Source organism: Drosophila serrata, unplaced genomic scaffold (assembly GCF_035046125.1).
Source record: "Drosophila serrata isolate PLE 108 unplaced genomic scaffold, ASM3504612v1 contig_272, whole genome shotgun sequence".
NCBI classification, from domain to species: domain Eukaryota; kingdom Metazoa; phylum Arthropoda; class Insecta; order Diptera; family Drosophilidae; genus Drosophila; species Drosophila serrata.
The window spans coordinates 5125939-5193733 of NW_028257170.1; the positions used below are offsets into that span (position 1 = coordinate 5125939).

Genomic DNA, 67795 nt, shown 5'->3' on the forward strand with positions numbered 1-67795 from the left:
CGAACGTGAACTGCCCAAGTTAGCAAATGATCGGCCACTCATTGGCGCCGTTGTCAATCACTCAATCAATCGATCAATCAGCGCAAATCAGCGGCATTCCTTCGACTCGCTTTCGTAGCAGCATGTGGAGTGAAAAATTACTCCGAGATGGAAAAACAGAAAGAGGAGAAAAGCGTTCCGAATATGCAGGATAGAATGTCTAATGACCGTCTAATGTGATCTTGGTTTTTTTTCTATTGGTTGATGAGAAACAATCAGGATGTAGTCACTGGGAGATTGGTTTGATAGTAACAATGATAATAATTTATACAGAATCTTAATTACAAAAGGGGTCAAGATAAAGAACTTTGTGTTTATGTTAAAATATTTTTGCGACTTAAATTAGGCATCTTTCTGGTTATCCATTGGTCAGGTGATATTTTTTGGGTCGAAAGGCAATCACTATCACTATCACCATAGACGTTATCAGTGGGGAGGCCGCGAACAGAATGAGGTCGGTGCGATGGTAGTCCCTGTATTTATAGTGCCAGAGAAAAGAGAACAGAGAAAGTGAGAGCGGGAGAGAGCTTTCTGTAGAGATAGGCAGAGAGAGATAGCGAGGAAAGAGTTATCTCTAGAGATAAACAGAGAGAGATAGACATACTGAAAATGAGTGAAAGTGAGAGAGAAAGAGAGGAAGATCATGATTATATTTAAAACAAAAATGTTGAGCATTTTAAGAACAAATAAACATGCAATCTTTTAAATTATAAATTTATTAAAAAATAACAATGAGTACATTTAGCACCAAACTTTATTTATTAATATATATTATAAAATATATAAGTTCTAAAGATCTATACAGATTTAAGCCCTAAGAAAAATCCTTTTTCTTTAAAAGTATCCATAAATTCTTCTTCCACAAACAAGAAGAAAACATAAAAAAAAGTAAGCCATAAATAGAGTTCTTCCTTGTTTACCGCCCACAAATAGAAACATTTATGTCCCAATGGAAATGACAGAGCTATACCTTCTCTTACCCAGATAGCCTAAGAAAATGTAACAAATTTCGCTGGACTCCTCATAAAATACCATTTTATCCAGATCGCAGAGCAGGGCAAACAATTGGCCAATGGATCGAGTGGTGCCTCCGCAGCGGCGAATCCCAAGCAAATTAGGAAGCTAATGAAGAATTTACATTGTTTGCCAAAACGAATTATTATTAAGCATGCGCTGGCTGGAGCGGAGGACTGGGATTGGGATTGGGATGTGGATGTGGATCTCTGCGGTCACCGAGCGGCGGCGACCAATTATATCGCCGAGCTTTGATCTTGCGACTGGTTCTAGGAGAGCGAGGAGCCGAGGGGCTCTGGCCTGTGGGCTCTCTAGTTCCTCTGGACTATTAAGCATACCGAAAGAAAGTTGGAAAATGTGAAGCAATTGTTTGTGGCATTTCGGCTGCACTTTGTTCTCCGGCCGACACAGCCGAAAAGGGGCGAGGCCGCGTCCTCAGCCTCTAATTCCCACCGCGATTCGAGATCCGAGACGCGATGCCAAGTTCACCGAATATATTTGTTGTTTTTGGATGGCCGGGGAGATTACGCATTGCAAATAAATCAAATGAAGCGTGCGCCTTATGCCCAAAGGAAAGTTCCCCCAATTTCGAGACGCATTCAATTAATGTCAGTCGTAAAACGTGCAGAAAAAAAAGAACTCATCCCAAGCCAGTCGGAAAAGAAAACCAAGTCAACATCCAAAAGATTTATAGGGTAAACCGATTTTTTTTTTTGGTTTTGTTGTCTTGCCTCTCGCAAAATGCTCCGAAATCCACTTAAATGTGGCTCGCTGTGGCCAAGCCCTGAAACTCGTCGTTCCACATGTGTGGAGAGGTGTCTCTGTTCCCCAGTTACTCACCCCTGCACCCAGATCCAGATCCAGGCTTTAACTTTAACTGAAGCACCAAGGCAGTGAAGCCCCCGAAAAAAAACGCTCCAATTTGTCACTTTTGCTAAGGCCCAAGCGGGTGAGATGCAAAAATCTGGGTAATACCCTAACTAAGGGTTATACCTTTTGATTTCATAAACTTAAAGTGTATCGTTAAAGTTAAGGATCATTTTTATTTTATTCTTAGTGATTCAATATGATTAAATATAACAATTTATGAAAAGTTTCCTGTGGTGATTTATGCCTAGAGAATTTATTGAAAATATCCATCAAGTTTTTAGGCAATTTACGAATATATATTTACCATTTCACTCCAATAACATCTTTAGAGATTAATGTATTTAAACTATTTATTTAAAACAGATCTTTCAAACTAAAAATTACAAGTTAAATTCAATTCAGCAAACACTTCATCATAAAATGAAATATCCTAGAGTATCTCATCTTCGTTTAGACCACAAAAAATCGCCTTGTTAACCCCAAAAGAAGAGCGAAAGAGAGGCCAACCGGATCGCACAATTGTTATTAGTCTCTTTTTGAGTAAAAGCCGCCGCCACGGACGGAAGATTCAGGCTGGACGGACGGAAGCTGAAGCACGCGCTCTTAACAAATTGGGCTACGGATTTATGCGAGTCGCTGCAAAAGATGAGATGACATCACAGGCGAAATATGTGCCCCAAAAAAGGCGCGGCTCCAACTTTAGGGTAGAGCAGATGAGCAATGGAATGCAGTCGGCAGACAAAAGGCAAATGTAGAGCAAAATGCGCATCTGAGAGATACTTTCAAGGGAGATTTCTGACTTCATCTGCGAAGCCACAAAAATGAGAACTTTAATGTGTTTAAGAATATCCTAGAGATGGAAATTAAACGAAACAAGGCGTAAAACTATTTATAATAGATCTTAATAAATTTATTTTAACACTTGTATTATTATGCTATAGGAGTGATCAGGCCTAGGTCTAGAATAAGATGTGCTAGCTATGAATTTATTTTCTCATTAATTTCCTTATTGCCATGGACTCCATTACTTAATGCTGTTCACAAATATATATGATTTATAGGGTCGGAAATGGCTCCTTCACTGATAAAAATTATACTTTTCTCTACGATTCCTGAAACCGAAATTTTTATTTCATAATTGCTTTAGTATTTTTTGGGAAAGTCAAAGTTTAAAATCGCATCTTTGTCTAAAATGCATTAATTTCAATTCGAAAACCGATCCCGTTTCATTTTTTAGGAAAAATTGGGAAAGTCAGTTTTGCAATCTGAGATGGCCAGAAAGACTCGCCTGTTAATGCTGGTTAAGAATATTTATGATTTTTAGGGTCGGAAATGGCTCCTTCACTGATAAAAATTATATTTTCCTCTGCAATCGAAATTTTTATATTTATTATTTGATATGTCTGCCTCTCTCTGTTGCAGCTCTAGAGATGGCGCTTACGCTCTATCTCTCTCTGTTGCAGCGACAGAGGTAGCTCTTTCCCTCTCGCTCTCTTTCTCTGGTATCATTGATCGGGAAGTATAAATAGAGGTGCTTCGATCGCCGCGACCTCAGTCTGTCCTAGGGGTACCTAGTGTTAACATCGATAGTAATAGTGATAGTGATTACCCTTCGACCTAAAATATATGACGTGGCCAATGGAACACATCCAGATAAACAGGAAGAGATCTTCGGTGTCATGATAATTCTAATTGAAGTCACCACGATTATAAGTCGATCCTTGAAGGAATTACATCTAAAGTGATAGTGAAAGAAGAACACTTCGATGAATCCATATCGTAAGATGATACTTAATTAACTCACCAGGAATATAAATCTACATCGGAAGGAATTAAGCAATGACGAAAGATGACGTGTCCTCTACTAAGGTAAGTCTTTACTTTGACAATATATATTATTATATTATATATATATTGTAAACATTAAGAGATGCTAAAATATTATTTAGGAACCTGAAACATTTTCCAATTCTATCAAAATTTTATCAAGTTTCTCTCCAAATTTCTCATCGACAGCAATATCTCAAGACATCCTTGGAGTATCCCATGACAGGATGCAAACTAGTTTCCTCTTAAGCAGAACAAATTACTCCAGACATCTTCGCCTTTGGGACTTATGCAAATTCATCGCTGTGTGATTTATGCAATCTGGGAACGTCTTCTGCGTTGAGACATGTCCTTGCATAAAAACTGAGGCAAATGAAATTAGCAGTCCGGTTATTGTCCTTGACAGGATGCCGGATCATTCTTCCCGCGCCGTCGACGACACCTTTATGAAGTGTCAAAGTCAAGAGCCCGGGAGCGAGTTCATTAATTTGACATGATCCGTGATCTTGAAACGTTCAAGAGCCAAATTCATTTCGGGACACTCACTCCGATTTGTATATTCGCATTCAATGCTCACTGTTTATACACATAATTGTTGCATAATAAACTCATTAATCAAGGCTGCTTGACTGGCAGCAAAACTGTGGCAGTTGAAAGATTCCTGTCCCTCCTGGAGGGGATGCTCTATGTGTCCCGACATTGCTAATGGTTCAAGATGATGTTGTGATTCATTTTATACCCCTTTGCTATGTACATATCATAAAAAAGTATGATAATGGCAAAAAAATTTAAGCATCTGCCTTCATTTATAAACATTTGTTCGTGATTTTAAAGTTCTTTAAATGGGAGAAAGGATCTTTGAAAATTCTGGAGAATAATTGATATCACCAATATAATTTGTAAAGTATATGTATGATACCAAATGCTAATGTTCATCTAATTTTATAATCCACATATTAACTTAAAATCTTCATAAAGTACTTATATGTGTTATAGGAAGACCATCTTCTTGATTTTTGCTTAGATCGTAGCCTATAACATTGACAGCAACATGGAGGGATGGAGGATGGAGGATAGAGGGGTTCAGGGGAAAAGAAGACGCAGAATGACTACAAGTTACAGAAACAACAACTATAGTCAGTGGCGAAAATATGTCCATGTTCCGTATTCCTCGCTCCATCCTGCTCGCACTCGCAGATCGCCTGTTCGACAGCTATCTCTATCCGACTTCATGCAAGGCAATTCTAAAAATTGAATTATTCATGGCGATTGTACGACAATCAATTGAAATTGAAATAAAATGCTGGCTGCCAGTTGCTGCTGCTGTTGCTGCTGCTGTTGCTGCTGCTGTTGCTGCTGCTGTTACTGCTGCTGTTGCGTTGTAGATTTCGCTACCGCCTTTGACATGTGCGCAAAGCGATTTTTCAGATTTTTGTTGTTGCAGTTTTACTCCTTTTTTTTGACTCTGTGTTTGGCTTGCGTTCGTTCAATTGAAATTGTGATTTAAAGTATCTGTATCTGGATCGATTTGGCATCGATCGAATGTCGCCAAATGTCTCCGATTCTGTGGCATTTCAGGCTGCCAAGTCGACTTTGGGGAGATTTGTCGCCTATTTTGTTTGTGTTTCGCTTTGATTTCCTACGGTTTGTGTGTGCGCTTTTTTTTGGCCATAGACAATTTGTATTTGGCCATGTTAGTGCACAGATCAGACCTGTTCAAGTGTTTGGCAATCTTACTTTGGCTTTGGCTCGAACATTTTCTCTGAATAGTTTAAATGGGCTACGGACAGCAAAGAGTTGAGCTGTGTGAAATAATGTATTGATCTATTTAGGAAAGTAATTCGGCTACGCTTTGATACAGATATAGATAAGACTTGAAATAAATATATATATATACTTGCTAAAGCTTCTATTCATAACTATTCCTTTAAATCTTCCTGTTTGTTTTTAATTTAATCACACACTCATATACATATTAATCATAATTTAATCTAACAATTTACTATCTCTGGCGATTAAAATTCTTGGCTTTCTGTAAAACTTGTAGTGGCTGGAATTTTTTACTCTCTAAAATGGCGCTCTAATAAATATGAACAGACATCAAAGCTAATGCCTCAACTCATCACCGGAATGATGAGATGAGCACGCGAGCTGGCCAGATATGCGCCCGATGCCAAGGCCTAAACTTAATTAAAAAATTTTCGAGGCTGCCGGAGGGAAGATGCGAGATTTGCCTACCGGCTAAAGAAATGTTAATATGACGACTAGAAAAAATATATATATTGCAAAAACGCAGCAGCAGCAGCAACTTCACTTGGCAGATTATGACGACAACGATGCTGACAGACGGAGCCAGAGGAAGCAAGTGGCCAGATTCAAATGGACTCATAGTCAGAGTAGCCGGTAGTCTGGAGTCGGGAGTCGGGAGTCTCCATCACCGTTCCAGTTCATGGCTAAATGCTGCTCGTGCTGTGATAAATTACACGTCATTTTGGAGTGTTGCGCTTCCTTGTTACTCCGTCAAGTGGTGTTGACACGGCCGCGGCGAATGCAGGGTATTAAACGATCCGAGCAGCACTGTTCGTGCCTCCCTCCAGTGGTGTTATTAAAATGAAATCATCATCATCACGAAGTGACAGAAGCCGCAAGAGCTTGACCGGAGCAGAGAAAGACTTGGCTCCGGCCGAATGCCTTGAGGATCACTTGAGTGGGCATCTGGGCACGGAGGCAGCCATCTGATCGGGCTTATGACAGGAGAATTCAATTAGATGTATGGAAACGCGTTGATTGTGCCACGGGAATCGCTGTGCAATTGCCGCTGGCGGAGATCCAATTTAAACAGAGTGTTATTAACTCTATGGCATTACTTTTTTCCTGTTACACTTTATAGACATTAAGGGGAGTGAAAGCATTTCTTTAAGAAGATTACAAATAATTATGATTAGTATTTAAATAAAATATTTAAGAAATTATCATTATGTTAATCTTAAAATACGTAAAGTTTATGGAAGTGAACTTTTAATTCAATATTCACACAAAAATGCTTCCTTTTGGCGAGTAGAAATCAAAAACTTAGGAAACGAACTGGTTTTCTAGTAGTAGAATTACCTTAACTTATAATTAGAATAAATGGAGATGAGGTTTTCAAATGGTTCCAAGGAATTTCAATATTTAATCATTTAAAACGGCTTTTAAAACTATTATCCTATTGATTTAATATTATAATGTTGTGTTGCTTCATATTAAAGGAAAAATATTTTTTTATGACAAGCTTTGTTATTATGATTTATGATTTTAAATTTTAACAAAGAAATTTCAAGAATATCTTCCCTAAATCTTTGTCAAAACTTTTCATATTTCAAACAGTTTAAATTAATGTATTTTCCTTCAAAGTAAATAAAGAAACGAGATGGAAATGCATTCAAGCATTAAAACTAATACAAAAGACTTAGGCAACAAACTTGTTTTCACCATTTTGCCGCGACAAGCTACAAATATCATTAGATGTTTTCTTTTCGGTTTCTCTCAATGTTTATTTACGCTGATCGGCGGGCATTAAGTGCCCACCTCCTTGCCACATTAGCCAGCCAGTCGAATACGAATACAAATGGATGCACATGCACAATGGAACCAAAACCAAAATCCCAACACTCGCGCGCGCTCTCGGCCAACACACTCAAGTGATAACAGTACCGTGTGTAGCGCCAAATGGGGGTAAAAAATAAAAAATAAACAAACAGCAACCAACAGCCAACCGCATCGACACAATATTCAATGAAAACGAACGAAACGCTGCAAGATCGTGCCGGTGCCAACAGCCAACCAGAGTTCAGCTAAAAGAGCCAGAGCGGCGATGGAGAGCGGAGATCTGAGATTGCTGAGAGTGAGTCTGCAGCAGCGAACATGTTTGAAGCTAAGTCGGTAACAGAGTGCACTTAGAGAAATATTTCTAACCAAATGGGAGTAGGGAAAACTTATGGGGAAATTGTATTTGAAGTGGATTCCTTAAGTACTGTAAGTAAGTAAATAAGTACTTACTTAAGTACTTCTTTAAGATGATAAACTATATCATTATAGTATGGATATTCAGGAAAATCTTACATTCTTTAATAATAAGTTTCTTTTATTTCTAGAATAATTTAAAGTTTATTTATCATGGTTCATTTTTATTTATTTATTGTAGAACACTTTAATTAAATTGAATAAACAATCTTTTACTGAATTGTTAACGAGATCCGTTTACAGATCGAGCCAACTTAACAGAGTCTCATAGGTAAACCAGCAGCACCAGCAGCAGTAACATCATCAACATCAGCAACACTAGCACCAACAGCAACAGCAGCAACATCAACAGCAGCAACATCAACAGCAGCAACAGCACCAGCAGCAGCAGCAGCAGCAGCAGCTGTTTTACCAAACAGGAATTCCTGTCGCCGTGGTGGCTGATTAACAGTTAAGTTTCGCCTTGCCCCGCCACTGTTACAACGCACACAGCTGCATAGCCGCGACGCGTGCGCTTTGTTGTCTTGTTGCTGCTGCTGTTAGTGCTGCTGCTGCTGCTGCTGTGGATGTTGCTGCTGCTGGTGTAGATGTTGCTGCCTCTGCTGCCGCTGCTGCTATTGGGATGAGATGATCTTTGAGGCCAGGGCCAAGTCAGTCCGGGTCTGTTTGGCGCTCAGAACGACGATGACGATTTAGTCTCGGATGGACGCTACGCTGCCAAGCATCGTCAGTTGGGCTTACGCTGATCTCTCGATCGTAGTTGAAGTTGGATTCGCAAGTCTTCATATATATGCTGTCGATCGCGATGTTTGTCGCCACGTGACTCTGTCTCGATATAATTAGAAAAAGCCGTCGCTAAATCGGATTTATTGTGTGGCATGTCTAAAAAATATCTGATAAGATCGATTGATAATAGTCATGCAGAAAAGCCGCCAAGTGTGTGAAGTTTAACATAAAAAAATCAAGAAATAATAGAAACGGATAAAATAAAAACAAAATATGTGAATTTTGAAAAATAAACAAATAAGAAATAAAATATTTTAAAGTGTAAAATTTTACTGAACAATTTATGCTGTTTTGGAAATATATCATTTGGAAAATGTAAGTTAAATTACTCACCAATTTTAATAAGAATTAATTAATTTGCTTAATAAAATAGAACATATATAAATAACAAAACAATTTGCAAATCTTCTGAATTCCAAAATAAGCAAATAAATAATTAAAAAAAACCATACACTGTTAATTTATCTCGGTTGGAACAGATTAACAAATCTTAACAGATAAATCAAAGCCTTGAAAGCGGAAAAAGTTGATGCATATAAATAAAACATTTCATTGAATTAAAATCATTTTGCATAATTAGCATAAATTCAGCTTCAACAAAGGCAGCGATTAGAGATCAGATAATGGTGTTGGATAATGTGTTTAGAAAGAATTCTGATAATAAAACATTTAATCAATGTAGCAACTCACTTAAAAATATAAATAAATATGTAAAAGGGAATATAAATGTTCAAATATTCAAGAAATTGTTATTGACTAAAAAGTAAACATATTTTAAGATGTATCATAATTAAATAATAATTAACTTCTTACAGAACATGCTGATATTCTTTAAAGCCGCCGACAGAAATGCTTTCGATTAAATTTAATGTAATAAATAAAATAAATCAATATCAGTATTCTATTAATTTATTAAATAAAACAAAGCAATTAAAGTAAAAGTTTTCAAAGTGATTAATATAATGGCTAATATTATGTTAGAACAATTTTGAACACAATCTAACAAAGAGAAAGTAAAGCACTAAATAACAAATTAAATATAATAAAATGTTGTTAAAAACAAGACGAAATGCCCAAGAACCCATCATAATAAATCAGCCTAAACAAACAGATTTCAAATAATTTAAATAAATGATATGTATGCAAAAAGGATTTGCCAAAATTTGCTTTCTAATCAAGGCCCTAACCCCAATTCCCAAGAGTTCATATTTAGCTTTAAGGACGCCGCCCAAGGAGAGCCAGAAAAAAGCGGTACGTCGAAAACAAAAGAAGCTCATTGACATGCTCATTAATAATGTTATTGCCTTTTGTGCGATAAGTGTCAAGAAATTACTACAATAGGAGGGAATATAGGGACAGAGTTGGGAGAGATATTCAAACATTTAATTGTCCAACTGCTGTCGGCAATCAAGCAGAAAAAGGGCCATTGCCAGCGGCTTCGACTGGATCATGGATCCTCGATCGAGGATCGGGGATCGCGGATCGAGGAAGCAGACAATTCAAACTAGAGCGTGTGACTGCTGAGTGGATTTGCATATTGCGAATGTCCATCGCCAGTGGCTGCAGGGCTAATAATAAAGCATATTACCGGCAATTGTCTGCCGGAAGATCGGAGGATCAAGAGGATCGGAGGATTGGAGGATCGGAGGCAAAGGGTTTGGGCTTTTAGACTGTGTCAATGCTCCAGGGTTCGTCGAGTTGTGTTCTTGATTCTTGTTCTATTTTGTAGCCGCTTCAAAATATTTGAGACAATCGTGGTTTGCTTGTTTGAACACCTTTTCTCCCTCTGTGTGTGTTGCCTTTTATCTGATTTGGCATTGTGTCCATCATTTTGTTTGCTTTAAAGGACACATCTTTTATGTGGGCCTCTTGTTTATTATTCTTATTGAGGAAAATCCCTCCACTTTTTCCCCAATTTTTTTTCTTTGTACCTCTCTGCTTCGGTCTGTCAACAGCAACTTGATGAGCTTGTTGAGAATATATGTAGCTACATTCAACTGATCTGGTTCTTATTGTCTAAGCCGCTCTGAACTCGTCCCTCCCCCCTCATTCGAGTTGAACTTGGATTGGCACACAGCATTTTGTAGATTTCCAGAGATTAGATCTGAACAATCATCCACTTGGCTTACGATCAATAAGTATGTATTTTCTGTAGCAGTTTGGGTTTCTAATTAATTGTTTTGTACCCGCTCAATGTGTAACATTAATCTTGGTTTAATCGATAAGCCCGTCAGCCGGGATTGTTCCTATTGCTAGTGATCTGCTCAGAAATGAACAATGGGTCTGCTTTTCGGTTTTGAATTTGAAAGGAGAGTCAAATTTTTAGGCATCGACCTGCACCACTCTCCTCCACTCATTGTTTTCCCACAATCAAAGACTGCCCATCGAACTAAATAAATGCAAGAGATAACCATTCACCTTTCTGGCAAAGGGGTTCGGCCTGTGGGACTTTTAATTAGCTCCAAGGTATGGGAATTATGTCCTGCTCTTCATGACTTCCACTTAACTATTCCGAAGATGCTGCAGGAATTAGACGAGTCTCTGGCCTTGGTCGGCGTCGTGATTGGGCCACAAGGATCGGCGATAGAGGCGTCTTCGATGGATAGAAATCTGCAACTTTATCGCTCAAGCGTGCTGTTCGATTGCATTGCTTTCGGGTTTCTTAAAAAGGATCGAAATGATTTAGCACATTGTGTGTTTATATCGAGAGATAAGCCCATAAGAAACAGGTTTCACTTGCATGTGGCTTATGTCTTTTTTGGTCTACATACGGCTTATAATCGGATTAGAAAATTAAATTATATAGAATCTTTAGATTCGAATTTATTTTATTAGAGGATATTACAGATATGGATCGTTAGATATTAAATTCACACGTTTAAATTTATTTATAACCATAAGTTACTATTATTTCTATATAAATTGATATTTAAACTTTTAAATTACCTGCAACATCTGAATTAAATTGAAATTGATCTATTTTTGAAAAGTAACTACCAAATTTCTACTTCAATTAAAGTGTTCATTTATATTTTTATTATAAATATATTTATGAACATAATGAATCTAAAATAGTTCTATAATATTACTTTATAAAGTAGTACAAATTCTCCTATTTCTCTGTATACAGTTTTGAAGTAAGACTCCTTAAATATAGTAATATGAGCTATTAAAGCTAATCCTTATCGAAAACCTACCTCATTTACTGACCCCCATTGACTTACTGTCATTATGGATAAATTTTACCATCTTGAACTTCTTCTGTGCTGAGCTCCAACTCATTGTTTATAAATCCATTTCGCCAAAACTCCTCCATTCGGCTGTATATTTTAGATTATCACCATGAACCTCAAGTTCTGGGTCTGTTTCTGCTGTGAGCTTCTCTGGACGCTTTTGTCAGCAATTGAGGATCTCGTGGTGGGGCTGCAGCTTCGCCTTATGATGATTTTCCCGCTTTCTGGAAAAGCGCACCGCTGTGCCGAAAATTGTCACGGTTTCGCGGTCACTGCGCTCGCTCGCTGTGAAGGTGCAAATTTAATGTTTGCCAATTTAGCAACGCTCTGCTGTCACCTTTGGTGTCCATTAGCGAGCGTTTATATGCAAAGTGCCGGGTATATTGGCAGCCGGCGGGAATTCGGCGGCACGGCGGCTGGCGGCTTGGTGGATCGACTAGGCCATTATCACAGGAGCAGCATCACGTTGTGGCACCACCACCTGCTGGGCGCATTTTGCAGACCAGCTCCCTGTCACTCTCAGTCCTGGTCCGGGAAATCTTCAGATACGGACACCTTGGTGGAGCTCTAGAATTATGGGAACTTTTGGGTTTTAAATTGTTACATTTTTCAAGAGTTTATAAAAATTCTAAGCATTTATATTTATTTTGAGAGCATAATTTTATTAAAAACATTTCCTTAGTTATATGAATATCTATACAACCAAATCTTTACATTTTATTACTCTCTTTAGTTTAAACTTATGCGGAACATAAATAAATGGTTGACATCCCTTTTGACTTGGAATATAAAGCAAAACGCACTAAATTGTTGATTTTATGATCACTTATAATTAAGAAGAAACAAAGACTGTCAGGCATCGTGATTTATTCACATTGGTGATACTTATTGGTTACACTTACTACAAATAAGCAAAGTATTTCAGTTTTACAAACTTTTACTTTATTTATTATAATATAATAAATATAATCATCTCTTAATATCTTAACCTATATATTTATTTTAAATTTCTAAACAATTTTGACTCTTGTACTTTTATTATTAGTAATTATTCAGAAGAATAACATCCTTGCATTGCTTTTTAATTTTAAAATAATTATTATTAAATCTATCAGTCACATAAAACTAACTAGAATTCGACCTTCTCTCAGGAAACCCTTTGTAGAATCCAATAAATTATGTTCCTCCCCAAAATAAAAAGCAAATTTAGTACCAAATAATTTTTTGCAAGCGCCTCGAATTCTCACAAAAATGTGTGAAACGCAAAAGCACACACACTCCTTGGCATTATTTGCACACAAATGTGTGTCTTAGAATTTATTTTGTATATCCATGACAAAATTGATCCCTCCCTCAGATTCTTCATGCTCATTAAATAGTTGACGCAGAATTTTCGTATATATTTTTCATCTCTGCTGGACTTTTTTTTTTTGTTCTGCTTTTTTTGGTATATCTTCATTTTTTAGCTTGACCTTAGGCTTAATGGGCAGGCAAAACAAGTCACTGCGGCAGTACATTGCATTAGATGTGTGAACGTGAAGCCGTCCCATGGGAAAGAGTGTGCTAAGCGAGGAGGCGGGGGGTTGAGTGAAAGAGAGGGGAGGATGAGGTGCAGGGTCTTCTGACATTGCCGGGAAAACTTTGATGGTGCAAGCCCAAACCGGTCGCTGCATACCTCAATTTCTATCCACGACCTGTAGCGAAATAACACAACAACAACAACACACAACAAAAAAACAGAATTCCAAAAAAAATAAAAGTATACAACAACAATAACAAAAAGAATAAAAATAAAGAGAAACGCAGTGGGTCATCGGTTATGCATGTTGTTGTTTTTACTTTTTCGTCTTTTTTTTGCAGCTTTTTGGCGTGGCTTCTTCGTGGCTTTTGTTGGTGTTGTTGGTGTAGTTGGTGTTATTGTTGTGGCCATGGCCTCGTCTTCTTGATCACAGCTGAGCCAAGTTAAGAACAACAACAACAACAAAATGAAAAAATAAAAGCCAATGAAAAGAAAAATAATCTGTGAAAAAAAGGCATCATCAATAACAAGGACAATCGTGAAGAGGTTTCACAGAGTTGGAGTTTTTCAATTAGGCTTTCAACAACACGTTTAGCCGAGGGATAACTAATAACAAAAAAAGAGGTTGAAGCAAAGAAGAAATATTGCTTAAGTGATAAAGTAAAATTCAATTAACTTAAAGTGTTTAATTTTGTACGTATCTTGTGTGTAAAGAAATGTTATAAGTTATTAATTCAGTCATAAAAATACTATTCTTCGTAACTGTGAGATTTGTTAGGAAGAGTTTAATAACAAAAGTAACTAAAGAACAAAAACGACTAGTGATTTATTAAATTAACTTATTCATAATAATTTACCATATACAAATATAAAATTATTTTAAAGGTATTTGTGCTTTTATTAATCCCTTAAGTTTTGTATAATATAGAAGGATTTTATAGGATTTTATTTTATATAACTTATTTAGCATTTCAATTTTTTAATTCAAAAATTTTAATTGTTATAAAAAGTTTCTATAAACTAGTTTTCCACTGAACTACTTTAAAATTCAATTAAATAATATACCACAAAATCATAAATTATATTTCATAACGAGATCCATTCGGAAATAACACCTTGACTTCATTGTAATATTCTATTTTAAGAATGTAATACACTGAAAAATTATAAATAGAAATAAAAAAGTTGTCATTCTTAGTAAAAATGTTATATATATATTTTAATATATATTTTATAAATTCTTCATTATTATTTTACAGATGAACCAGCTGTGCAAAGTGTGCGGCGAACCGGCGGCTGGTTTTCATTTTGGGGCTTTCACTTGCGAGGGCTGCAAGGTGAGTAGTTAATTTTTAAGCAACCATAAACTCTGGGAACTCTTTTCTACCCAAATCGATATTTTATGGCAACTAATCCGGACAGTTGTGAGAAACCAAAGAGATTTAATTTCGCACATACTTACTTGTGCAAAATATGATCTGGATTTTGGCTTTTACTTTTAACTCAAAGCAAACTCGAAAACATTATTACAGTAATTAAATTTCAATTCGGTAGATTAATCGATTTTTAATTGACTTTAAGTAGATACGTGTGCGCAGCGGCCACAATAGAAGGCTCACCTTCAAATGGCATGGGAAAATGTCTGCGAAATTCAGAGCACACACCGATATATATTTATATATATAGAGCTAGCTAAGCCCCAAGGCGAGCACAATTGTAAACTGCAGTCAATCAAATAAAAATTACATGCATATTAGGTGAGTCAGCGCAATCGGAAACAAAAGTCGCAGACACCCATCAAACACCACTCAAAGTTGAACTTCAAAATCAAGCTCTTGAACGTGAGTCGGCATCGCTCCAAAACAATGGGAATATCAGCTGTGATATAGTAAATGGTTCCTCAGCTGTATCGTTGTACCTTCCTGATCTACAACCAGTTCTCGGTTGATCTGATGACTGGCTCTGGCTCTGGGGCTGCCTTTTACAAGTAGTTGTTCGAATTATCAACGCACATTTAATAATTAAAGAGTGACAGGTGCAAATAAGGTAGAACAATGGTTAAGAAAGATATTTGTAATGAAAAGTAGCAGGATTTATTTGAGGTTTAAAATAAGGAAGGGGTCAAACACGATTATTAGTTAAGTGACTGACTAATTAACGCCAAAAACCAACATAAAATGTTAATTAGTAGAAGTACTAATCCTTACCTAACCCTTTACATCCTTTCAGTCCTTCTTTGGCCGCACCTACAACAACATCGCGGCAATAGCAGGATGCAAACACAATGGCGATTGTGTGATCAACAAGAAGAACCGCACGGCTTGCAAGGCCTGCCGCCTGCGCAAGTGCCTCCTCGTGGGAATGTCCAAAAGTGGCTCCCGCTACGGCCGAAGATCAAACTGGTTCAAGATCCACTGTCTCCTCCAGGAGCAGCAGACGACGGCGGGAGCGGGAGGTGGAAGCGCCTCAGGTGGTGGCGGAAATGGTGGTGTAAGCAGCGCCAGCCTGGAGCAACTGGCTCGACTGCAGCAGGCTAGTAACCAGGCGCGGCAAACGTACCAGGACAAGACCAATCCCTGCATCAAGTCCGCCACTTCCACATCGCCGAGAATCGAAGGAGCCGCTGTGGGAGCCGGAGTGGGTGTCGGAGCCGCCTCACCATCCTTCCTGCAGGCGGCCAAGTTCCATCATCATCACCAGCATCAGCATCAGCGGCACTTGAAGCTGGAATCCCGCCTTAGCAACACGCCCAGTGACTCCGGAGCCTCCTCCGCTGGGGATCCTAACGAAGATGGAGCCACCAGTGTGCTCAGTGGTCACATTGCCACAACAACAACCAACGCTGGCAATCTGCCACGTTTTGATCTGAGGAATCCCAGCTTTCCAGCCAGCTCCGAACCGGATGCGGATCTGCAGCGCCAGCGACACCAGGAGCTGCTCGAGATCTTTCGCAGTCACTCGGAGCCGCTGTACAGCTCCTTTGCACCATTTAGCCACCTGCCACCCGTACTCCTTGCCGCCGGAGTTCCGCCACTGCCCATTTTCAAGGATCAATTCAAGGCGGAGCTGCTGTTTCCCACTTCCAGCAGTCCGGAGCTGGACGAGCCTATCGATCTGTCGCTAAGATCACGTCCGGATCCGGCTAGTCCGGTGGCTCGCAGTTCCAATAGTCCTAGCTTGAGTGAACCCGCTGCCGCAAGTCATTGCTTAGGGGAATCCCCGACCTTTGCGCGCAAGACCACGCCCCTCGATCTCACTCTGGTGAGATCACAGACCCTGACGGGCTGAGGTTATCTCGTGATTGCCAGAGAATTCGTTCGAGTGCCAAAACAATTTCGAGTACTTTAGGTTAGTACAAAATATGTACAAAATATTTAAACAATTTGTAAAAATTTTAAAGTTTCTGAACTGATTTTTTTATGAAATAGCATCAGTAATAAATTTCTAAAATCTCTATTTCCAATAAAAAGGCTCATAATGATTTCCTTTTTTAATTTTTTTTCTTCTGCAAATTATTTTTTCAAATAACATATTTTAAAAGAATAAAAAAGTGTTAAGAAATTGAAAATTTTGGTGCCAGTGAAATGATGTACAAAATATCCATATTCATATGTAGGTTTAAAGTTAGCTCAATTACATTAACTAAGAAATGATAAGGATAAGAGATACATAAATAAACTTAGAAATAAATTATAATATTTAGAACAATTTACAAATAATTGTCATTTGATGTGCGATATGTATTTACGTTTTTATTGTTTTCTTAATTTATATATAAATAGTCTATAATGTCAAATTTTAGAAATCTTAATTTAATGTTGTTTTCGTATTGACCTTTTGTTTGTTTTATTATTTATAAATAATTTATTTTTCTAGCCAGATAAGAAAGGATAAAAGTGTAAATGAAGAAATAAAATAAAAGAGGTGAAGAAGTTAACAAAAAAACAACACAATCAAACTGAAAGTTTGAACCAGTATATCCTTGTTTCCGTTTAAATTTTAATCCACAAACTTTTCATATAAAATCTTGATTTCTGGCTCTCTGGAGGCCGACATAAAAAGGCTTCATTCCATTGACACATGACCAAACTCTTTGTCTGACCATTTAAAGCAGGAAATTTCTTCAAGTACATATCGACAGATACACAAATATACACCTATATAGTTATATATGAATTCAATTCAACTGTCACAATGTCTGTGTTTACGTGTATATCCATCAAGGGGCCAACAGAAAATCCTGGCCAGCCAATGCGTTATTCATTACATAACAGTCCAGGGGCTGACATATTTCCAAATGTCAGGCTACCTAGATGTTGACTATATAAATGTAATTATGACAGGCCAAGACAGATGACACAAGTTTATCTCGGCTCAACGGGAGAGCAGAGACTTGAACGGAGAACAAGACAAAAACAAATGACTTAGGAAACGAACGCGAAATGAAGTCACTCGTGTGTGTAAGTATATCGCTATATTGCTGAGTCTATGTTTATGTATTATGTTGTTTAAAGAACTAACATAAATATGTTTTTAATTTAAAATAAAGTCATTAACAATTCAAGACTTACTAAAAGCTTTAGAGGATATTGTTCCTCTATATCTATCGATTATCTATCGAAATCTTTCGGGCAATTCAATCGTTTCCTATCAAACAATGGTTTTTAATTCCAAGACCAACTGGATAAGTTTATTTTGATATTAAGATTAATTATTATCATATTTATTTGCTGCTACGGAATAAATTTTTCACCATTTTAAATATTTATATTTATCAAATCTTTAATTTACTTAGTAACTATGTAAAAGAAGCATATATTATCTCTATTATTGTACATTATTATAGCCTAAGGTTATCCATTTTAATTTATGCCCACCCAACCGACTATTATATGTACATACGTTTAAAAGCCTTACTTTTTCAGTAAAATCATCAGCCATTATGGACCCGACCCCATATGCATACTAGTATTGCCTGACCGTCTTCACTGATTTATGCACCTTAAACACTTCACTCCGCGTACGTTTGGCCATCACTCACACTCCGAAGTGGTCATATATACGAAGACATAACTCTCTTGATTGGCTGCGAAACTCTCGCCCGGCAATTCACACGTCTATTCGATGGCTCTACGAGTCCGCGAGAGAGTAGTATCTTTCGGAACACGCCCCCAGAGAGCGTTCGCAGCGCAGCAGACAAAGTGAGATACAAAGCTGAATAATCGCACGACACACGCACAATTAGCCGCTCCAAACGGTAGCCGCTAAACAGAAATAATGCTTGAAGCCAAAATTGGTGGGTATCGGGATCGGTGCTGAAGACTTGCTGCGGGGATAGCGCGGGGCACTAACGGAGACACCGACTCGCGTGCTCAATATGACTTTAAAATGCATTTATGCACAGAGACACAAGTGGCCATTGGTGTAGATGCTTGTTGCCAGATACTACTCGGCACTTTCGCAATGAGTTTTATTGGTGTCTGCAGATAGAGATCGAAAGATATCGAAAGAAAAGTGCATATAGCAATGTTTCGGATTAAGTGCCTTGAACACCCTAAGACCACCCAACCTACATACATACATTGGCAGGTAACACAATAGCCCCTGCTGAACCAATAATAATCATAATATTTTGTGACGATTTACGACGGCCGAGCTTGAAGCATTCAATAAAATGAGAAAAATAAATAAATCTATGGCACGGAGGGAAAATGAAATGAAATCAGTTTACAATCCGATACAGACACAGCGGGCGGGCATTTACAAACAATGAAATTCAATGCAATAATTCAAGATTCAATTGAATTTTAAGTACGCCCCGAGCAGAGCTTCCTTCTGGATCTCTGTAACTAGAGACTGACGATAAGCTAAGGCCACCCGACTGTCAGTCAGTCAGTCAGTCAGTCTCGCCGACGGCAATCCATCTCAGCCCAACTCTGTCCGTCCGTCTTTGTGTCATTTCGTCTGTGTGTCGCGCACGCGCATAAACTTTTCAGTCCGCAGATTGAACAATCGAAGGCGTCGTCGTCTCGTTGACTCTGTTTAGTTTTTTAAGAGGGATTTGGCCCAGAAATTGAGGCCATTTTCGGGAAAGGATTATTCCAAATGCAATTGGGTAGAGAAATTAGTTATTTTGAACGAGAGCCGAAGAAAATAGAGCCACTATTTTGTGTTTAACAACATGTTGGAAAAGATAATTGAATGGTCTAGGAATAATAAATATATTTATTCAAATTTGTAAGCTATTTTCCATGGTTGAATTTAATTATTTAAAGGTCATTCATATTTTTAAATAAGTTAAATAAATCTTTTTAGGTTAAATTCCTATATCTTCTTATTACATTCTCTCTAACCGCCATTTTATTTCTAATATATGAACAAAACCCCTCTTGAAGATCCGTTTAAGAGCAAACAAGACACTAAAACACTCTTCACCTTGCTGCAGTGAAATCTCAAAAAAAAAAATATAAAAAAAATACAAATCCGCAACAAAGCACTGCAACAAGAGTTCAGAGTTGTCAATAAAAATTAATTGCAATTTTATTGCTACAGAAGGCAGCTCCTGCATACAAAGTATTCGAAACGCATGGCACTTCAATGCTCTTCAGGCTGCTGAGATGTCACAGACTTGTTATGCGTTTTGTAGCCGTTTCAAAAAATTTAATTTAAGAAGAAACTTCAGGTTAAACCATATTTTTAAGTTTGTATAATAATTGTGAATATTTTTTCTACGGCCCTCTATATATACTCTATATTTTCAATAGTTCATTGAAATCCGAAGTTTTTTACTCTTGTTATTTTTATTTGGATCATAACTAAGCAAAAAATTAATTAATTTTAATCCAGATTTATTAGTTTAAAAAAATCAGAGAACTAGTTTTAAACTTAAAAATATTTTTAAGCACTTTTATGATCGGAAATTTTATTTAAGCACAAAATTATAAATAATTTGCAAATGTATAAAAATACAAACTTGATTTTAAGGGTATCCCAACGACAACCATTGAGTGCTGTACAATGTATATGACCGTTTATGTAGCTGATTCCCGTCCAAAGATTCAAGTGACCCAATTTTGCCGCCCAGCACAAAACCAAAAGCGAAATAAAAATTAATTCAATTTGGAGCGGCCTGATGCTGCGGGCACCTAAATGTTAAAAAATGCATAACACGTGCGTTCCGAAATGCGAGCAACAAATGGTCAGCTGTAAACCGGGCCCATAAATAAACCCCTTTGTCGGTTGCCATTTTTGAAATGTTTCATTATAAATGCCCAAAAGTAGGCAATGCAAATTGCAGAACATCAGCTTAATAAATAAAATAAAACAATATGGTGTTTTTTGTCAAGAATATTAAAGAATACCATACATTATTTATTTATTAGCGAAGCAATATTGAACTAGTGCACAAAAATTAACATTTTAAAATTAAGAATTAATTTTCTTTTTTTTTATTTGAGAAGCATACTTTTTTTTATTATAACAGCTTTGAAATTGTATTTTATTTTAAACAATTTTAAAACTTAATTTAATAGCATTTTTATATAAAATATTTAAGTATATTCGTAAAATCGATTTATTCGTAGTGGTATTTTTTAAATTGTTACGCATATCGATATTCTGATATTTTTTGTTTTGCGATGTGTCCCCTATCGATAGTCCATGACCGGCTGAAACGAAACACAGATTTTCTAACTTCATAAACTTTTTTCCGACTGATATCTGATATGCGCTAATATTATGTATCCTGTGAGCTCACAGAAGAAGTCATGGACCTTCGCCAACGAGGGCCAGTTGATGGCGTTCCGTGTGGAGCAGAACAATAAGTACATCGAGGAGCATGAGGCGGAGGCGCAGGCCTACGATGACCTAGAGGACTATTTCCTTACGCCGGCTGAGGAGCGCCTGTTGCTAAAGCAGTACGAGATCTATTTGTTCGACTTCTGCCGCCGCTTTGATCCGCCCATGCCAAAGTGTGTGGTTGGCACAGCGTTCCACTACTTCAAACGGTTCTACCTGAACAACACGCCGATGGACTATCATCCCAAGGAGATACTGTAAGCATACTGACGGCCATATAATATTTATTTAATAATAAGGGAATCTTTCAGGGCCACTTGTGTGTTTGTTGCCTGCAAAGTCGAGGAGTTCAACGTGTCCATCAATCAATTTGTTAACAATATCAAGGGAGACAGAAACAAGGCCACGGATATTGTGCTGTCCAACGAGCTACTTCTGATTGGCCAGCTCAACTACTACCTCACCATCCACAATCCATTCAGACCCATCGAGGGTTTCCTCATAGACATAAAGGTGGGTAACCAAGTCCTGCAATTAATTACCGGATCTTAATCGTTATGATTTCAGACCCGCAGCAAGATGCCGAATCCGGAGAGATTGCGTCCACATATTGAAAGCTTTATTGATTCCACTTTCTACACGGATGCCTGCCTGCTGCATGCTCCTTCCCAGATCGCTTTGGCTGCCGTACTGCATGCTGCCAGCAAGGAACAGGAGAATCTCGATAGCTATGTGACGGAGTTCCTATTTGTATCCGCTCGAGAAAAGCTGCCTGGTCTTATAGACGCCGTGAGGAGTAGGTATATTCAACAATTGTATTATATTACCTATTAATTCCTTGATCTATCAGAAATCCGTATCTTGGTAAAACAATATCAGCAACCAGAGCGGGATAAGGTCAAAGCCATTGAAAAGAAGTTGGATAAGTGCCGCAATCAGGCCAATAATCCGGACAGCGAACTGTAAGCCTAATTCAGCATATTATCAAGACATCAAATTAATTTTTTGAATTATTTTTTAATAGTTATAAGGAGCGCCTACGTCGTTTATACACCGATGAGGATGATATGCCTGGCGAAGACGCCTCATTCCACATAGCAGATGTCAGCTCAGATACATCGGCCATGAATATAAGCCAATAACTTTTTGTATTTAGATGATTAAAGAACGAATTTTGCATGGTTTATTATAACAAATATTTATATAAATATAAAACAAATAAATTCAGGGCAAACCTTTATTTATAAAAATAGTATTTTTTTTTCGAATATACTAAGCTTTCCTTTGGTATTTCCTAATTGTAAGCTGCGGTCCCACTGCTCATAACAAAAAACAAGAAAATCCGAACAACAAATAACAAGTTTTAATCCACAAAATGCAGGACATATTCCCCTCTCTGGATGGCCTGTTCCTTGGCCTGCCGGGACACTATTCCATTGCGCTGACCACTCTCCTCCTCTGCGTTTTGATTGCTCTCTATTTTGCCAACTTCTTCAAGGACAAAACCGTGGGTGTTCCTCCGAATTTCTGGAGAAACATGCATTTGTACATATTTATATACATATGTTTGACAATTGTTCACTTGCAGGAACTGGAGGACGAAGGATTAGGAGCTGATGAACCGCGTGACGAGGAGGAATCCGAGTCCCGAACACCCCATGAGGAGGAAACCGATGACGATGAGGCCTACGAGGAAAACTCCACCGACAGTGAAGTAGAATTCATTGAGGATCAAGATCCTGCTGGCCAAAATTACAACCACCTAATGGGCCAGCTCAAGGCCAAGAAATTCCAACACAAGATGGAAAAGACTCTGACACCGGATCAAATCGAGGAGGAGCGCAGGATCGAACGGGAGCAGCTGGCGGCGATCTTTGAGCTGCTGCGCAAACAGGAGGCGGAATTAAATCTCCAGGATCGCATCAGCGACCAGGATCTCAAGCAGCAGGTGCGGCTGTACCGCTAAAGAAAAATTAACCACAATACAAGAAGCTAAGCAGAAAGGAGCTCAGCTTACCTGAAAGCGGAAACATGTGTGATCTATAAGTTAATAGTTTCGTTATTATGATCATCGCTTACTTACTGCAGGATTGTCTTGAATTTACATTTTTTTTAACTTATTTGTGCATTAGTTTTGGTCCCTGAAGACCTTTTCTGTTTTATTAACCTTTACCAAAAAACTCATTTACCCATTTTATTGCCGGGAAGTTTTATGAAAAATGAAAATTTAGGACGTTACCAGAATAAATTACCTTTCTTTTCGGACAATCTTGAATTAAGTAAGCGAGTTATGCTGTTTTTTATGTAAGATTTATATAAAAATGTCAATCTTTAGATAAAAAGCAGCAGATAAAAGTATTGCTAGAAAAAATTAAGCATTTTCGGGAAATTAGTTTGCCAAATTCGTTCCTTCGGTTAGCTTTAAATTGTACTTACATTAGCTTAGTTGCTTTTACTAAGATTTTTGGAAGAGATAAAGTGTGTAGTGTGTTGTATAAAAAAAAAACATCCTTCATTGAGTTTGTTTATCATATGGTTAAAATAATTTCCAGAATCATAGCAACCAGTGCATGCCATGGTAACCGAACTTGTTTATTTCAACACCTGTCCACCGGCAGTCACTAAAAAAACTAATTCTAAGGAAATCAGTCTGTGAAGAAATTACAATGGTGAACTTTGTATATCCCGAGGAGCTGTACCTTTTCGTCGAAAGCATCCGTCCATTCCAGGTTCGCGATGTGGGCACAGCCAAGTGGCTGGAGGTACACGAGATGGTCATAAAACTGAGCCAGCAGGCGGCCCTGGAGCTGACTCAAAACCGCGAAGAGGAGGTTAAGGAGTTCCTCATTTCGCGGGACAAGTTGCGTCTGTTGATCCATGAGGCCTACTGTGTGACCTTGTGGAAGACCCGTGTGCTTCCTCATCTCCTTGAGATAGATCCCAATCCTCAGGCCACATTTCTCATCTACACGGTGCTGTATCACGAGGCTTCCGTGGTGGCTCTCCTGGATGTGTGTCTATACCATCCCAGTGGATGCGAGACGCTGCAGGAGTCCGTAATGGATCTGGTGGACTATTGTGCCCAGGCAGTGGCTCAGGTAATTGGCTTGGTCAGCATGGGCTACCACGAGAACGAGTCCAAAATGGACGTCGATGAGGCGGTGCTTACAGAGCTGGAGCGCCAGAAACGTGATCTCATCTACAAGATCGGGCTGCGTTGCATCTCGATTCTTAACTATTTGGCTGATAAAATTGACCTCTTTCACCTGAGTGCCGCACGCCGCATGCTGGTGACCCATGACATTCCCTGGCTGATGGTGGATGTCCTTTGCTTCCGGTAAGAGTTGAGAATGTTCAGGGAATTCCTTTGAATCTTTGCTGAAACATGTATCCTAGTCCATGGCAACGGAAGACCAGCAAGGGATTGCAGAAATTCATCGATGAGAAGTGGACAAATGTGGATGATTCCGCCAAGATTGTGAAGCCGGAGGCTCAGGCCTGGTTCTGTGTAAGGCAGCTGCTCCTGAATACCCAGGCCATGGAGAACTACGCCATGAATGAGGCTCGTTGCAAGCAGTTGAGCAAGGTGAGTCCCTTTATGAATTAATTTTTTGAGAGGATTCCAAGTAATGTTTTCCCAACAGCTCATGGGTCTGATGCACGAGACTCTCCTAGACCAACTGCCTCCACTCATCGATCTCAAGCAGTTCCTGAGTCGCCTGACTCTTAGTGGCAACACAGCCGCCAAATCGCAGACACTTTTACTTGAGGACATTCCCCAGATTCAGGAGGAGCTAATGAAAGAGGTGGAGAAAGACGGTGGCTTCTATCAGATAGCTCAAGCTCAGGACTCAGTGTTCCTCAGCAAGAATAGGGAGGACATATGCGCCTTAGCCAGTCGCTTGAGCGGAGCCTACGGCACCGAACTGCTCTGCGAGCTGGAGCAGAATCTTGAAGATCTTAAATTGGGGGAGGTGCAGGACACCCAGGCTGGTGGCGACGCAGAACCGGATCACAACAGCTGTGCCACATGCCAGGCGAAGGCCAAGAAAAAGTGCGCCAATTGCAAGCAGGTTTATTACTGCTCCCGGTGAGTTAGAAGTCTCTAAGAAACGTTCAGTTATTAATTAGCAATTTTCAGAGACTGCCAGCTCAAGGACTGGCCGGAGCACAAGACAGCCTGCCTGAAGAAATAAAATTATTAATTTATATTGACTTTACAAGTTTATATAAATATCCAACCGCTTGCCTTAAAATAGAACATTCCAAAAATGTAACTCGTTCAACTTTGTTTTACGTTTCTTACGTCTTTATTTTTTAATTAGCGAATAGCTTATAAAAAAACACTTTCCACGTAGTCTCTCATTCAGCAGACAGGGGACAAGCTGTTTAGCTGTTCTGCCTGAGATGGTCCTTAACCACGTCCAAAGCTTGTGTCTCCTCACCGAAATCCTTGATCACAACGACGGAGCAGCCGCAGACCTTGCGGGGCTTGCCCTCCTTGTCGATCTTGCACAGGCCAGACCATTCGCCCAGCTTCTTGTGCGAGTCAACGCGGATCAGGGGGATCTGGTGCTCGTTGCACAGGGCAGTGACCAGAGTCTTGTAGTTGGGCTCGTCGAAGGACTCGGCCAGGATGGCCAGGACAGCCTGACGTCTGTGGAAGGATAATAAAAAGTAATGGATTAGACAAGTTCATTTATGGAATCAATAATAGATTTTAGAGACTGTGCTCAGTAATTGGATGGTTTTTAATCAATGGAAAATTCATAAACACGGACCAATTAATTTCATCACTGAAGAAATGCTAACTATTTCCTTTTTTAGGAACCACGCTTGCGATTTCACAAGACAAGATGGCGACGCATCTGTGATTATTAAAAAATAATACACTTAGTTGTAAATTAGATCAGTTTAAGGCATGAATAAATGTGCAAGTATTCAAAATTTCAAGATATTGTTATGCTTAACTTTAAATGTACTGCCGATAAGTGAAAAACGTGGTTTAAGAAACGCCGGTTTTACGATTTCTTTCCTAATTTCTTTATAATTCATATAATTCGAGGATTATTGGATTACTCACTTGTCCAGGGCCTTGCAGGCCTGGTGGATGCCATGGACGAGTCCATCGGCAATCAGGGACTTCTTCAGCACCTCCTGGAGGGCGGTGTTAATGTCCATGGCGCCATCGATGACGGGGGCAGCGGAGGGAACATCACTGTGTAAATAAAACACAAAATATTATAATAATCTCTCACACAAACGCATTACATTGGAAAACACAGATTTTGCCTTGCTCGTTCAGTAATTGGAGGATTATAATCAATGGAAATTCATAAACACGGACCAATTAATTTCATCAACAAGCTGTCGGTCACATATTGCGTTTTTTCGTCAATAAATAAATCACTTACACATCAACGTCGGCCATATTTTAGCGGTTCAGGTTGCACTTCACTAGAAATAGGGATAATATTGCCATTAATAGCTATGATGTCGAGCATTTCGCCGAATTTAATTGGCACAAACTTAATTGCACTTCTGTACCTTTTGAAAAACCGGAAAGAAAAGAAAAAGGGAGAAGAAGAAAGAAGAGTGCTGGAAAACATCGATACTATCGAAATATCGCTATCAAAACACAATTTTTGGCATTATCGATGTTTTTGTTAATTTTTATTTTATAAATTTTAATGTTTTTCCTTAAGTTAAAAATGTTCACTTCGTTAGCGCTATATTTATAGATCGCCCCACCACTTGGCCAATAATAATATCGCGTGTACGACTTATAATAAAAATTTGTGCATTTATTCGATATAACCGAAAAAGTACATTTGAAGTAATGTGATTTCGTCTCATAATATTAGATTCTCAAAAATGAAAGTTTATAAATTTAATAATGATTAATAATTTAATATTATTTGTCGCCCAATAATATCTATATTCAAATTAAGCCACATTCGATTTGTGACAGATTCGAAATTATTATATATAATAAACTAAAAATTACTCAAAAATTTTTTTATTTATCTATATAAATTGTTACACACTAATATATTAATAATAAATCATAAAATTTAAGTTCTTTATTTTTGTTTGGCAAAAACAAAACAATTAAAAATTTTAATTAATTAACAAGCATTAAATAACTTGAAAAGTAGAGTATAATATTTAAATTGTAATATTTTTTTCCCCAAATATGACTTGTAAATGACATGAATAGCCAAAAAGTAGCTCAAACGATTTACCAATTTTTTCCGTGGAATTAAATTTTTGTAAAAGATCAAGTTTGTGAGAATTATACAATATTATTTAAATAAATAGGATAACCTAAAATGATTTATATTAAAATATTTTGAACACGTTATTTAGAACTATGAAAAAAAGTTCACAGTGTATTAGGAAAATCACGCTTCTTATTAGGAAGCACGCGTTAGTATCATTATCATTTTCCGCCTGGTGACCCCACCTGGTCACACCAAGAACAGAAGAAGAAGATGGAAACAAAGAGTGCTGGAAAACATCGATAGCTTTCAAAACATCGACTTATGCATTATCGATGTTTTTGTTAATTTTTATTTTATAAATTGTAATGTTTTTCCTTAAACTAAACTTGTTCACTTGATTAGCGCTGCATTTATATATCGTTCCACCTCTCGCTAGATAATAAAATCGAGTGTACGACTAAAATTAAAAACTTTTGTATTTATTCGATACATCCAAAAAAGTACGTTGAAAGTAATATGATTTCGTATCATAGATTCCCAAAATCAATAGTTTATAAATTTAAATTTAAATAAAATTTAATATAATATGCCATCAAAATTACATCTATAGTCTTATATAGTCACATCAGATTTGTGCCAGATTAGAAATAATTATATGTATAATACGAATCTTAAAATGGCTTTATATTTTTATTATTTATTTAAATCAATTATCACATGTTCATATAACTAGTAATAATGAATGGTAATCATCAGAAAAATATATTTCTTATTTTATTTTTTTGACAAAAACCAAAAAAGAAAAATTTGTATGTATGCATATACATTTAAAAATTCGAAAACTAGAATATATTTTTAATTAAAAAATTTGTTTTCTCGCTTGTAAATGACACGTATAGCCGAAAAGTAGGTCATACGATTTGCTTCAATCTTTTTTCGCCCACATTTCATTAAATTCCCTTGAATTAAATTTTTGTAAAATATTAAATTTGTGAAAACTATGCATTATTACCAAAAATTATTATGATAACTTAAAATGATGTATAAATTGAAAAATGTTGAAAACGTTATTCAGAACTATAAAAAAAGTTCACAGTGTATTCGGAAAATCAGGCTTCTTATTAGAAAGCACGCGTTAGCAACAGGTCATTTGCCGCCTGGTGACCCCGTGCCACCTGGTCACACTAAGATAAACAATCCCAAATTTCCAACCACTCGCGCTTCCGAAGATAACCCCCTGGAATTACCTATAAATATATCTGCTAGATCATTTTCGACAACAAAGTCCCGCCGCCGGAGAGCAGTTAATCGAGTTAAAGCCCCGTGCTGGTGATCCTAAGTGCAATAACTTGTTTATGTTTACATAAGAAGGCAGCCAAAGCAGCAGCAAAAACAACAACAAGGAGAATGGCGACCACGCTACAGTAAGTTGTAGTAGGCGGTGTGTAGTTTTATTATTAATCGCACAGAAAAAAAGAATCCACCATGTGCTCCCGATTCTTGGGCCGCCGCACACAGACACCCAAACCCCACCGCAACTATATAATTGCCGAAATTTACAGCGGCATGTGAAAATCGTGTGCTTCGCTTGTCTGTGTGCGCGTGTTTTGTGTGCCTTCGTTATCTGGATTCTCGATTGTTGTAGATTCTCCAAATGTTGACCCGTAAGATACGCCACGGGAGCACATATGAATGAATTAACAAGCCCGTTGAGGTATATTATGTGTGTATGTAGCCGGGGCCAGTTGCCGTGCGTGTTCTTTAGGTGCTCTGCTCTGGGATCTGAACTATGCGGCTGATAAGGAGGGCGAATTCTTGGCATAAACAAGCCCACAGTGGCGTCCAGAAAAATTGATAATACCTGTCAAAGATCTGGGGGGTTCGTTGAATTTTTAAAGCTCAATGATAACATTTGATAAACTTTTAATAATAATTTTCTTTTCATTTAATTATTTTTGTTGCAGACTAATTGATAATTTAATTTTTTTCGGTACACAAACCATTATCCCTATATCTCAAACTCAATCGACTAAAACCCCTATTTAATCTAGTGACTGTCATGTCCCTGTATGTCCAATTCAAACCGCATGCTTTCTTTCTCCTCTCGGGGGGTTGGGGCTATCTGCGAGGTTCATCGCCAGCTGATTGCGCTGAAAGCGCGCTGGCTGTACTCGATGCTGAATGGAATCGTTAATTGGGCGCATTAGCGTCAGGCCCTCAGAAGAGAAACATGTGCGACCGCAACGTTAGGTCTGGGGCTGGCATCTATTTGTTTAGTTTTAGAAGATAATGCTAATAATGTCTGTGATTCCGTTTTCCCCACAGAGAAGGCATCCTGGTGGGCTGCGGCAATCCGCTGCTGGACATCTCCGCCATCGTGCCGATGGACTTCCTCCATAAGTATGCCATGAAGGAGGACGATGCGATCCTCGCTGAGGAGCGACACATGCCCATCTACCAGGAGCTGGTCGATGGCTTCCAGGCTGAATTCCTGGCTGGCGGATCAGTGCAGAACTCCCTGCGGATCGCCCAGTGGATCCTGGGACAGCCCAAGGTGGCTGTTTTTTTCGGATGCGTCGGCGAGGATAGGTACGCTGAAATTCTGGCTGAAAAGGCTCGTGCCGCCGGCCTGGATGTACACTATCAGGTGAAAAAGGACGTGCCAACGGGAACCTGTGCTGTCCTGATTACAGGAACACATCGATCACTTTGCGCTAATTTGGCTGCGGCCAATAACTTCACCATCGACCATTTGGAAGAGCCCGGAAATAAGGCCCTTGTGGATAACGCCCTGTACTATTATATTTCGGTAAGTCGAGCAGTAGATTCCTTGCCGGAAGTAGTTACTTAATGGCGAAAAGCCAAGCACTTGAGTGAATACCAATTAAGTTATTCAACTTCCTCCTTATGGAGGTTTAAGTGCAATCCCATAAATATTTGTCAACATATATATGTATGGGTAGGCTTCTACGACTCAACTTAAATAATGGAGCTTTCAAAACAATCGACGCGAAAATGTGAAAACAATATCTATAGCCTATGAGCTAGATAACTCCCGACAGCTTTAACATTGACATTTAATTTATTTGACATTTAATTAATTAAATTTTAGATACATTAACTTGGTATTCTACTGCGATTTAGATTTGTTAAGACTCAAAAGAAACACATTATTAACGTTAAATCTGTTCCAACAGGGCTTTTTCCTCACCGTTAACCCGCCGAGCATCATGAAGGTGGCTGCCACCGCCCATGCAAATCAGCGACCGTTCCTAATGAACCTCAGCGCACCATTCATATCGCAATTCTACATGGCACCGCTGCTGGCCGTCCTGCCCTACGTGGACATCATCTTCGGCAATGAGGCGGAGGCGCAGGCCTTTGCCGAGGCCCAAGAATGGCCGAGCGAGGATCTGCGCGAGATTGGCAAACGGCTGGTGGCAATGGACAAGCTTAATCCGTCGCGGCCACGCATTGCCATCCTCACGCAGGGCTGCGATCCCGTGCTGCTCTTCCAGCAGGATTCAGTGCAGGAGTTCCCGGTCACAAAATTGGCGGTGCATGAGATTGTGGATACCAATGGCGCTGGGGATGCATTTGTTGGCGGATTTCTGTCGCAGTTTGTGCAGGGCAAGTCGTTGGACGTGTGCATCCGGTGTGGCAACTATGCGGCCGGGCATATAATCAAAAATCCAGGCTGCACATACAATGGCAAGCCGGAGTTTGTCGAGTAAACCAGGAGATGCGAAAGCTACAGAAACCTTACAGACAGATGACAGTTGAAGAGAAAGAGGCAAGCAAAGCGCAGCAAGATTGCAATTGTTAATTAAGTAAATGAGAGTGACTAAGACATTTTGTTAACACTGATAATTGTTTGTACATATAACCCACACTCAGACACACCACACACACACAAGCATACACACACACACATGTGGATTGAGCGAGAGTGTGAGGCTTGTGTCTTATAGATAGAGCAATATTCGAATTTAAATTGATAATAAAACAAAAGTGTGACACACACCCGAGAGAATCACACACAAGTCAACAGTTTGCACAACTTGAAATCTTTGTTTTCACTGAGAGATAGGAATACGTGGGGATTGCCTTAACATTTTATTAAGCACGTTTCAGTAGGCCATTATCAGATTATAAAAGATGTCGCCTCATCGCTTTATTGGGCCGATATGTCAGCACAATTAATTATCTAGCCGAGGGACAAGTGTTAACAATGTAAGCAATGTTTAGAGAAGTCGTCACCAGATAAGATAATTAGAAAAATACTTGAAACCACCTGTAACACCGATGACAGGAGTAGCACATAAAATTCAGTATCATAAATAAGAAACGTATTTATAGACTTCGCTAATCAAAAGTTTCTCCTAAAATAGATTGAATAAAAGTGAAGAAAAGAGAAGAGCTTCAATTGAATTTACTACAATTTCAGCGAAAAACTCTGTTTGGGTTTTACACCAAATGCTAAATATCACAAGTCTTATTGTCTATACTCGGTAGATAAACTCATCCAGCTGTGCCGCTAAGTGTTATTTATAAGCCCCATAAATTTGCAACCCCTTGACCCGTCCAACAGATAAGATTATCAGCATTTGGCTTTGACTAGTTTATATGAATTGAAAAAAACACGCTAAAATATCAGAAAGAACCTATTTTCAAAAATACAATGTGCTTATTTGGCTGTACGTTGTTTACCTAAAGCTAAAAAATAAAACAATGTTGTGACATTGAACCGCAGTTTGGCTGCTACTCGACCAGATAGCCCCGGATGAAGGGCAATCCCGTTGGCACTCGTTTCTGATAGCGCACATAGTCCGACTGAAAGAAGTTAAGCAGAGAGTACTCCTCGACATAAATGCGATCGTGGAAGAACAGCCAGCTGACCAGTGTGTAAATGCAGATGCAAATCGGATTCAGCAGCACGATTTGGGTGCCAATGGACCACCAGAACCAACCGACATACGATGGATGTCGGCAGTAAGCGTAAACGCCGTTCGTGATCAGCTTGTGGTCCGAGTGCTTCTCATTCTGGACCTGAGGATTGAAAGTAGAATATAAATATGCTCAAACATATGTTTTAAATTAGACTATTTTCAACTAACCAAATGGGTGAAGCTCCGTCCGGCTGTGATGATGGCCGCCTTGCGCACAACCTCTCCGAACGAGCACAGGACAACGCCCGCCAACCAAATATAACCGAATCGCTTGAACTCCGGCAAAAAATACACCTCCAGAGCGAACTCCAACCAACTGGCGGCCGCAGCCAATCCATAGTGCACCGAGTGGTTAAGCATGAACGAGTCCAGACTTAGTGTGCGCGGATTGGCAAAGGCTATCACTAGAAACTCAGAGTAGTGGAAGACAGACATAAAGCATCCATATACGCCGAACTGCTGCCATTCGGTGGCTGCAAAGCAAATGACCAGCACACTCACGGCCATGGTGAAGCCAAGGAAGGACGCTCGTATGGCCACCTATGGGGGGCAGGGTACAGATAGTAAATAATACACATTCAAGGGAGCCTTATCGAGTGTGAGTCACCTGATAGTCATTGTTCCTGAGAACAAAGCGTATGACCATGTTGATCAGAGCGTAGTACAGCACCGGACCCCATAGCACCGCTCCCCACACTTGGGGGACGATTCCGTAGTGGATCTGCGGCACCGAGGGGATCAGGATTAGAGCTGCTGTTATGACAAAGCAATATAAACTGATTCGGCCGTCATAGCAAAGCGGGGTGCAGCGGAGGGAGCCACCTGGTCCCGCGGCGGGGTCGCGAGGGCTGTTTGCACACATCAGGACTTGGTCGGGACACTATTTGTGCAGCAGGTGTGCGCCAAAACACGGAAATTTAACTTTTTTAAAACATTTGTTCGATGCACCGATATGTAAATAAACCGGCAAGCTGTCGATAACGATATGTTCTACAGTGAGCAATAGCTTAATTAGACAACGAAAGCGGTATTGAATCAAGTTCATTTTCGTATAAATTAAAAATTTGCACAGGCAGAAATGGCATTCATTTCAATTTAATAAAACTATTTGTTTAGATACATGATTTTGTTTGAGTAATGGGTTGTATTAAAGAAAATTATAGCGAATATCTACTGTTTTGAGAAAACTTGTTTTGAGTTTCAGCTATCGGTAGGAAAAATAAAAAAATATGTATTAAACATTTAAATTAATATATATGTTAGTGTCTTATCTAAAATCAATAATTGGATTATTTATAATATGCTAAAAGGTTATGCTTTTATTCCATTATTTCACACTTAAATTTCTTATCGATAAATATCGGGTTGGCTGACAAGCAGCTGATAATAGTGTGCAGGTTATGTAAAAAATAAATACAATTTTTACGATCAATTAAACAAGGCAAAGAATTAGCTAAAATTACGCCGATATCCAGCTATGGTGTTCCTAAACTTGGCCCTGATGGTCCGGGCCCGCGGTCCGGATGAGTTCTGGCGTAAGCGGCGCATCTTCAAACTGGCAGCGGTAAATATTTTCATTTCCATTCCTACAATAAAAACATTAAAAAACGTTATATTCCTTGCCTTCTGCAGCATTACCGTAGCCGCACCCGCAATGTGTACTCCTTTGCCATTAGGAGTGTTCACAGGGCATTGGCCTACGCCACCAAGGGACGCAAGCTGAAGAAGTTAGACATGGCTCAGCTATGGACGACGCGCGTTGAGGCAGGATGTCAGCAATACGGCGTGGGTCTGGAGACCTTCAAGGAGGGTCTGGCACGCTCCGATATCCTGCTCAACAAGTGTGTATCCCCTTATATAAGTCCAACACAACTCTTTCATGCATTTTATTTGCAGGAAAATGCTTTCCGATTTGGCCATTTGGGAGCCGCGTTCGTTTGAGACTCTGGTTAACATCTCCCGTGAACGAGCGGCGGTCGAAGGACTGCCGGATATCAAGCGCAGGTCTGCCTTCAACCAAGTCTATGGCCTGAGAAACCTAAAGCTGGATTAGCTTAGCCTTAGCTTAAGTAGGAGTTCAAATATAGATTTTTTAACGATTATCCTTGGGTGTTTTTTAAGCGTTAAAGAACGGTTGTTAACGTCAGTTTTTATTGAATTGGAATTCATACTATTTAACAAGTAACTAGAAGTTTATTCACTGGCGGTCCATGCGCATTGCAAACAAAAATATTGCATCAGCGGTTTATTATATTTTTTTTTGGGGATTGTGTATGGTGTTACGTACTAATAAAAAACATAGAATTCATAGAATTGTGAGACAGTGTCCGGATGGGCAACATCTACTCCAGCTTGGCCAGGATGTCGGACTCCCGGAACAGGAAGAGCTCCTTCTGGTCACCCTCAAGGTTCACCTTGGTGCCGCCAAATTCGGGCAGCAGAACGCGATCGCCCTCCTTCACGCCAATGGGAATGTGGGAGCCGGTGGTCTGTACTCAGAAGAATAATCAAATTAGATGATTGCCATTCAGAGATAATTGGGAAATACTTACCGCATTGCGGGTACCGGGACCGACCGCGAGAACAGTGCCCTCAAGCACTTTGCCCACCGATTTCTCCGGCAGAACGATGCCGCCTTTCGTCTTGGTCAGCGCCTCGGCCCTCTGGATGAGGATGCGGTCCAGCATGGGGATGATCTTCTTGATAGCGGCGGACTGCAACGGGTAGAGAAAGCCCCCAACAAATTAACCCATGTTTTACACACACACACACTGATTACACAACAGTCGTCCCCCGGCAAGTCGGCGGAGGTGCTTGTGGAAGCTTCTCGAAACACATACAGCAGTTGGGTTTGCATTGTGTTTTCACTTAGATGTTAAGTAATAGATATTTAACTCACCATTTTTGTTCTTAAATGCAAACTGGAGCTCTCGGAAAAAGCTAAAAAGTGAACTTTTTACTACACGTGCCGGCGTAACTTCGATAGCTGCGGGTCTTTCAATCGTCAGTGTGACCGTTCCGCGTTCCTTGAGCCCCTTAAATCTATCGTTCTTTGAGTACACTGCAAGAAAATATATCAACAAAAAAAATATACATTTAAAAAAACTATAATATCATTAACATATTTAACTGTACTACTACTACTAAAAAATAATTACAATCTATATTTTTAATTATAATACAGTAGTATTAAGCAATTTTGTAATTCTCGTAACTACCTGAAATAAGAACAAAATTATAGGCCACACTTGTAGGTCGGGCATATGGAGAAATAAGTAAAATTAATTTTTTTTGCTATTATTATTTTGCCTTGCTCTTAATAACAATGTACAGTATTTAATGCACAACAATGAAATAATAAACATTTTTTAATTTATGTTACAATTTTTATAAAAATTGTTTAAAATAGGACGTACGATAAATATATAAACTATAATTCTGGTCATTATTTAGAGCACATTATCAATGTTTATCAAAATGTTCATGTTTATTTAAGCGAATGATTAACGAACAAAAAGCTGAGCTACGATCGATGGCGACTAATCGACAGTTATAAATATCGATATACTCACGACAACCTGTTTGGCAACTCTGTCTTATGGACTGATTTCGTTTTTTTGAGTCACCACTTGTTTACATTGTAATGTGATTTCTTTAAGAAAACCCAAATCGATTTTATCCGAGCCTCAAGTGACATGCCGTGGCTACTGCTGTTTAAGACTTCTGCCACTCGTTTAAACATTTATGATTTCGCGTAATTTCCTGATTTTACAAACGCCAAGAAAGTGAAAATGGAACGTCGTGGCACAAAGGCCCTGGAGCACTGGTGCCGTCTCATAACAAGTGGATATGATGGAGTCAAAGTCGAGAATATGACCACTTCGTGGAGAGACGGACTCGCCTTCTGTGCGATCATCCACTACTTCCGTCCAGATTTAATACAATTCGACAAACTTAAAGCGGGGGATATCTACGAGAACAACAGCCTGGCCTTTTCCACGGCCGAAAAGTATTTGGGCATTCCTGCCCTACTCGATGCCGATGATATGGTTTCCTACGAGGTCCCCGACCGCCTATCGATCCTCACTTATCTATCTCAGTTTTATAGGGTGCTGGGAAAGAACTTCAAGCTACCGAAGGCCGAGGAAGCCATAATTGACGAGGGAGAACCGCCGCAGAAGATGATGCACATCGTTGGCGTGCCCAGACGCGACAAGTGCCAGAAGTGCGAGCTTCCGGTCTTTCTCGCGGAGCGTGTCCTCGTGGGAAAGCATGCCTACCACCGCACTTGTCTGAAATGTGCTCGCTGTGGATCACTGCTCACGCCTGGTAGCTTCTACGAAACGGAGATTAATAATACGTACTGCTGCGAGACCTGTCCCGACGAGGAAAGTGAATTTAGCCTAACAACTGATATTGAAAATCGTTCGCCATCTAAGGATCAAGCTGCCATCGGAGGCCTAGCCTACTACAGCGATGAGGAGGAGGGCCAACAGGAGGAGGAAGTGGACAAGGAGAAAGGAGGCTTGGCCTCTTCTAAATTACCCGAACCAAAAGCAACGCCCTCGAAAATAGGCGACAGAATTAAGTACTATCAAAGATTAAGTACTGAACAAGATGGCAAGCAAAGTAGATCACCCAAAACTGAGGATCCACCCAAGCCCGCTGTACGAGAAGTCAATGAATCGCCCTCAAAAGCAGTCGAACAAAGCACTAAACAGGAAGAAAAGCAAAATATTTCATTTAAAACAGAGGTTTCCCTTCAGCCTGTTGTACGGGATGATTTTAGTGATACGCCATTAAAGCCTGAAGAACAAAAGATAACTGAAGTAGCAGTGACCGAAGTAGATGAAAAGGAAAGTACTTTACCGGATATTGAAACTCCTCCTATGCCCACTACGCCGGCTAATCCACCTCCAACGTCCCTGCCCAAAGAAGATTACACTATTTTAATCACAGCAAGTTCTTTGGAGAAACTAAATGAAGAAACATCGGATGATTCGGGCAGAGCAACTGAGGAATTACCAGTTCTGGACGTGACTCACCAACAAGAAGACAATAAGCTTGATAATGAAGTAAACTGCAAAGCAGAAAAAGAAGAAGAAACTATAACTACCGAAAGTAGTCCCAAAAAAGAAAGTGATCTTAAATTACCACCAGTTTTGGAGTCTCCTAAGAAGAATATTTCGGAAACAGAAACTGATTATCCCGAGGATTTGAATCCCTTTAAGGAGGACGAAAGCCTTAATCCGTTCGATAGCTCCGACGATGAGGTGGAGCTTTTAAAGCCAGTTCCTTACAAAGGAAGCGACAGTTCAACACCAAAATGTGATAAAATCGGTCCGGCCATATCCAAGCAGCCAGAGGAACTACATTCCAGAAGTCCGACACCATCTCAAAGAAAGAAGATGCCCATGCCGACCCCGAGGCAGTCCGTGCCAAAATCAAAGGCTCCCTCACCAGCCGCCAGTAACAATCGCTTTTCTACGTCGGCAGAGTACTTGGAAATGCCGAAAGCTTTCCAACGGGATTCAAATGAGCGTGGCTCCAGTGTCTCCTTGCCATCGGCCAGTGGGCCACCCAAGCCACAACGTGCCTCAGCAGCTAACTTAAGGCACGAGGATCTGAATTCACCCATGCGCAAAAAGCGTCCTGCACCGCAGCCACCAAAACAACCCCATTTCGAGGAGGCAGGATTTTCAAAACTATCCGACGAACAGAAGGCGCTCCTGCACGGCCAGCTCCTAAAATCCGGTTCTAACTCGAGTGACACCACGAGAAGGTTAATACCACTTGACCAGAGCCTCTTGTCCGATGAGACACGACAGTCGTCCGACTACAAGGAGGGCCAAAGCGCCGACGAGGAGGCAAGTATAGTTTATAGGCGCATTTTAGTTCCGCCGACGCAGTCCGAACATACGACGCCGGATCACTTGAAGGGAAACCAAGCTATTAGCACAGCTGCCCCCATCGATTATAACGACTTCAACAGTCCATTGGCCTACAATAAGTCAACGCACGGGAAGTGGAAGAGGCGGAAAGGGCCGGCTCCTGCGGTGCCAATACCGCCGCGCAAAGTTCTCCAGCGGCTGCCTCTACAAGAAATACGGCATGAATTCGAAATTATTGCCGTACAGCAGTTGGGTCTCGAGAAGCAGGGCGTTATCCTAGAAAAAATGATCAGGGATCGGTGCGAAGTAATGGAAAATTTAAATGACGACGGTTCTTCGGTGCCGGGCGAAGAGACGCAGGCAGCAAACTCCAAGGAAGTCGAGGATCTTATATTGCAATTGTTCGAGCTGGTTAACGAGAAAAACGAACTATTTCGGCGGCAAGCGGAGCTTATGTACCTTCGACGGCAGCATCGCTTGGAGCAGGAACAGGCGGACATTGAGCACGAAATTAGAGTATTAATGGGCCAGCCGGAGCGCAATAAAACCGACTCGGATAAGGCCCATGAAGAGGTATTAATTGGTCGTCTCGTCAAAATCGTCGAGATGCGCAATGCCGTCATTGATAGTCTGGAGACCGATCGGGTTCGGGAAGCTAAGGAGGACATGAGCATAAAGGACCGACTGCATACATACAATTCCGAGCGCGATATCTCAGCTGCTCCCAATAATGCAAAAAAGTTTGGCAAGAAAATGTCGAAGAAGGAAAAAAAGCAGCTCAAAGATGAACATAAGAAAGACAAAGCCCTGGATGCCGATGAGTCGGAATCGACGCCTGCCTGGGAAAAGGTTAAAAAGAAACATTTGAAAAACTTATTCTTTTTAAAAGCTTCAAAATAGTTAACATTTCCGATGATTTTTTTTATTGCCATAGATATGCACATTCCAGTAAATATTACAAAGCAAGCAAACAATATTTTCTCATTATGTTTAATAAATTTATTTTGGCACTAAAACGTAGATTTCTTTTATTTTGGTGTCTAATTGAATTTCGATCAAGAAGGATTTTTAAAACCATTATAATTTTGTAATTTTGCTTTATATTTATTTATTTCTTTTTGTTAAAGCTTAGCGATGGTATATTTTAGTATTGGGGGATATCGATAGGGAGAGCTGTAAACGATTCCGTCTAAAAAAGCTCCAAAGACAGAACGAATTGCTTAATTAAAAAAAAAGAAAGTGCAATTATCATGACAATAATAAGAATATAATAAAATATTTTACTAAATACGTATTTAATCCATTTTTCGCTTTGTCTTATCGGATATCGATAGCTTTTGAAGACCATCGCTGAACGGAAAGCTCACATAAGATAAGAGCTACGATCAGAATTAATCATTTTATTCCTCACTTATTCCAACCGATTTAAAAAGGTTTTAACCTTTTTCATTCTGATTCAAGTAAAAAGAGAAGGAAGTCTAGCAATAAAGTGAGTCGGCAAAGGTTGAGTCTTGAAATATAATTGCTTAGGAATACATTTTATGAAGTTTCGGTGATTCCCCCTTAAAAACTTCAAGGAGCTAAAGAAACTGTAATGAATCGAGAAGAGCGGCATCGTGGCTTCAGGGAGTCCCTGGATGGAATCTGGAGAAAGGAGTCCCAATTTTTGGATCAGATCTTCGACGAGGGCATTTCCTTAGAGCCCAAACAACAGATGCAATTCTACGATTACGTTTATCACCACTGCTCCAGCTTTGTCCAAAGTGGCAGCGTACACGCTCAGGATCCCGGGAGGCACTTTCATGAGTGCCTGACACGCTACCTTACCGTCCGGCTAAGGGAAATGGCAGCGGAAATGGAGACCATCACAGATTACGAGGAACTGCTCATCGTCTATGCCCGAAAATGGCAGCCTTACCAGAAAGCGTGTACGGAATTGGACCTCATGTGCCGCTTCTTTAACGTCAACTGGGTGAAGCGAGAGCGACAGGTGGGTCACAACAATGTCCATGAGGTTTACCCTATGGCCATGCACCTCTGGATGGAGCTCATTTTCAGGCCCATCGACAGGTCGTTGGTGGACTCCATAGTTCGTCAAAGGAAATACGCAGCCTCCCTGGTGTATCAGGTGCTCCAGTCTATTGTGCAGCTGTATGCCAACGATGTTAGGCAAGAGACGTCGGTTCGAGATAAGTTAATAAACATATTCGGAATGGAATCTGGAGTCTTGCAGTTCTACGAGAAACAGACAACGAAGGTGTTCGAAGGAATACTGGAATCTAAGAGGTATTCCGCCCTCAAGCCCGTACTCAAGTACGCCTGCTTGGCGATGCCCGAGATCGAGGAGGGTGTAAACTTTAAGGAAATCCTGAAGAGCCACATAGCACCGCAGTTGAAGGATGCGCTTGCTAGATCAATGGGAGGGAAGGATTATGTCCAGGCCATACTTGCTTTGCGGCACGGTCCTCTGGAGCGCGGACTTCGTGAGCACAAGAAACTTCTTCATGTCATCGATCAGGTGTGCGAAACGGCAATTAATTCAAGCGAGATCAATCATAAGATGACATCCACTGAACTGTTGGTCCGGTATGCCCATCAACTCATGACGTCGAATGGTTCGTCGGAGGATGAGCTTAAACGGATTGTTGAGGTTGTGGAATTTATTTTTGACAAAGAAATATTTCTTATGCGATACAGAGCATCGCTGCAAAATCGACAAATCAACGAAACATGCACTTCCGACGACCTTGAGGTAACGATGGTTTCCCACCTAGCGAAGAGATTTGGCCATATTGAAACGACAGACCTTTCGAAGCAGTTGAAGGAGATGCAAAAATCCAATGTCATAAAAGATCAATTTGAAGCCTATTTGGTTGGTAGGAATATAAGGCTGGGATACGATTTTCGCCTCAAGTGTTTTAATGCCACAGATATTACACCCAAGATTAATTTAATAATGCCCTTTGAAATGCAGCGAACCGTTGAGGTTTTCAAAACCTTTTTTCTCAATACGTACACAAATCGGAAAGTAGAATTCAATATTCAGAAATCATCTGGAGAGATTATCATAAATATTGATCGGAATTCTCCCTACTTTGTGAAAGTGAGCATACCTCAAATGGCGCTCCTACTACAGTTTAACCAGAACGATAAGTACACAGTCGAGGAGTTGGCGGTGAGGTTGGGCACACAAGTAGACATCATAATACCGGTGAGTTTGCCTCTAAGTGAAATAATACAGTGAAGAATTAGATAAATAATTCCCATATATTTGAGTGGGTCAATTACTTTAACCGCATTTCTTTATAGCTTAGTTTTCCACAAATTATTCTAATTAGTTTCAAATATTTTCCAGATATTGGACAGTTGTATAAGGGAGAAAATTCTAGTCTGTGGCGGGTCATTATCATCATCCTCCTCTGTGGAAGTGGCAAGGGAGTTCACAAAAAGGAAACGACATCTCAACATCAACACGGTGCCAACCAAGCAAATAAAACTTGAACCGAAAATCGATGAAAAAGAATTAAGACTAAAGCGGTCTATTCAAGTCCGGTGTGTCGTTGTCCGGATTATGAAGAAGAGCATGATCATAAGCCACACACAGTTAATTGGCGAGGTCATCGATGCGCTAAAGAATCACTTTAAACCAGACACAAAACTAATTAAAAGGGAAATTGAGCATTTGATTGACATGAGTTACCTTGAGCGTTCCGACAATAATTCATACACATACATAAGCTAAAGGCTTCACATTTATTTAGTGGTATTAATTTAATTTAATACAGATATTTTATAATCTACAATTATTATTCCTTGTGATAAAATGCATTTAAGGACGCAATTACTAATTTTTAGATTTTGTTACAAAATGTATATGTATTATTATTGTTTAATTGTGTGTTATAATTTTAGTCAGAAGCTTGCAAACCTGCGTTGAAGGAAACAAAGAAACAATCATTGATTTCAAAAACAGGCAAGGATTCATTTTATTTGTGCTTTCTGCTTTATGATATCATCGAACTTCGACGAAGTATAGTTTCATTTCAAAGTACACAATGTCCTAGGGAGAGACCCAGTAAATAGTTAACAAGTAGCTACACCTGTACTACCATTAATATATATTCTTATCTTAGGAGATTTCTTGGTTTTGATTATGAACATTTTTAAATTCAGGCAATTATTCCACGTTTTCCTATGGCAGCTATTATATATATATTGTATATAGTCGAATGAATTGAGATCCAGATGGGAGTATGCTATGTGGGAATGGACAGATGAACGAGGTCCAGGCGGGAATGAAGAACTTAATCGATTCAGTCTACATGCAAATATGGCTGGGAACATAGGAACAGACCTCCTTTCACTTGCGTCATTTTCGTTGCTTCATCTCGTGATCATCGATTTCCTTGGCGGTCGGCAGCGAGACCCCGTTGTCGCCCGCGACCAATTTGTAGTTGGAATTTATTGCGCCGAATCCAAAGTGACTGCCGGGAGCCATGTTCACAGCAACCTCGCTGGACATCGGGAGATCGGTGTACTTCTGGCTGAAAGCCTGAGACATGCGCTGCACTCCGGAGCAAATGTTGCCGTATATCAGACGATCGTGCATCCTGTGCTGCAGTATGGCCATCCTGGCGAGATAGCGCAACTGACTCTGGGTGAGGGGTCGGGCTGAGAAGTTTCGGCGGGACTCGATGCCTCCGGTGACCTCTTCGCAGAGCAGCCCCTCTAGCGGCAGTCCGAATATCAGTGATATGGCCTCAGGCAGTGAACAGGGCGTTTTCTCACGGCGGGCCACGCATAGGACGACAAAGGTGTCCCAGATTCCGCCCAATTGAATGCCATGTCGCTTATCCAGATGATCGGTGATCCGATGGCTGTAGTGTACAACCTTGCGAGGCTGCTCCGCCTCCAGTATTTCTGCCAGCTCCTTGAAAATGGCTCCCAAGGCCCTAATGTCGAAGACATAGGTCTCATTGACCGTAGCCACCGCCAGCAGTGATGTGGGCTGGTGGCGTCCGTAGAAGCTGGGTTCCACCAGCAACGAAATGCTGCTCTGGTCCCGTATGTTACGCAGGGCCGTATGGTACTTGACATCCGTTTGCTGGATAAATATTATTTGGTTTAGCTTCCGCTCCAGGGACTCCAACTCGTGGCTTGTCAGCGGAGAGCATATGGATGCATCCATGGGGTTCGATTCCAACGCAGAGAAGTAGGACGACACACTGTCATCGCTGTCACTGTCCGTCATGTTGCACCAGAATACTGTGTCATGTATTAATTAATTAATGTTTAATTATTACTTTTATTGTGTTTTGACTCGAAAATCAGAATGTGCCCGCCTGAGCTTCCGCCAGAAAAGAGTGGCTTATTTGGTATTTTTACGTTAGTGGCTGATGGTCGGACTAAAATGCTCTTCAAGTCGAGGCTGCCAGACTGCCGAGGAATCGCTTTAATAAATGTCTGTATATGCGTTTTCTACACTAAAGAGGTCGCTTTATTTGTATGTTGATTTGCATATCCCAGCCAGATGCCGCTTTTGTATTTTAATGTTTAATTTTAAAGAAAATATTAAATTTCGCCAATTAAAATAAATAAGTACTGATTTCCTTATAAGGCTTAGGCATATTATTTTGTTTAACATTATCAGAATCTTTATAATTTCGGGAATTTCGTTTTGTATCTAATTGTTTAAGTTTGTATTATTTACAAAATAGCATCTCAGTTAAAATTTCTAAAAATTACATTACATTATTTTTTTTTAATATTATATATTATTAATTTAAAATTTTAAGAGAAATTAATAGATATTGTAAATTGTTTGGCAATGAAATATTTTAGATGCAACATGTTGTGTTTAGTGTTTAGAAACTTTTATAAAAATATAATTTAAAAAAATTTAAGACTTAATAGTATTTATATAACTTAAATCAGTTAAAACCTATTTAAGTCCATAAAGAACCAATACAGTAATCGTTTTAATTACTATCTTCAGTAGACGCATCTTAAGACCCATCTCATCGTCCAGCTAAATTGAAAGGAGCTTTGTCGCTCCACACCGCATCGCCACCTCGGGTCGATGGAGACTGGAACTGGATGCGTTGCTGAGTTATTGATTCCCTTTTGATTCGACCGCAAGCTAATCTGGCGACGCAGACGGATGATATGTACGTCGGCGGGGTCCAGTCGATTTGCTAATGGCAAACTCAAGACTGCAAGATGAGACAAATAAGTGGTCCGTAAGTCGGCTAATAATGGAACCCGAAGCGATTACACTGCAAAAGGTTAATTGGTTTGTAAGCACGCGGCGGAAAAAGAAGGAAGGCGAGGCGGAAGTGTGCTGAAAATACTGGCCGTAAGTCCAGGCAGCTGACTCAACCTAATTGGCGCACGCGGCGCATACTTAATGCGCTTAGATGCGGGCCAAGCTCTCCGATTTCGCCACAGCCGTTGACGTTGCCATTGCCGTTGCTGTTGCCACTGCCAGTGGCGCTGCAGGAACCGCTTTGGCCCTTGTAATTAAATCCCGACCAAGGCAGGCCAACCGACCTAGCCGACCAACTGCAACGTTACAGAATTGAGCCGTTCAAAGGGCAAATCAGGTTTAATTTTAATACGCTTGCTAAGTAAATTGAGTGAACCAAATATATCTGCTCATCTTATTTTGGACGTGCTGAAATTGAAAATAAATTGGAATCGATGATGGCTTTGATGTGTAGCTGAATGGCTGTTAAATGATGTGAGTGAATTTAATCAATGGGTGGAAATAAATATATGTAGGTAGCATATCTAGTAGTATTAAAATCAAATTATGGAGTATTAGGGAAAAATGTATGAAGTATTTAAGTGAGTTGTCGAATCATAAAGTGTTTTCAAAAACCTCAGAGATTGTATTCCTGATTGGAATTTGCAATTGCGGAAGTCAGGACCCATGGAAATTATTGACTATCAATTAAAATACCAAAGGAGTCACTTTTTCCCTCGATAATTAATGTCATAAACAGCAATCTTTCATCGAACATTCAACCGGGACTCAGGTTCAAAGCTCTTCCCGTTTCCTTTATTTCTGCGTTTTGTTTCCGTTTTGCGCATTGTCAATTATTGTTGCATACTTTGTGGCGAACAATGCAAAGTGGTTAATGATGGCGACAGCGACGATGGCGTTGGTTAGTGGCCTTTTACGTCGGTCTTTGGGGGTGTTAGAGGCTAACAAGAAAATCCCTCTATGCCAACACGCGCACACCGTAATTAAGAGGCACTCCACTCCATTCCGGTCGCTGGGGAGCACGATGGCTTCGGGCCAATGGGAAAACAATGGATGAACACACGCCGACCACCCACCCTTTATGTTTCCTTTCCCGGGCCGGGCCTGGCCCGGAGCTGACCCAATTAGTCGCAGAGCATCTCCATCCTGCGCCCCGAATCTTCGATGTGCTGTGGCACAGTATCTTTCTAGTTGCCAGGCTCCGAGTTGCCACGTTAATTAAATTATCACGTGTCAATTAATGCTGCCCGGCCCAGGGACACACAGGCGGAAAAACGCAAAGGGTGAACCATTCACTTTGACGTCCAACGTCGGTGCTGCGGAACACGGTGCGTATGAGCAATGCCTGTCAACTATCAGCTGTCGCAATTTCTCACAGAGGTGCCATGGCGTCACATTTTTCGTTTCTACCACAAAGCAACCAAAAAGCGGACCATAAAAAGTGTCGCTCAAAAATCCGTTTGATGATTCTTGTCAAAGTTTTTCAGCGATTTCATATTCGGCTTTTCCGCGGTAGTGCAAAAGTTCGATAACAACGCCTGGATTTGGTGGATTTTATGTCGAGGCCTGGGATTCCCAAACGATTGAAGTTCATAGAACTTTTTAAAAATAATTTTGTAGACACTTGAAAGTATATAGTATTGCTTTAATCTTAATCCTACTGATAGGTATTTCTTAGTCGGGCTTACCAATATAACTATATTTTTAAGGGGCATGCCACCACAGTTTCCATTCCATGATCTCTCCCCCGCTTCATTCGCTTAACGGTTAAAGTTTTTCAATTAAACGATTAAAATTCCAGCGCTTTTCGTGCGTTTAATTAAACTCAGCCCGCGGCCAGCAAAATCAGAGTCAGAGTCTAGCATTTGTTTGGATTTATGCTCAATTTGATTGTGGAAATGCCTCTGGGAAGAATGCTGAATGCCGAATGCTGAATGCTGAGCAATTAGCGGTGGGTGTGCGACCACTTGATGATGATTTCCTTGTAATTTTTACATAAAACAGCAAAACGTTCAATATAAAATAAGTGGAAGCTTGTGAAAATGGAAAGGAAATGTTTAATCATGTTTATTACAATTTTCTTTTTGTGTTGATTCCCTAAAAGTGAAAACGAAATGGGAAAATTGTATTAGTTTTCAAGGGAAATTGAGGGAAATCTTGAATATGATTCAAAATAATTCTAAATACAAATAATATAGTATAATATAAATAAAAGAAACTAATCTAGTCTTGTTTTTATGGCATCATTCAACTTTTAAATTCTTCACATTAAATAAACACAGCCAATAAATAGAATTTATGCCCAGCCATCCCTTTTGCCCGCCATCGATTTGCCATATTATTCCGGTAAATCCTATTTATTTAATATGCAGAAAATAAACAAAAATGGCAGAAATGGTCGGTGCCAAAACATATTTCACACCTAACAAGCTTACAAGCTACTATTATTGCCGTTGCAGGCTGGCTGCTTAAATGGGATAGCCGCAAAACCGCAAAATTTGTGTTACATTTGCAGGCTGTCGTGTCAGCGAATTGCTATCCCTTTTTTTTAACTCTCTCTCTCTTTTTCTTTTTTTTTTTTTTTGGCAACATTTCAGTGAAAGTCGTATGCGGCGGTTGAATTTTTTCCTGTTTAATGGCATACTTCTGGGCGCAGGGCCAACCACCTGTACCAGGAGCAGCAGGAACAAAGAGGCCATCGGGCGGCGGGGCGTTGCAATGGGTCTCAGGTGCGAAGTATCAACGGCGGTGTTATTGTCGCCATTGCAGTTGTCCATAATGGTTTCGGCCATAAGCTCAGGCAGCAGTCTGGGTTCCCCGCAGGACAATTGTCCTGGCCTGCCAGCGTCGAAAACATTAACAGGCATTTTTATCGCCTCATCCCCTTTCGAACAGAAAGTGCGCGGATTGCGTCCGCAATGCTATTTGAATGCCTTTCTGAGGACAACCGCCACGGCCATTAAAATTCCGATTTCGTTCGGTATTATTGCAATCAGGGAAGGACCCCTTTGATAAGCTTGAAAAAATGCGTTTAACTTTATTAAACCTTTTTTTTGTGATTGGCAATTCTGGATATATTTTTGGTTCGACTTGGGTTTATTTCTGTTGTTTATTTATTTTGTTTTTTGGTTATAATCAACGTTCTCCTCCTAAAAAATATATAAAACAGAATTCTTAAGATTAATTTTTAATGTCCTTGTGAAAAAGCATTCACTTATTTTTCATAGAGTGTAAAATATTTTGTTGCACAAATCGTCTTGTAAGTATTGTTTATTTAAGAAGCCTGCCAGCAGATAGTCCTTAGTATTTATGATGTCCTCAATTTGCATTGTTTGTGCGTGTTCTATATGCGGTTGCCTTTTTATTGGCGGCGCATTGCTGGACATGTAATTATGTGCAATATAAATGCTTAGTGGGGGAAATTATGATGCAATAACTTTTCACCCATACGAAGGAGCAGGCAGCCACTTACATACATTGAAAATGCCAATCGAATGCCATCAAACAGAAGCACACACAGGCGCAAGAGCAGAGGAAAAAAAGAAAATATACACAAGAGTGTGTGGTGTGTGAGTATCCTTTGATCCCTTAAGCAACCAATGCGTATACTCAATTTTTATGGCTTGTCATTTGCTTGCTCCTTTTTATACTGGTCTCCTCTTATTTTCTTCTTATTTTGAAGCCTTACTCGACTCCGTCTGAAGCAGGAAATGTGAAAAAACGTGGCAGTAGGTCAAGGGGGTGCGCCGACGGAGAAGGACTTCTCGTTTTGCGGAATTTTCGGGCCTGCAATCTCAACATTTGTTTCACCCACTTAGACGAAATTACGTAGCCCGAGTCGCCTCTCAGTCATCTCCGCCTTCGACCCCCCAAACCCTCAAAATTTTCTTTTTCCTTCACAGGTTTTCTTATTTCCCCCCCTCTGTCACTGTCCTCACTGTTCGGCTGAGCTCTTGTATTGCCTGGATTTTGTGCCTTTCATTTGCGGCTTGGGGATTGTGTGTTTTATGCTAACCATAAGATTTTCGTTGCATTTACTTGACAAACAGGTGGAATCAAGGAGGCCTTACTTGGAGAACCGTATAAGCCGGCCCTTTAGTGAAATAAATTTTGTGTAACAATTGAACATTTTTTGTTTCGCAGCAGACTGAGTTTGCTTCCGTTTTGAGAACTAATTAAACAGGAGATTATTAATCTCATTTAAAATTTAAAGAGCTTTGTATTTAAACAAGTAAATATTGATTAGAGGTAAAGATAGTATAGGTGTATAAAATGATTTTAATATCAGTTGAAAAGTTTTGTAAGTCCACTAACTTAAAGTATCATTACAATACAAGAAATACTCAAATAGTTTATATATATTTTTATATACGAGTATATAACCTACAGTAAATTAATTTTAAACCCTCTTCTTTCAAGTGCCAAAAAATATGAAATTTTATATTTAGGCTTACAATTTTCAGCCGCTTTTTAGACCCATTTCAATCACTCTATATCCTCAAGGAATTGTTCACTTTCTGCTAATGGAAAACTGTGCATCAGAATGCCAAAGAAATTTCACACATAAATGGAAAAAAATAACAGAAAATCAGAATTCAATATGTATACAGGAGAAAAGTATGAAAAATATCCTAAATTCCGTTTTGGCTTCATTGTGGAGCTATTTTCCCCAGTTGGGTCAAAATTTAATAAACAAAAACCGAAAATGCCCTCAGAGTAGGTTTTTCCACACACTCCCACACACACTAATCGATTTATCCTTGAAGAGGCTGTGTGGCATCATTCAATTTCTCGAGTTGGATCGAAAAATTGAATCCAACTGCATAAACATTTGTGTCCCTCGAGTGAAATTGAAGGAAATATAGGAAGAATCGGTCGACAGGCGTCTAATCAAATGGAAGGCACTGGAGGGCAGATGGTTATTTTCTAAGCCGTTGAGCTCTCAAGTGGCCTAGCCCTCCTCCTCATCTTCCTGTTCCTGCTCCTGCTCCTGCTCCTTCTCCTCTCACCAAATACACTGTGGCCAATTGACTTTTGTTCTCTCCGCCGGGCAACTTAATATTCATGATTTATTTGCCATTCTTATTTGAGCAGGACATCAAGTGGGAGCAGGAGCAGGACCCTGGCTACTTCGCTCCCTTTTAATTTCCTTTTTGGCTGTGTAATAATAATTTAAATACATTTAATGCTATGTACTCAACCTGCCTCGGTTCCATGGTTTTCCTTGCCCTCATAAAATAATTTGTCATTAATCATTTCTGGGGCCAGGACAGGCAGTTGAGTGCTGTTCTTTTTTGCCTTCCTTTCCATTTTTTTCCATCATAATTTTGGTTTTCTTCGTATTCTTAATGCATTTTAAATCGCGAGCATTGACCAATTGTCAACTGGCGAATTAATGAACGTCTCTGTGATTTATGAATATTCTCTGATGGCCTTTAAGACACTTTCTTCGGTCGGCTCTTCCTGGTTTTGGCCTGTTTGGTATTCATTTTGACTCATCCACCTCATTAATCAAGTGAGAACAAAAAACAATTTTGAGATTTTTGAAATATTGTATACAAAATATTTTTTTGTTTATTTTCTACCAGAGTTTTTATTGGAATAAGCGTTGAGCAAAATTGAGTTATGATATGATTAAACTAGTTTATAGATTCTTGTTTCTTAATGCAAACATTTGCAGGCTTTCACATTTCTTAAATCTCTTTTTCTCAATTTTCTGGTCTAAACACTCAAGAATTTTGAGCACAAAGACCAAAAATTATAATTGCCTCCTTTTTGCGTAGTCAAACCTCAAGTAAATAAAAGCTAACAAAATAGCTGGCATTTTTTGGGGAGGTCTCTTTAAAATACTAAAGCAACCAGCAAAATTTTCCGAATGCCACAATCCGAAATACGCAATAAAACTAAATGAGCGTGTATATATGTATGTATATGTATGACCAGAAAGAGCATACTCTGGTATTCTTGCAAATCCTGAGCGAATAAACCAAGGATGCCAACAAAGCAAATATTAACAATGCCAATAAAAGGAGGCGGTAGGAGGGACGGAGCGGGGAGCGAGGAGAGAGTAATCCTCGAAATAAGTAATCATTATGACCATCAGTAAACAATGTACAGGCAGCCTCAGAGAGCTATGTAAAAAATGCAATGGGACTATCAAAATAACAATAACCCCAAGGACAACTCGGCTGAGATATGGTCATGACAACCCCCAGCTCTAGGATCTGTGTATTAGTCCGGGCAACTACTGCCCGGACATGGAAGTGCGTGACCAGAGGATATTTCGGTGTGCCACTAAAGATGGCATCGTGATGGGATTGTGGTAGAGTCCGACATCCAAGGTAAATACATATTTATTGTAATTGCAAGAGATTAGCTGAAACGATTCCAGAATCAGTTAGTTTTTGTTGTCCTAAATGGCTGAGAAACTCCAATGATTCGGATGAGAGGATAGAATGCAACAGGAAACCGTAATAAAATAAGGATAATGTATTAAAAATTATATTCTCAATTATAAACTTGACAATAAGCTACTAGTAATTCACTAAGATCCTGATTTTCGATATCTAATTTTAGCAAATTCACCTTGTCTCCCTTCACTAATCCTATGTATGTTCATCTCTCTTGGGAAGCAAACAATTTCAGGACATGCCCACAAAACAAGGATAATCACTGACAGATTTAATGGCATTTTTATGTTGAACTAAAGGATTTTTAATTGCCGATGTGGTCGTGTGGGTGTGGAAGACAGGTGAATCACAAATTAGACGAGAATTAACACCAGCTCCCGGTGGCGTCGGCGGCGAGTGACAAGTTGGGAAATTGATGATGGCTTTGGGCATTCAAACGAGGCCAAGTTAATTACTTTTGTGTATCCTTAAGTCCTGTTGCCTTTGATTTAATTCATGATTGTTCTCGGCCCTACGTCCTGCTCAGGTGAAAGGCGATTTTCTTAGGGATTTCGAAATTCATGTGTGAGCGAGGTTAATTCTATGCATTCTTCTGAGGCAACCATCGCTGCAGATGTAATTAGTGCCGACGTTTGTGTTCCCCTTTGTGTGCCAGCAGACATACATACGTACATAAATCATAGTTGTGGTTGATCCTCAAACATCTGCATAATTACACTTTCAGTTCGTGTTTGCTGCAATGCCATTTGCGTATGAGTCTGAGTATGAGTCTGTGTACGAATTCTGTTTTCCTCACCATTTTATTAAACAGAATTCTGGCTTGCCAACACGCCACATTCGTATATGCATGCCGCAGCCAGTTTTCGAGTTTTTCGCTATTCCGCTTTTCCGCTTTTCCCCCGTCTGCGGCAGCTGCAGACAGCCAACTATTAAAGGCCACTTCAAAACGAAACCGCCGGCGGTCTGTCTGACTATCCGTTGTGGCTTCCCTCTCTCTCTGTTTGACTTCGTCCTTCCAATCCTGCGGAGTGCTTAAAATTTCAGCTACGTGCGCGATCTACGTGTGTGCCACACCTGCCTCAGAGACAATGGCCAACTAGAATCTAGAGGAGATAGGAGAGGGGGAACAGAAGAAACACGCGGAGAATCCAATGTAATTTAATGTTTCATTTCTACACATTTGGCCGCCTTGGCGTATACGTTATATCGCTCGACACACGTTGCCCGGGACACACGCGATGGCAACGTGACGCGTTCGCATAACCCGGGTAACGAGTTTTATATTCTGATGAATAGAGATGGCAGCGTGATCGGGGGAGTATAACTTAATTAAAAATATTTAAATTTATGTTTAAATAAATTTCTTCAGAAGTATTTGTATATATTTTGGCTATTAAAGCTGTGAGTGTCTTTGTATAATCATTATACTGAAGGATATTTATGCCCGGTTTTACTTTTATAATAAATAATTATATAAAGGTTGCAGTTTTTCAAAGATCTATTATCTTAATTCTTCATATTTTAAATACGATATATTATATTCTCCTACCCTCTTTATTATAAACCTTTTCAAGTAAAAATAATAATAATTAAAACTCTGGTAAAGATTTAACAAAAAGAGTGGTAAAAAATATGTATAACAGAGATAAATCTCTAAAGAAAAAGTCCCTGATTTATTTTCCAACTTTTAAGGCCAACTGTAATCACGCCTTCAGCACTGATCCGAACTCCGGGTTGTGGCCAAGTGAGGTTAGAGGTTCGAGGCCAGAGGCCAAGTTAAAGTTTTGTCCTCGTCGCCTTCATCAAGTGTTCCTACACGCCCAGCGCAATTACGGTAATTAGTGTTACGTTTCCACTGCTTTTAGCCCTGTTGCTTGCCCCATTGTTGCCACATACAGCCAGTCAGGCAGTTGCCTTTAGCTGAATATTTTTTATATAAGGATTTTGCTGCTGCTCATTGTTTGGTGTACGGCTCACATGCAAAAGCTACTTTCATGTTTGCCATGGTGAGCAAATCAAACCTTGGAAAGCCAAAAATGCCAACGCAATCAGACATTTCGCTTTATTTTATTTCATTTCATTTCATTTGATATTATTTCAGTCATTTTTCGTGTCGTCGCGTGTTTCCCAATATAATATATCTGTTGCTGCTTTTGCTGATGTTGATTCAAGTCGCGACATCAAATCAGAGTCAAAATGCAAAACAGCAAACAAGGGTTGTGCTCCCCTCGTTTGTGTGTGTTGTTTAAATTTGCAAAAATCAAATACTTCAGCTTCGAATTGGAATATTTAATTAGTTGATTTATTGGGCGATTGCATGTGTTTGTTGTTTTGGCCTGGCCTTGTTTTTCCCTCGTGGCAAAATCGTTATTCGCGTTTTTCCCAAGAATTTCTTTGATTGCTGCCTGCGACTGACGAAGAATTCAAATGTACAGCGCTTGGGGGCTTTGGCTTTAATAAGCCAGACTCATACCCTTTGGACTTTGATTACTGGATTTTATTTAAATTTTTATAATTAACTTTTTAAGCGAATGTAATTGCAACCGATTATTTTGCAACGTTTATATAAAACTCTACGAGTGGGATAATAAGAATGCATAGCCACAAGGACCCTGGAACCAGATGTGGTGGTGTTATGCAGCTGCACACAGAGATCTAGTCTGTTGTAATCGCAGTTGTTGGCTTTGTTGTCGCTGTTTATGCATATTTAACACCCTTGAGCTATTATTGTGCGATTAAGTGGAAGAATTTAGCCGAGCTACGCATTGTCATTACAGCTGAAGTTGTTGGGGGTCGCCGCGCACCAAAGTATGCTATGTAAAATTATTACAGTGGGCTAAAAAGTTTGCAGCCTCTCAAATATATCGATATTTTCCCTTACTGATAAAAGATATTTCCAAATACCCAAAGTGGTCATACTCTTTTTAATATTAATTAATAAGAAATCAAAATTTCAGAATGTCAAACATTTATTTTATTAACCGTCTGTAGAGCTCAGCGAATAAACAAATCCACGGAGAACCTTTATTCGAATGATTAACCATTTGCCACTGCCACTACCTCACCTATGACTTGTGCCAACTGAAGACCACATGTGCGATCAACAGGTAGGCCGTGACGATCAAAAGTGTGATGATCGTCAACGGGAGGCCGTAACGGGAGAACTGCAGAAAGGTGAGACGATAGCCATATTGCCTGGCAATGGCTGCTCCAACTATATTGGCAGTCGAGCCGAAAAGGGTTCCATTTGCACCGTAGCAGGCTCCGTAGGTCAATGACCAGACGAGTGGTGAGAGCGAGACTTTGATCTTCTTGTTATTCGCCAAATCGAGGATCAGCTTGAGCATCATCGTGGTCACCGGTACATTACCCACAATGGAAGCCAGAATGGCCGTTATCCAAAGGATAAGGATAATGGCCACCAACGTATGATGGCGCTCGTTCACGCTGACAATCACTGATACCGTCTGGTCGCTCAACCAATGAATTAGGCCCAGCCGGTCCACAATCTCGACGAGAATGAATAGGGCGGCTAGAAAGATCAAAGCAGCCCACTCAACGTGAATGAGCACCGACCTGATGTCCTTCCTTCTGGCCAGGATGATCAGCAGAATGGCGCCCAGGATGGACACCCAGCCAAGTGTACCGCCCGACATGAAGGGCAGGGGATGCAACAGGAATCCCAACACTGTTATGGTCAACACAATCAGGCACTTCACCAGTAGCGGCGTATCTTGGATGCCGTAATGGGTTTCCAAAAACGCCAGAGTCTCAAAGTAATTCCCCGCCGGCCTGATGCGCGCCTTCCTCGGCATGTAACTATTCCGTATCATAGTTGCTCGCTCCGCTACCTCAGCGGTCAGCCGGCGGCGACTCGCCTCCCGGTAGGCCGAAGCCCGAATCTGCTCGTGAGTCAGCCTGAACATCTTATTTCGCATGGTCAGATAGAAGAAGGGAGCGGCTACTAACATCGAGCATATCACACCGGGCAACATGTGCATCACAAAGACGGGAAAGTTGATGCCGGACTTCACTACCTCCTCGTTGGTGGATATAATCACATTTGGCGGATCTCCGACCGGAGTCAAAGCTCCACCGAGATTCGAGTACATTACTACCACGAGCAGGACCAGTGGTGTCTGAACCTTAACCGCCTCGCACAGTCGGATTGCGATGGGGCCCATCAGAAGCAGCATTGTCACATTGTCCAGGATACAGGACATAATGGCCGTGATTATACCCAGAAGGTAGACCAGCGGCCACGAATGCCCCTTCGAAATGCGGTAGGCCAGTATGGCCAGCCAGTCGAAGACCCCCGTCTCGGACATTATGCCCACAATTATCATCATGCCGATCAGCAGGGTCAGGGTCTCGATGTCCACCCACGACATGATCGTGGACAGAGATGGCCGATTTCCCAACGCCGTAATTATCGCGAGCCCAGTGTTTGCCATCAGAAGGGCGGCGAATGTGTGATCAGTTAGCTCCAGGGCGATAAGGACATAAAAGCCCACAAGCAAAAGGGCGGCATAAAAGAGTGCATAGCTGGTAACAATGGGCCTGAAATCGGTTACCATGACCAGGGAAATCGGGCTATCGCTTTTGCTTTCCAAGAACACCACCAAATCGACTTCATTCCGATCTTTGTCCGACATCCTGAAGATTTTGGAGGCCTCGCCATACCCATCTGGATCTTTCAGCAGATACACATTCCACATGTCCGAGCTGTGAATAGTCTGGTTCGTGCTCGAGTCCCGCCACTCCACTCGGACGTCAATCGTTGGCACATTCTCCCTACTCTTCCCCTCATCGATGGCTCCCTGCAGAGTGATCTTGACGGCATCGTTACTTTCGACCATGTACTGCTCCAAGATCTCTTTTGGCATCACGGTCACCACTGAGGTATCAAGCTCCTTGGGTGCCCATCGAAAAAGGATAACTGTGAAGAAGCCCCATATCGACAGCAGGAAGATTATCTTCATGATGGTAAGAGCGAATCTCCATCTTGGAACTGGTTTTTCTTCCCCTTCATAATCATCGTGGTGTCCAGCATCGGCTGCCTTGTATAACCCAATATTTCGTATTCTTCCGGCAAAACTCCACAATGGCCATGACACCGAAATTTGGGGTAATAAATTTAGATTTGTAACTGCAAAAAAATTACTCAAAAATTTCATTTTGAAGAGTAAGTGTGAATGGAAGTGTATGGAATAAACTTATATATTTGTTTGTTACTAAAAGCCCTGGTAAAGTGTTTCATAAGTGGGTTGTGTGTTTTTTTGAATATACTGAAAAGTATCTGAAAGAATACTTGTATACTAATAGATTTAAAAAAGATTATTCGTTGTACCTTTTAAGAAATATTAAATCTATACTATATACTTAAGAAGTAACAGACATATAAACTAAATACATAAATATTTAAATTATATTAATTTTTAACTTTCTTTTTTTAGTAAAAGTTTCTCACAAGTCTTAGATATTTTAACCTGCATTTGTTAACCTTAAAGTTCCTAAACATTCATTAATAATGAATTTATGCACAAGATTTTTCATGGTATTTTGTTGCACAATGTTCCCACAGTGCTTTGTGTACTTTGAGCAGAAGTTAAGTGCCGCTTGAGCCTTTTTAAATATAGAGAATCCCCCCATATATATAAGGATGCACTGAATACACACTTCCATAACTGCAGCCATAATACGCACCATTGCCGAGCATTGGCCCTCCCCCGTGTCCTTTCTCTGCCGCCCCAAAAGGACCATTGTCAACTGACAATGCCGCTGGCAGATGTGTTGATAGTTCCAAGGAGTGCCGGGCAAGGGGAGGCGTTGCTCCAGGACATGGGGGAATGACTATGGGACTGGGGCTGCTGTTGGGTCTGTTGCCAGTTGAAGGCAAATATTAATAGCGCAAATTTTCTGCCGCATAACAAGGCTGAGAATATGTGTGCCAGGGCTAAAAGGGGGGGACTCCCTGTGGTGGGTACGCTTTCACTTGTTCTACCATTTTAAATGCATGAAACGCATAAATTTCCTTGCTGCTCAGTGTATTTATTTCGCTTTGCCCCCGTTTGTTGCATACAAATCAAATTTATTTGCCATTTTGTTTACATTCGCTCTTACACACTATGTATGTAGCTCTGGCAGCGGTCGGCCTGTTTGTGTTTTTAATTTGAGTGCAGCAAACATTTTCAATTGATTTGGTTTCTCGATGTTTTGGTTTTTTTCTCTACTCTTTTTTTGTAGTCTACATGCAACGCGAAGAGTACCAATATTTGCTTTATCTCTGGGGAGTGAGAACTCTATTAAATTGATTCGTGTTGTAATGGAATTGGTATTGAAATGTGGGGTAGGCGGGGGACTTGTTGTCTTAGCCATTAATTGAAAACTGCTGATTGAATAATGAATGCATGGGCAGGTTCGGATTAATGTAAATAAACAATGTCACTTGAAACAACAAACACATCGGTTGCAAGTTGTATATCGATTGATTTCACTTCAGTTCCAAGGGTAAATCAGCCGGAAATAAAATCTTGTTAAATAATGTGTGCACTCCCTACCCTCTTCAGTTTCTTGTATGTGTTTTTATTAATTCTTAGACTGAAGAACATGCAAAATGAGCTTAATTATAGCTGACCAGGCTGGTCATAATAAAACTGAGTGCCGAGTTGTCCTCAAGTTTAATTAGAAAGACAAGCGGTTGCCATAGTCAACATATGGAAATGAAATGCAAGTGCCACCAAAGAAATGGTGGCTGACTTTATTAAAAGTCTTGCAATGGCTATGAATTCCATATGATGTCAAAGACATATTTCTGGCAGTTGTGAATGAGTCACTTTAAAAATTAATTAAAATGTTTCAGGACAAGGAAATATTAAGAAAAAATATTGAGTAAAGGATTCTATTCTTAGGTTTTATTTGTTATATTTCTTCCATAAATTTTGTAATTTTATATTTTACTTAAATACTAAGTATTTTACTTTTGTTTCAAGTGTAATAGACCTACTTCGCTTCATTTAATATCTGTACAGAGAAAGGCAATCAAATGGAAACACTGAGCCGCACCTTGGCTTGACCTATGTATGTATGTGGCGGTGGTCTGATTAAATTTCGGCTACCCAAAGCGATAATTATGACACCTTAACACCCTCTCATTTCCCAAAAACGTACACACACTTCCTTATTAGAGTGGACCATACTTAATTTTGAGCAGTGAATGCTTTAAAATATTAAAACCAAACAATTGATAATTTAAACAGGCTAACAGGTCGTATGTGTAATTTATGCTTGAGTTTTCAAAGTATAATCTTGAGTTAAGCTTTAGCTTAATAACAATAAACTAATAATAAAAAGTATAATAATTATACAATAATAAAACAGTATTATTATTGAGGTTGAAAAGAATGCTCTAACCGGCTAACAGGTCGTATGAGTAATTTATACATAAGTTTTCTTTGTATTTTACTGAGTTAATTGACAGTTTAAAAATAATAAATCAATAGTAAAAGTATAAAAATAATATATAATTATTCTAGTAATTTTAAACAAGTTTTATAGAAACCCCTTATACAGCTAACATGTCGTATGAGTAATTTATGATATCCATGATATTGCACTGAGCTATTGATCTTCAGTTTAAACTTTAAAGCCAACATAAAAACAAATATAGTACTCATATAAGTAATAATATTATTTACTAATAATATGTAGTAATATTAATAATGTTATATTGATAATAATGTCGGGCAAACATGTCGTATGAGTAATTTTTTGCATTGCTCTAAGGTCCACTCTACCGGTCATTCTCAAAGGACCCTGGCTAAGCTGAGCTAAGCAAAGCTAAGTACAGGGTGGGGTCCTTTGAAATATTGCACAATCAGCGCATTAAATAATTAAGTGCTTAATTAAATAGGGAGCAGGGAGCAGGTCGCTGCGATCCAGAGGTAAGCAAGTAATTTTTCCATTGTATTACACTCTGTGGTCAGACTGTGCATACAAATCGTGGGGTTTGGCTTGGCTTTGGATTCTGGTTGTGGGTTGGATGTGAGCGAAAGAGTTATTTGTCTTCATTTATCTATGCCCATCACGTGCCACGCCAAAATTCGTAATGAAAACTAAATGAGAGCAGAGACCGCATAGCTTGACTTGGCCTGTTGCATGCTGGGCATAATTAACTATTCGATTACGAGAGCAATTGTTGCAATTATTTGTTACCCAGTTGATTGGGTTAGTGTATAGGCCAAGCGGATTTACTTTAATGAGTGTGAAGGGTACATTGTCCAACATTTTGGGTATTTTTATGTTAAAGAAAATTAAGCTCGACATTATTATTAGTACAGCATTTAATACTAATATTACAATGTTATTTTAAACTGAAGGCTTACAAACTTAAATATAAATTACTTATAGGACCTGTTTACTGACTAAATGTATCTATAAACCCTTAATAATATTACTATTTTATTAGTATAGAAATATTATACTTTTATTACTAATTATACGTATTTTATTCATATAAAAAATGCATAGAAAATTTAACACATATTTTTGTATTTTTTTGTATGTAGAAATTTGATTGATTTGAAAGACTTTTGACTATATAATTGTTATATTTTAGCTTTAAAGATGAACTTAATGTTGCTAATGCTTTAGAAAAGTTTTAAATTCTCATAAAGAGATATCAGCTTAAATAACAAAATGTATATTAAAAACCTAAACCAACTTTGTAAACTTCAAACAATTTCATGACCCTTTAAATATAATTTATCTTGTGAAATCTGTACTTTAACATAAAAGCAACTTCCCTAAATTTGCTTAACTTGAAATCAACCCATTTAGCTAAATATAAAAATACAGATTCCTAATGAATCCATTAACAATCATTAGCCAAAGAACACTCCCATTGCGAATAACTTGGGCAAGCCTTTAGCACATTTACTTCAATTAGTGAGGAGCTTGCTTTTCGCCCGCTTTTCCGCTTTTCCCCATCCCCTCCCCTCCCCTCCCCTCCCTCCTCCGCTTCCAGACCAGCAGACAACCTAAAACAAGGCTCGCCAGATACAGTTATGTATGCTGTGTAATTACACAAATGCATTTATGTTTCATACTAAACAAGATACAATGCGCAGACGTTTTGTATTTGTGTAGCCATTCAGACGCATACAAAAGCAACAAAGGAATACGGGGTTGAGATACAAATAGGGGAAGCGAGTGTTTTGGGGAAATAGAATAAAAGAGGAAGCAGGGACAAGGGACAAGGGACAGGGGTTAAAGGGTAAAAGTAAAAGTAGAAAAGTAAATGCATGCTGCACATGCAGAAAAATTACAAACAAATATATGTGTATGCCAGCATTTTAGCAGTTTAAGAGGCATTCAAGCAGGAGGTGTTTCTTGAGAATGGGCTTAAGGATACCCTGTATACATTTTAAAATTTTAAATAAAACGGAAGAGAATTTGATGTTAAATATGCATATTTACTTTAAAAGTTCTTAGAGAAACACTCTCGATCTCTAATGATTAATATAAATTGTAGTATATAAAGCAGATCCTAGTTTAGAAAAACAAACTTGATTTACTCATATTTATTGAGTCTTATTACCTTAAAATTCCTTTTTTAATATTTTAAAATAAATTTATTTAGTTTTGTTTGTATAGAATTCAATCTAACTGATAATAATTACTTTTTGTAAAGCCCTGTATCTTCAGATATCTATTTCCCTATCCCACATCCAAAGTTTTATTCCCTGAATAAACATATTTTCTCAACCATCCCAGACCCGTATATCCCATTCAGAGACAAAGAAAAATAATAGGTAGCCGGTGTACAAACATAATCAGTGGCATTTTCATTCGGCTGCATCAGCACAAAGCGAGCTCCAGCTCAGACTTAATTAAAATTTCATTGTGTGGCCCGCTTTGACTGTTCTTGTTATTTTTTGTTGTTGTCTAAATCCCATTCAGATTTTAACCTTCGCTAGCTGGGCGCCATTGTTTTATCGGCCCAAATGCGTTTTAACGTGGCCCACAGGGCGAGGCTATGTGCGTGCGATATTGTCGGCTGGCGGCACACTTGAGACGTCGCTGACAAAAGTCAAGCTGTGTTAACCTTGTGCATTTGGGCATTTGGGGCTCAGACTTTCGCTCTCTCTTTAGATCCAATTGTCTCTCTTGTGCGGTAATTAGCAGCAGCAGCTGGGGGAAAGTGTGCTACAATTATTTGCATTGCCGCCACACAGAGAGGCTAGAGAGGAGAAGGGCGGTGGCACACTGACTGTGGTAATTGCCGCCGCCCCTTTTTTGGGGCTAGCCCAAAATGACTTGGGCCACTAATTTGCAAAATTGCTCAAATAATTGGCCAGCCTGATGTATTTCATTTTAAATTAAACGTCAAGCCACCATGTAGCCGCCGTTTTCCAGCCACAAGCCAACTGCAATTGGCAGCAACTTTGTGTGCCCTTCGCTTTTAGACGAGCTTTTTCTTGTGCTGAAAAAGGGGTCCTTTGAAAATGTTGTGGAATTCCTAGGAAAATATTCTATGAAAAAGGGGAAATGTAGTATTTATAAAAATTGAATTTCAGTTTTTTATTTTAAATATTTAAGCTCCAACAAAAGCTAGCTTTTGAGGAATTTAACTTATGTTATTAGTTAAAGAATTTTATTTAATTTCTCCAGAAAAAATTAATAAAATGAATTCACTTGATTACATATTATTTTTTATATTTTAGCTAGGCTTTGATATATAAAAAAGGATTAATTTTATGGCATAAATATACACAATTTTTAATTGAAAATTTAAATATTCCGTGTTAAATACCAAATAGTGTCATTAACTTAAACAAGCGCTAGAGCCATTCTAAAGGGTGTTCCAGATTGTAATAGTATATTTTTATGTAGAAAAAAGTGTTGTATTTCCGTTCAGTTTTTTTCCAACTCGCTTTATTTTTTGTGGCTTACTTTTTTGACCCACCCCTTACTTTGCTTGCACACATAATTTGGCCAATTAAGCGCCGTTTATGGGCAAAAAATTAACATGGCTGGCAGTTAAATTGGCTTTGGATTTAAAGGGAAGCCGCGCATAAAAAAAACGGCACATAGATGATAGGCTTTCATAAAATCAATAACAAATAATATAATGCAAATGGAAGAAAAACGTTCGAGGGCTGAGTGGAATTTTTATGCCTTAAGAAACGACGTCATCGATATAGACATAAATTCTTCGAGCTTTTATGGCCAGTTGATTTGCTTGTTTTTCTCCAGCCTGAGGATCCGGGCTATATGCGTTAACGGCATTATAAGTAATCATTTATCATCGATTGCCGACATGTGTTTGGCCTCGAGTGGATCCGAGCCAATGTGCGTTAAGGATGAAGTGAGGCATCATGATGGAGCATATTGAGTTCACTTCCAATTAGGGTCATCGACATCGATGTGCTTTTGATTTAAGTTCCGAAATTTTCTCATTAAAATTTCGTTCGACTCTGGACTCGGACATGGGACTTGGAAACCAAACTTCTATTTGTCCGTGCTCAACTTTCTCGATTTGACAAACTACACGACTGCTGCCCACCGAGATCAATCAGATGAACATGATTGATTGACACATCATATCATTGCGCCACCACCACAACAACGACTCCATCCGACGTCCGGACAGGATGGGTGAGAATTTGAAAAGCGCATCGTGTGGACAAAGGCACTGCATAATCATCAACCAATTAGTCCTGCAAGGCAGATGAGGTTTTCCAGCATTTTCCAGGATTTTGCCAGCTGCTTGACACGAGAGTGCTGTCATTTCCATTGGACACTCGTGGTCACACCCAAGAAATAAAAAGAGCACATCATTTGTGAATCGCAGTTGGGATGATTTAAGTGCTTATGGTTCACTGAACAGAATGCTAATTTAAGCTTTGAACTGCAAAGATATTTCACTAACAGACCGAAATGAATGTCCTGCCAAGAGACATACACTTAAGGAAACTTTATAATGCTAAAAATATATTATTTATATAGAGATTCAAAGACTTACGTTTTTAAATCATCTTTATTATACAAATTGTTTATGAACCCTGAGTACTTTTAACTTAAACTTTAATATATAATATATTTTTTGGATTATTGGGAAGCTTATAACTATTCCTTAAGGTTTTTCAATGTATTGTGTTTTGAAAACCAGCTAAGCCAAATCTAATTGTATTACACTTTCCTTAAACTATTGTTAATATTTCCTCCAAGTGCATAATTCAAACATTTATTCCCCATATTTATTGCTCAACTTCTCGGCATCCAACTTTTTCATCAGCAAATACTTGAAACATATTTTATCAGCTTGAAATGGATTTCGTTCGATTTGCTTTTGGAAATTTCCATATCGAGAAATTGAAATGGCCATTCCCCGTGCCATTTGGCTTTCGTCTTTTGCACTCTGAATTTCACACCAGGACGACACGCACCTTTTGAACTCTCTCTCTCTGGCAAATAAAAGTTTGTCGGCATTCCGCAAAACTACTGACAAGAGAGAAATTTTTGAGTATTTTTCATGTTCGTCTTCTCATTGTGGCCAAATTGAATTCTGTGGCCAAAACTTGGGTCCGGCCTTTGTCTGAAGGCTTTTGTGGTCAAATTGATATGTCAGTGACCTGGACCCATATCAAAATGAAGTTCGACACGCGTCGCTGACCATGGGAAAAAATACGAAAAATTCGCCATGCAACTGGGCATTGTAATGCTTCTGGGATTTATAACAATTTGCCAGGCTAAGCTTGTCTTAGCCTGGTTTCGGCCAACTTAATTAGCAATTCATTTAGTTTCAGCTGCAACCCTTTTCTAATGTCCTTAATCCAAAAGCCTTACCGAATCCCGCTTTCTCGGGCAAATCTCTGGCGTCCTTGAAGCCAAATGAAGGCGGTCCCCAAAAAAAGGAGAACACAAAAAATTAACTTGTGGGGGACTGGCTAAAAAGTTTAAATTGAAGTACTTGGGCGCTGTTCAAAAAGTTTTCCCTCAAATTGCTCACCTCACTCTGTCGTCGTTCCCCAAACAAAATTATTACAACAACAAAATCATCGTAAATGTCCAGAAATTTTTGGGTCCAATTTTCATTCGGCTTCTGCTACTGCTTCTGCTTTCAGTTTCATTTTCATTTCACTTCGCAACAAAAAGCTTGTCAACTTTGTGCCAGTTCAAAGTGCAAAAATAAAATGCACGAAATGGAACTTTGCGCTCTTTGTGCTCACTCCTCGGCTCATTTGTAAGCTACTTCAGTTTTCAGATACATATCTGTTGTCTCATAGTGGCCTTAAGCACGTCTTTGTTTTGCCCAACAATGTGTGAAAGTATCTGGCTAAAAATGTTCTTAGTTTTAAATACTTTTTGATGGCTGCAACTAAAGTGAACAGTGTGTTAAATAATATTGAGTCAACTTTGAGAGAGAGACTATTAAATTAAAGACTTTCTATTTTTAACAGAGAGTGTGTTAATCCAATTAAAGTGAGAATAAATATATACCAAGGAAAGTCTTTAATTATTTAAGTCACTTCAGCCTACGGCAAACGTTGAAGTTAAGTTCAAACAAATCCAGTAAAAACCTCAATTGGCTGTCATAACTTTTTAAAACCATGGTTAACCTTGCCAAGTTGTGAAAGCAGACTTCAGCCTTCAAAAGGTCAACCATTTTCATCATGCTGATTCCCTGCAGTATTTCTGTTTTCTCTCAATTAATTAAAAATGCATTTCAATTCCAGCACTGCCCTGGCCCTGGACTGGGGCAAGTGGCAGTGGCGGGATTGTGGCAAGTAAACTGTGAAATTAAAGCGAATCCTTGACGGACGGACACTGATGGCGTCGGGTTAACCCTTGAGCGTCCAGCCGGGGCGTTAACAAGCGGCAATTAATCAAGCGCCGCGGGTAGCCAGTGTAGAAGATAATGGAATCGTTGGCTTTCTCCAAAGTCAGTCAACTGAGAGTTGGTCAAAACCAGGAAGTGCTCAGCTTAATTTGCTTCCCCAAAAAAGGTTCAAATTTACATTCATTTAAATTTAGTGAAAAATTCGGCTTCAACACTAAGCTTTCTTTGGGGAATTCCCCTATTTATCCGGTGCCTAAACTTCTATATCCTTTGGCTATATCGTTCTGGCTGGGTAAACAAGCGACAATGCAACACGTCAACACGACTGCAGTTTGCGCCTCGGCACTAAACAAATTTTATTTGCTCACACACATCGAGATGCGAAACTTTTGCCATATCCCCGAGGTATGCGACGACGGTTCGGGGTTTCGAGGGCAAAAAAATAAACTGCATGTTTGCGATTTTCATCGTCTACAAGTTTATTCAGCATCACCATCATCAGTATCCTCGGACCCCGCTGCAGCTGGGGAATAAAAAAAGGAAACCCTGCTCCAGATCTCAGTGGAACATCAGGGGGAAAGAAAAAGGAAACCCGGCTCTGTCTGCCGGCATCCGGGCGTACTTAAGTCAAATAGTCAAACTGTCAAGCAGCATGTCGATATATGTTTTAGCGTCGACTTGGCTCTCTTACTTTAATGATTTTATCTGTCAGTCTTCAGTGCTGCTCAGTGCTCTGCCTGACGGGGCGTATGCGCAATTTTTGCACTCCGATTGAAATAAATCGAGGCTCCCGTGCCGCACATCGCACATGTGCACTTTTGTTGAAAGAGAAAGAAGAGGGAGCTGCGACCGGGGAGCTTTCACATTTTGCCTCGTTATTTATTTATTAAATTTTTGCGATATTTTCGCCGGCAAGCCAATTGACATTTCACATTTATTACCCACTTGTTTCCCTCCGTTTTATGGCCAAATAAAAATCGCATAAGCATCACAGCCGCAAACCCCGCCAACGTTTATGAATAGCAAAAATTATTCACTGGTTGTGGCGGCTTTCTATGTACGAATCAGCGAGAAATGTGGCACAGAGTGCATTTCGAGTGCGTTTTGAAAAAGAAAAAGGAAAAGCTTGTGCGTTTTAATAGAGCCGGTTAATTGGGTAAAATCGATATAATAATAAATTTTGCCTAAGGGAAATTTATTTTAGCCTCATGTAAAATCATTAAGTGATGGATTTTAGCTTTTGAATATGGGTTTTAATTGATAGGGAATTATTTTTGATATAAAGAGGTTCAATAAAGATGATAAAAGTTTGTTTAATATGGTTTAATCTTTTTAAACAACTTTATAAACATATACAAAGTATAGAAAGCGATCTAAATCCATTAAATTGATTTGAACATACTATACAAAGTAGTATACAAATAATTTAAGCATGCTTCCAAGCTTTGTTTAAGGTTCAATTCAATTAAATTTGTGTAAATCCTTTGTCTTGTATCTATTTTTTCAGCTAATAAATTCCCCTTTAAAGTCACGTCCAAGAAAATTATTAAAACTGTACTGCTTAATGTAATCAATCTTTCTTCCCTCGCTTTATTTTATGCGACACTAAATAAAAATAAATAAAAACAAAAGCAAACAGGGAAACAAAGCATTTTGTTGTGCGTCTCACGCGTTGCAAATAAAAACGCTGCCAATAAAATGCCACAACCAGAAACGTGTGTATATGATTTTTATGCCGAAAAGGAGTGGTAGGACGTTCCGCATACTCCTCTATATAGACATACATATGTATCCTCGTGTGTATCTGTATTATCTTGGCCATCACGTGCTGTGCAGTTTGTCGGGACTTACGTACGTAACATATGTATGTACATACATATGTCTGTAGGCGAGTATAAAAATGTCTAAGCCGAAACAAAACCACGAGAGTGACAGCAACTTTGTAACAATATAGCAGCAACAATATAGGAAGAGTGTAAGAAATAAGTTAAAAGGAACATGTGTATGTGCGAAGTCGTAAAAACAAAAGCACAGGGCCAAAACGGATTAAAAGGACAGGGAAGGGGTTTGGGCGGACGAAAAAAGAATCATTTTGCATTGCAAATCATAAAAATGGATTTATTTGTGCATTTCGTACGTGTTGTTTCCATATCTTTCAGGGCGTTGGCTGTAACTGTAAGATATGTTCAGTAAACAGGTTTTCTCATTACTTTAAAGTAAAGTTTGCAGAGGAATTTTAATTTAAGTTTTACATTTAAATGTATTTTTTTAGCTACAAATGTTATTTTTCTCTTTACTTAACAAAAACATTTATATTCACGTTTTGAGCAGTTCTATGAAATAATTACTTTCATATTTATATTTATCACCATTGCGTATTTTCCAAATAAATTATGCTGGCAATAATTTGCACAATTAAGCAATCAACATTCGAATAAACACACATTGGTATTTTTTGTTTAGACAGAAAATGGTCTAATTATTTTATGTTACATTTTTCATTTATGCAATTTCAGCAATTTGAGATGCAAATATTTTGCATTTCTATTTTTGTCCATTCAAATGTCAATAAAATGCACAAATATTCAGGTGAAAAGTGATTGTGCAACAATTTAGGAAGCAATTGCGGTTTTACTCTTTCAAGGGAGCTTAACATTATTTGCTTAAACAAATATTATGTTGAATAATTTAGAAGGTCCCTTGGCAGAGTATTAAAAAGGTTGCATTCTTGTTGTATTTCATTTTTAATTAATCACAATTAAAATTCTTGATTTACATAACATATATTGATTAAAATTATGCAATTTCGCGTAATATTTTACCTTTTCACATCCATTCATATTGTTGCATGTGCAAAAGCCCCGCAGTGCCATACCATTGTTGTATATTTTAAAAGCGGGTAACAAAATAATTAAGCGGTCGCCAAATAAACAAATGTGAAAAACAAGTGATATTAATTTTGGTTAGCATAAGAATGAAACGACCGCCATTTCTCCTCACTCCGCTGTTGTTATCCTGCTGACAATATTTACCTTATATTACGTATGCGCCACGTATGCCGAGCCACGGTCTGCAAATTGAAAACGTTAAGTGCGTCCTTCCCCATTGGGGTTAAAGGTGGGTAGG

General features: G+C 39.3%; 14 protein-coding genes and 2 non-coding genes across 18 annotated transcripts; 8 read left to right on the forward strand and 8 right to left on the reverse strand.

Moving 5' to 3' along the window:
- The first annotated feature begins 8216 nt into the window (after positions 1–8216).
- On the forward strand, positions 8217–17235 carry eg (eagle). Of its 2 annotated transcripts, XM_020944286.2 has the most exons (3): positions 8217–8853; positions 14550–14627; positions 15520–17235. In XM_020944286.2, exons 2-3 carry the CDS (start codon positions 14550–14552, stop codon positions 16576–16578), a joined length of 1137 nt encoding a protein of 378 aa, XP_020799945.1. In that variant the 5' UTR covers positions 8217–8853; the 3' UTR covers positions 16579–17235. The 2 variants fall into 2 exon arrangements, with proteins under 2 accessions (XP_020799945.1, XP_086690554.1); XM_086834428.1 differs by lacking the exons at positions 8217–8853; positions 14550–14627 and adding an exon at positions 15138–15336.
- On the reverse strand, positions 11935–13619 carry LOC110177488 (uncharacterized). The gene is given in 2 exon segments (XM_086834315.1): positions 11935–12056; positions 13048–13619. Coding segments are annotated over 2 exon segments (519 nt in total). The 5' UTR covers positions 13445–13619.
- Positions 17236–19732: 2497 nt separating the features above from the next.
- On the forward strand, positions 19733–22337 carry CycH (cyclin H). The gene is made up of 5 exons (XM_020944263.2): positions 19733–21344; positions 21399–21600; positions 21655–21883; positions 21938–22049; positions 22112–22337. The coding sequence occupies exons 1-5, from the start codon at positions 21028–21030 to the stop codon at positions 22227–22229; spliced, it is 978 nt and encodes a 325-aa protein (XP_020799922.1). The 5' UTR covers positions 19733–21027; the 3' UTR covers positions 22230–22337.
- An 8-nt stretch (positions 22338–22345) lies between these two features.
- Positions 22346–23366, forward strand: LOC110177501 (uncharacterized). The gene is made up of 2 exons (XM_020944254.2): positions 22346–22594; positions 22676–23366. The coding sequence occupies exons 1-2, from the start codon at positions 22463–22465 to the stop codon at positions 23051–23053; spliced, it is 510 nt and encodes a 169-aa protein (XP_020799913.2). The 5' UTR covers positions 22346–22462; the 3' UTR covers positions 23054–23366.
- Positions 22676–25624, forward strand: Zmynd10 (zinc finger MYND-type containing 10). Its single transcript, XM_020944253.2, has 4 exons — positions 22676–24424; positions 24484–24673; positions 24732–25177; positions 25229–25624. Exons 1-4 carry the CDS (start codon positions 23754–23756, stop codon positions 25281–25283), a joined length of 1362 nt encoding a protein of 453 aa, XP_020799912.2. The 5' UTR covers positions 22676–23753; the 3' UTR covers positions 25284–25624.
- Positions 25375–26658, reverse strand: RpS12 (ribosomal protein S12). Its single transcript, XM_020944255.2, has 3 exons — positions 26502–26658; positions 26171–26305; positions 25375–25744 (listed from the first exon to the last, which is right to left on the reverse strand). The coding sequence occupies exons 1-3, from the start codon at positions 26516–26518 to the stop codon at positions 25477–25479; spliced, it is 420 nt and encodes a 139-aa protein (XP_020799914.1). The 5' UTR covers positions 26519–26658; the 3' UTR covers positions 25375–25476.
- LOC147643501 (small nucleolar RNA U18) lies at positions 25816–25887 on the reverse strand. Its single transcript, XR_015272076.1, has one exon. It is a non-coding gene; the product is annotated as a small nucleolar RNA U18 (small nucleolar RNA).
- Positions 26384–26453, reverse strand: LOC147643502 (small nucleolar RNA U18). The gene has a single exon (XR_015272077.1). It is a non-coding gene; the product is annotated as a small nucleolar RNA U18 (small nucleolar RNA).
- A 1575-nt stretch (positions 26659–28233) lies between the features above and the next one.
- On the forward strand, positions 28234–31378 carry Adk2 (Adenosine kinase 2). 2 transcript variants are annotated; one of them, XM_020944265.2, is made up of 3 exons: positions 28234–28735; positions 29637–30120; positions 30509–31378. In XM_020944265.2, exons 1-3 carry the CDS (start codon positions 28719–28721, stop codon positions 31043–31045), a joined length of 1038 nt encoding a protein of 345 aa, XP_020799924.1. In that variant the 5' UTR covers positions 28234–28718; the 3' UTR covers positions 31046–31378. The 2 variants fall into 2 exon arrangements, with proteins under 2 accessions (XP_020799924.1, XP_020799923.1); XM_020944264.2 differs by lacking the exon at positions 28234–28735 and adding an exon at positions 29435–29561.
- A 539-nt stretch (positions 31379–31917) lies between these two features.
- On the reverse strand, positions 31918–33389 carry Icmt (isoprenylcysteine carboxylmethyltransferase ste14). Its single transcript, XM_020944266.2, has 3 exons — positions 32868–33389; positions 32429–32800; positions 31918–32360 (listed from the first exon to the last, which is right to left on the reverse strand). Exons 1-3 carry the CDS (start codon positions 33120–33122, stop codon positions 32073–32075), a joined length of 915 nt encoding a protein of 304 aa, XP_020799925.2. The 5' UTR covers positions 33123–33389; the 3' UTR covers positions 31918–32072.
- Positions 33390–33440: 51 nt separating this feature from the next.
- mRpL20 (mitochondrial ribosomal protein L20) lies at positions 33441–34362 on the forward strand. The gene is made up of 3 exons (XM_020944237.2): positions 33441–33824; positions 33893–34101; positions 34157–34362. Exons 1-3 carry the CDS (start codon positions 33738–33740, stop codon positions 34311–34313), a joined length of 453 nt encoding a protein of 150 aa, XP_020799896.1. The 5' UTR covers positions 33441–33737; the 3' UTR covers positions 34314–34362.
- A 177-nt stretch (positions 34363–34539) lies between these two features.
- LOC110177486 (10 kDa heat shock protein, mitochondrial) lies at positions 34540–35266 on the reverse strand. Its single transcript, XM_020944238.2, has 3 exons — positions 35160–35266; positions 34813–34974; positions 34540–34749 (listed from the first exon to the last, which is right to left on the reverse strand). Exons 1-3 carry the CDS (start codon positions 35160–35162, stop codon positions 34603–34605), a joined length of 312 nt encoding a protein of 103 aa, XP_020799897.1. The 5' UTR covers positions 35163–35266; the 3' UTR covers positions 34540–34602.
- A 48-nt stretch (positions 35267–35314) lies between these two features.
- MICAL-like (protein) lies at positions 35315–39167 on the forward strand. Its single transcript, XM_020944217.2, has one exon. It carries the CDS (start codon positions 36052–36054, stop codon positions 39049–39051), a length of 3000 nt encoding a protein of 999 aa, XP_020799876.2. The 5' UTR covers positions 35315–36051; the 3' UTR covers positions 39052–39167.
- Positions 39168–39439: 272 nt separating this feature from the next.
- Positions 39440–41954, forward strand: Cul6 (Cullin 6). The gene is made up of 2 exons (XM_020944241.2): positions 39440–41362; positions 41507–41954. Exons 1-2 carry the CDS (start codon positions 39746–39748, stop codon positions 41891–41893), a joined length of 2004 nt encoding a protein of 667 aa, XP_020799900.2. The 5' UTR covers positions 39440–39745; the 3' UTR covers positions 41894–41954.
- On the reverse strand, positions 41886–43402 carry LOC110177508 (protein Exd1 homolog). Its single transcript, XM_020944262.2, has one exon. It carries the CDS (start codon positions 43400–43402, stop codon positions 42521–42523), a length of 882 nt encoding a protein of 293 aa, XP_020799921.2. The 3' UTR covers positions 41886–42520.
- A 10375-nt stretch (positions 43403–53777) lies between these two features.
- LOC110177490 (P protein) lies at positions 53778–56117 on the reverse strand. The gene has a single exon (XM_020944242.2). It carries the CDS (start codon positions 56001–56003, stop codon positions 53892–53894), a length of 2112 nt encoding a protein of 703 aa, XP_020799901.2. The 5' UTR covers positions 56004–56117; the 3' UTR covers positions 53778–53891.
- Between the last annotated feature and the right edge of the window lie 11678 nt (positions 56118–67795).

Excerpts from the sequence above, each read along its gene's own strand:
- eg (XM_020944286.2), top strand. The coding sequence starts at position 14,550 with ATGAACCAGCTGTGCAAAGTGTGCGGCGAACCGGCGGCTGGTTTTCAT. Across the intron at positions 14,628-15,519 it reads TCACTTGCGAGGGCTGCAAG|TCCTTCTTTGGCCGCACCTA; the intron begins GTGAGTAGTTAA and ends ACATCCTTTCAG.
- CycH (XM_020944263.2), top strand. The coding sequence starts at position 21,028 with ATGTATCCTGTGAGCTCACAGAAGAAGTCATGGACCTTCGCCAACGAG. Across the intron at positions 21,345-21,398 it reads TATCATCCCAAGGAGATACT|GGCCACTTGTGTGTTTGTTG; the intron begins GTAAGCATACTG and ends GGAATCTTTCAG. Across the intron at positions 21,601-21,654 it reads GTTTCCTCATAGACATAAAG|ACCCGCAGCAAGATGCCGAA; the intron begins GTGGGTAACCAA and ends TTATGATTTCAG.
- LOC110177501 (XM_020944254.2), top strand. The coding sequence starts at position 22,463 with ATGCAGGACATATTCCCCTCTCTGGATGGCCTGTTCCTTGGCCTGCCG. Across the intron at positions 22,595-22,675 it reads ACTTCTTCAAGGACAAAACC|GAACTGGAGGACGAAGGATT; the intron begins GTGGGTGTTCCT and ends GTTCACTTGCAG.
- Zmynd10 (XM_020944253.2), top strand. The coding sequence starts at position 23,754 with ATGGTGAACTTTGTATATCCCGAGGAGCTGTACCTTTTCGTCGAAAGC. Across the intron at positions 24,425-24,483 it reads GTGGATGTCCTTTGCTTCCG|TCCATGGCAACGGAAGACCA; the intron begins GTAAGAGTTGAG and ends CATGTATCCTAG. Across the intron at positions 24,674-24,731 it reads GTTGCAAGCAGTTGAGCAAG|CTCATGGGTCTGATGCACGA; the intron begins GTGAGTCCCTTT and ends TTTTCCCAACAG.
- RpS12 (XM_020944255.2), bottom strand. Across the intron at positions 25,745-26,170 it reads GCCTGCAAGGCCCTGGACAA|ACGTCAGGCTGTCCTGGCCA; the intron begins GTGAGTAATCCA and ends ATCCTTCCACAG.
- Adk2 (XM_020944264.2), top strand. The coding sequence starts at position 29,542 with ATGTGCGACCGCAACGTTAG. Across the intron at positions 29,562-29,636 it reads ATGTGCGACCGCAACGTTAG|AGAAGGCATCCTGGTGGGCT; the intron begins GTCTGGGGCTGG and ends TTTTCCCCACAG. Across the intron at positions 30,121-30,508 it reads CCCTGTACTATTATATTTCG|GGCTTTTTCCTCACCGTTAA; the intron begins GTAAGTCGAGCA and ends CTGTTCCAACAG.
- Icmt (XM_020944266.2), bottom strand. The coding sequence starts at position 33,122 with ATGTGTGCAAACAGCCCTCGCGACCCCGCCGCGGGACCAGGTGGCTCC. Across the intron at positions 32,801-32,867 it reads TCAGGAACAATGACTATCAG|GTGGCCATACGAGCGTCCTT; the intron begins GTGACTCACACT and ends TGCCCCCCATAG. Across the intron at positions 32,361-32,428 it reads GACGGAGCTTCACCCATTTG|GTCCAGAATGAGAAGCACTC; the intron begins GTTAGTTGAAAA and ends TTCAATCCTCAG.
- mRpL20 (XM_020944237.2), top strand. The coding sequence starts at position 33,738 with ATGGTGTTCCTAAACTTGGCCCTGATGGTCCGGGCCCGCGGTCCGGAT. Across the intron at positions 33,825-33,892 it reads GCATCTTCAAACTGGCAGCG|CATTACCGTAGCCGCACCCG; the intron begins GTAAATATTTTC and ends TGCCTTCTGCAG. Across the intron at positions 34,102-34,156 it reads TCCGATATCCTGCTCAACAA|GAAAATGCTTTCCGATTTGG; the intron begins GTGTGTATCCCC and ends TTTTATTTGCAG.
- LOC110177486 (XM_020944238.2), bottom strand. Across the intron at positions 34,750-34,812 it reads GTCCCGGTACCCGCAATGCG|ACCACCGGCTCCCACATTCC; the intron begins GTAAGTATTTCC and ends TTCTGAGTACAG.
- MICAL-like (XM_020944217.2), top strand. The coding sequence starts at position 36,052 with ATGGAACGTCGTGGCACAAAGGCCCTGGAGCACTGGTGCCGTCTCATA.
- Cul6 (XM_020944241.2), top strand. The coding sequence starts at position 39,746 with ATGAATCGAGAAGAGCGGCATCGTGGCTTCAGGGAGTCCCTGGATGGA. Across the intron at positions 41,363-41,506 it reads AAGTAGACATCATAATACCG|ATATTGGACAGTTGTATAAG; the intron begins GTGAGTTTGCCT and ends AATATTTTCCAG.
- LOC110177508 (XM_020944262.2), bottom strand. The coding sequence starts at position 43,402 with ATGACGGACAGTGACAGCGATGACAGTGTGTCGTCCTACTTCTCTGCG.
- LOC110177490 (XM_020944242.2), bottom strand. The coding sequence starts at position 56,003 with ATGAAATTTTTGAGTAATTTTTTTGCAGTTACAAATCTAAATTTATTA.